Source organism: Carcharhinus amblyrhynchos, chromosome 4 (assembly GCF_965287045.1).
Source record: "Carcharhinus amblyrhynchos chromosome 4, sCarAmb.v2.hapA, whole genome shotgun sequence".
Classification (NCBI taxonomy): domain Eukaryota; kingdom Metazoa; phylum Chordata; class Chondrichthyes; order Carcharhiniformes; family Carcharhinidae; genus Carcharhinus; species Carcharhinus amblyrhynchos.
In genome coordinates, this window is record NC_137327.1 from 128699457 (window position 1) to 128771545 (window position 72089).

At 42.6% G+C, this 72089-nt stretch overlaps 3 protein-coding genes across 4 annotated transcripts in view; all 3 read right to left on the minus strand.

Annotated features, from left to right (window-relative positions):
• Nucleotides 1-897, minus strand: part of LOC145342704 (heat shock transcription factor, Y-linked-like) — a 6680-nt gene extending 5783 nt beyond the window's left edge. The window contains exon 1 of the mRNA XM_080188265.1: nt 319-897. Within this exon, the coding sequence (XP_080044391.1) occupies nt 319-897 (579 nt within the window). The remainder of the gene's footprint in view (nt 1-318) is intronic.
• Nucleotides 898-5392: 4495 nt separating this feature from the next.
• On the minus strand, nt 5393-22614 carry tmem185 (transmembrane protein 185). Its single transcript, XM_080187848.1, has 7 exons — nt 22531-22614; nt 17800-17976; nt 14719-14926; nt 13650-13733; nt 12489-12665; nt 11024-11147; nt 5393-7178 (listed from the first exon to the last, which is right to left on the minus strand). Exons 1-7 carry the CDS (start codon nt 22566-22568, stop codon nt 6934-6936), a joined length of 1053 nt encoding a protein of 350 aa, XP_080043974.1. The 5' UTR covers nt 22569-22614; the 3' UTR covers nt 5393-6933.
• A 13869-nt stretch (nt 22615-36483) lies between these two features.
• Nucleotides 36484-47569, minus strand: LOC145342342 (ankyrin repeat domain-containing protein 46). Of its 2 annotated transcripts, XM_080187849.1 has the most exons (4): nt 47184-47569; nt 40071-40229; nt 37668-37727; nt 36484-37438 (listed from the first exon to the last, which is right to left on the minus strand). In XM_080187849.1, the coding sequence occupies exons 1-4, from the start codon at nt 47528-47530 to the stop codon at nt 37222-37224; spliced, it is 783 nt and encodes a 260-aa protein (XP_080043975.1). In that variant the 5' UTR covers nt 47531-47569; the 3' UTR covers nt 36484-37221. The 2 variants fall into 2 exon arrangements, with proteins under 2 accessions (XP_080043975.1, XP_080043977.1); XM_080187851.1 differs by lacking the exon at nt 37668-37727.
• Nucleotides 47570-72089: the final 24520 nt, after the last annotated feature.

Consider the following 72089-nt stretch of genomic DNA (forward strand, 5'->3'; position numbering starts at 1 on the left):
TGTTGGAGGGGGAGGGGGTGTTGGAAGGGGGGTGTTGGAGGGGGAGGGGGTGTGTTGGACGCGGGTGTTGGAGGGGGTGGGAAAGGGCTGTTGGAGGGGAGGGGGCATTGGAGGGTGTGGGGGTGTGTTGGAAGGGGGGATGTTGGAGGGGGAGGGGGTGTTGGGGGTGTGTTGGGAGGGGGGATGTTGGAGGGGGAGGGGGTGGTGGGGGTGTGTTGGGGGGGTTGTTGGAAGGGGGAAGGATCCCATTGCAATATCAGCCACAACAATTCTGTTACTGTATACTGTGTGTGGGTGTGTGCACTTTTTGCTTTCTACCTTGGTCATTGAAATTGCTCCTTTTTCTTCAGCAATGAATTCAGAAAGAGAGGCAGATCGTTGAAAATCTTGGCGGATTTTGCTAAAACCATACAGGTTCAGCTGCCGAATGAAACTTTTCATGCAGTCAGTTTCAAAGATCCTAGAGGGACCACGCCGCTCCAGCACCTCTTTCTTAAAGGACTCCTCATCTATAACTACACAGTTCCCACCATCGTCCCACCGGATGGATGCAAACTGATCGCTCTCAACGATTTTCCAGAGTTTTTTCGGGAAGGTAAGTGACATAAGGTCAGTGTCACCTACCTCCTCGTAGTAGACCAGCCGGGGTCTTTTTAAAACCGACTCCTCAGTCAGGGCTTGGAGGGCATTCTCTTCTAATATTGTCCTTAGTTCCGAATCCCCTGCTGCAGTCTGGTCGCAAGCAGGACCGGCTGAAGACCTCTCGTGTGTCTTGCCCTCGGGAGGCTGGCTGACTTCTTTAAGGTCCAAGGAGCCCGGGTCCCCCGCTGTGGGGTTGGAGTCACCTTCTGTGTCGCTGTCCTTTTCCACTTTGATGGCTTTCTGGAGTGCAGACATTGTCTCTTCTTTTTCTGTTTGGAGGGGAGGGGGGGGGGGGTTCTGGGGGTGGGGGGGGGAGAGAGAGAGAGAGAGAGAAAAAGGAAAGGAGTGGGGAGGTTTCTCTCTTTTTTTGACTTTTTAAATTGTTTGACTTGAAGGTGTCCCCTTTGCTGAGCCCAGTCTCCCAACCACGGGTTTGAACGGCGCTGGTTTAGGTTGAGGCACACAACAGAAGCTGCCACTGGCTGGACAGAATAAGTTGAGTGATGTGTGGCTTAAAAAACACCGTGAGGAGTTCCACATCGTCATAAAACAAAACCGCCAACGCGCTCAGAGCCGTCACAATGCACTTTGCCACAATCCACTGGCCGTCACAATCAGGAAACCTTCACCCTGTCCCCTTGGAAAAATGTTACATCCACCCCCTCACCCACCCTCCATCTCCCTGCTTTCAACCAAGAGCAGCAATGCCTGTGTGCACTGCCACCCACTCAGCTCACACTCACTGAACATGCGGCCTTGTCACAGCAAGGAAAAAAAAAGACAGGAGCCCAATTCACATGTCCTCACCACCCCCGGCCATAACTGACCCATTTGACCAGGGAGCCTGTTTCTGGAGAACAAGACAGCCAATTGGTGCAGTTAAACATGGTGATGCTTGTGTGCAAATTGGTATCATCTGCATCTGCTGCTAATAGACCTCAGCCACATGGTCCCTGAGCTTTTACCGTCCTCACCAATATTTGGACACTGGTGCCCTAACAAAATCTGAAATTCCAAGGCACACTTGGGCAAGACCTCCGCTGCAGGACTGCAACTGTTCTATACTTAAGGGTGGCACAGTGGTTAGCACTGCTGCCTCACAGCACCAGGGACCTGGGTTCGATTCCTGGTTTGGGTCACTGTCTGTGTGGAGTCTACACATCCTCCCCATGTCTCTGTAAGTTTTCTCCCACAGTCCGAAAGACGTGCGGGTTGGGTGGATTGGCCTTGCTAAGTTGTCCCTTACGTCAAGGTCGCCTGACTTGAACACCTCAAACCCGGACTTCAGCAATCAGTGGATAGCCCTGTTCATCCGTCCTTTCATTGGGAAACACGCAGATTTGCTTCTTTGGCACACTAATGATGTCAGTTACTGTAGTGACGTACTCATTCAGGTTAGTCGCAGAGTTTTAAATACTGATCAGTTCACTGACTCCAATTGATCGTATGCTTAATCAACAATTTCACTATTATTTTGTCAAATACCAGGATGGTGGAAGGCAAGCCAGATGGACCTTGGTCTCTTATCATCCAGCAATTCTGTCTCTATTGCAAGTTCAGGACAATTTTCAGGTAGTTTGTGTATAACTCAATTTAAAAGATCGGTGTTACCAGCTGGAACATCACATGAGAGTCAGCTGTCATCATGTTTCCACCGTGTGTTTGCTCAGTGGAAAACCCACATTGCTATTCATAGGTGGTATAAATACAAGAAGCAGCAAGAAGTCTGAGATCACGGGCCAACCCTTGCCCGTACAGCACACAAGAAACAATACTTTTCACTGTATACTTATATATGACAATAATAAATGAAATCAAATCAACCTAAATCAGTTGTGGCATGGTGGCACAATTAACACTGCTGCCTCACATTGCAAGGGACCCGGGTTCAATTCCCACATTGGGTCATTGTCTGTGTGGAGTCTGCATGAGTTTCCTCTGGGTGCTCCAGTTTCCTCCCACGCTCCAAAGATGTGTGAATTTGGTGGATTGGCCATGCTGAATTGTTCCTTTGTGCTGGGGGACTAGCTAGGGTAAATGCATGGGGTTATGGGGATAGGGCCTGGGTGGGATTGTCTCAGTGGGCCAGATGGCCTCCTTCTGCACTGCAGGATTTGATAAATAAACGAGGTTAGAGAGATCACTGGTAATAGGCCTGGATTATTCATTAATTTTGAAGTTTGGAGCATGCGTGATTACATGAATCAGCCTCCTGTTATGCTACAGCCTTCCATGACACATATCTCTCTTATTGCAGGTCTGTACTGTGGCTGCTCTGCCCCATTATCCATGTTCTCAAAGAACATTTTGTCAGTCAAGACACTGCTCACGTGGGCAGTTTAGCAACTGCCTTGAGTTGATCAACATGGATCAGGGTTCCCATCAACGTGTGGCATGCACTACCCATCCCGCCCTCCGGCCCCAACCCCCAACCTGATGTACCCTTGAGGGCAAAATCTGAGTCAATGTGTGCATAGTGCTGATTTCTGATATAGGAACAGAATTCAGAAACATTTAGTTATTTTATTTTTACTGAAAGTAAAGCAGCATGTACACAATACACATTTACAGATATTACACAAATATTATTACACAAAAGAAAAAACAAAACACAAAATGTCAATCTCTGGTCCAACAATAAGTATTTGCTATCCTACACAAAATGATTGCACTTTTCCTTCTCAGGCCTGCTGAGAGTTCCTACTTTGCTCCCTCTCCTCGATCAACACACGAATCTGCGCTGCTAAAGACTTAGAAACTTTTAGGTTTGAAATACTTAACACATCATACCCGTTTACATAACCATTTCATATGGAAAGCACCCTCCTCCTCTCTCCCCCTGCAGCAGTTTAAGTTTTGGTTAAAAACTACATTATCAGATATTCATATAAATAACTTAGTAATACAATTTGAAACAGGGACGACATATTTTTTGGGGATCCTTGCCATCGTATGTGTTGAGTTTTTTCATGATGATCCAAGGGAGCTAATCTAGATATAGGTGGCTTGTCAGATGATTCAAGAGTAATTTAAAACGGTAGGCTAAATGAACAAGAGAAGTTTCAATATAACAGCAGCAGTGTTGCATTGTGAAACACTCCCTGCAAAACTGACTAATCTAGATCAGGTAAAATGATCTTAAAAATGTTGGTCAACATTGCTTCATGAGATGGCATCCCAAAACTCAAGACAATTCTGTACAGAAACAATTGATTCAGGAGGCCAGAAAATGATAAACCTTTCCTTCAGTGACTGACAATCACTACTCAAAACATACAGGGATAATTTTCAGTTGCAGCCCGGTGGAGTGTGACTCTTCCCAATAACGGTGGAAGCTGCCCACTTTATCATCCAGTTGAAATCAGTGCACTGAAGATCAGGCACAGCTACAGCAGGTTAGGAAAAAGTCCATTAGGTTAATGTGACCCCAGTGGTTTTTATATGCAGTAACACCAGCAGTACCGCCTGCACATACCAATGATACATTGCAGGGGGGAGGGGGGAATTATCTCGTCCCACGGTGGCAGACCATGCTAAGGTCCATTGACCTCAGGCACGACTTTCCACTTTTGCATTGAGCACGACTGGGAAATTCTGCCCAATGAAATCAGAAGACAAAACATGATGGGAAAGATATTGAGATCCTAACAATAAAACAACCTTTGGTGAGGAAATGTTAATATAGGTGACAAACACAAACAGGATCTCCAAAAGTACATTTTGATATAAACTCAGAAACAGTTTTGAAACCACCAGAAGTTTTATGATTAAAAAAAAACTACAGTGACCCCTACTATAGTGCTGCCCAGCTGTAGTATCACTTTTCTTGCGATTACTCTAAAGACCAAATCAATTTTCTAAATTCAGGTCAGTCAACTGGTAATCACATTGAGGTCAGGCAGCATCCGTGAGAGGTCACAGAACTGAAATATTCGCCGGAATTCTACCGCCCCCCCTGCCTCGTAATTGCAGCAGGCAACCGAAATGTCCGTTGACCTCGGGTGGGAGTTTTCAGCCTCATTCGAGCGAGGCTGTAAAATCCCACCTGTCAGCTCTGCCTCTCTCACCACAGACGCTGCCTGACCTGCTGAGTATTTTCAGCACCTTCTGTTTTTTTTTCTGATTTTAAGCATCTGAAGTATGTTGGCTTGGATTGTTTAGAAAGGTAAGATAATTAGAAACTTAAGATAGCAGACAATGCAATTAGACACCTTTAGTCAGACTGGGTTGATGCAAATTAAGATGTAGCTTTCCTTAAGTTCACTGCAGTTTTAAACAATTCAAGATTTAAAGATTATAGCTGTAAATTTAAAGAAACAAAGCGCAAGTCACTTTGTCGGAGATTGTCTACATTAAATGGAATTTTACTTTTCCAATCACAATAGAATTTTGTAGGAGGATCATAAAATTGATAGGGCAAATTTTGCAAAATTAACTCCTGACTTGGACTGAGATTAACAGTACTGAGTCAAGATTAGTTGACAATAATGTAGAACAGTTAACTACAGTATTTAAACAGGGAATTGGGCCATTTTCTGAACTGCAATTGAAATAAAAACAATAATAAAAAAGACCCATGATCTCATGCAGTTCATTCCTATTTCTTAGGTTCTTACAACACAGTACACAAATTTCATATAATGCAGACACATAAAATTACAAGAACAGATGCGTTGAAACTGGTTTTTGACCTTTGATGCATTGCTAAAGGAACTCATCATTTGTCTCCTTCTGTATCAATAATCCATTTCCATAAAGCTCAATAAGCTACAAAAATATTCCAAACAATCAGAGCATGTGTAAATATCTCAAACCCCATAATAATATCATTTAAAACGCTTTAGAAAGTCATGAACCCTATCACTTTACAGATCTAAGCAAGCAGATGTGTCAGTCTCCATTCAAAGAACACACCCCAATTAGATCTAGGAGGGGAGCACTGTAGGCATTGATATATTACAGCAGTCTCTTACATTGCAACCAGCACCTAACCAGGACCAAACATCCTTTAACAAGGGCAGGTATTAATTTGACAGGTATTTAAGTTACTCAAAATGCATGATATGCCCTTCACTGGGGTTAAACTGGTACCCAATGGTATTGGGTAATGCATTTTAATATGTTACACAACAAAATAGTTATTCAAATTTTTGTTCATGCATTAAAAAAATTACATTTAATTCTTACACAACATGTATTATTGCACTCCATGTCTTTGTTAGGATTAAGACCAAAAACAATGTAATGCATTGGGCACACGGAGCAAATATTTTCTTTTCCCTGGATACACAAGAAGCATTCCTAATCTTCTTTCCAGGAAGATTCTCATTAAAAAGGAAGATTATTATACACATGGGTGGTTGCAAACACGTAGTACTACAGAGGTCTCTGTTAAAATACTGAGTCCAGGTTTATAATATTTGAATGACTTGCCTTCTGTGGAAGGAAAATATTCTAACAAGCTGCGATGAACAGACCCGAATATGTTTTCTGTAAAAACTCAGCACAATGAAGAGGATCAGGCTGATCCAGTATTGAAAAAAAAAAGCTGCTTCTGTACATAATGTGAAGCGCTGACTTGAGATTTATCCCCTAAACATGTGTAAGGACTGCAATCAAAACAGAACTTCAACTGAAGTTGTAAAGTGACTTGCATGGATTATCCAATGGTAAATAAAGAATACTGAAGTTTGCCTTTAATTGTCTATTTATAGTAAACAGACATAGATCACCTGCAAGGGGAAAAAGGATGGGGGAACATTTCCAGTTCCTCAGTTCTGAAAAGTCATAACCGTTGCTCCCAATTGTCACTGCAGCAGATGATAATTTGAGCTTTCCTTCCCCCATCTGTGCTGATTATTATTAAGTTGCACTTAATTCCCCTGAATTCAAAGTTGCTCAATTCTTATTGCCAGTTCATTCAAATTTCTTTTAGCATTAAATTTGCTGTTTTATTTATATCATTCAATTTTTGATATAATGCAAAGCTTGCAATTGCCAGGAGTAAGATTATATTAAAATGTGAACCCCGCCTGTTAATGTGGGAATAAAACACCAGCTTCTTCCTTTCCTCCTTCTTCAGTGTAACCTTAGTGAAAGCAGTTCTTTCCCCCACTAACAAAAAAAAGCAGAATCTGACTTGATGGATTCAATTTTACATATTTGGCAGCGGAGCTCCATGTGCCAGACCAAGTCCAATTTATACAAGAGCTTAGTGCACGTATAACATAAATGTACCATATCCAGACAGTACTATTTAATTCCCAAGTCTATTACTCTCTCCAGTCAATGTTAATCAGGCATGTCAATGTTGAGCTTTTGAGGGGGGACAAAGTATTTCCCAGGGCTCTGGGTGATCACTACCCCAGTCTTTTTATGGAACATTGGGGCTATCTTAGCAGGCTCTGGTACGGGCATCTCCTCAGAGTCTTCGCTGTCATCATGGTGAAGCTCGTACGAAATGTTTCCGTATTCCCGCAGGAAAGGGAAGATCTCCAGAAGGAACTGACAGAAGTCTTTGCGGATTCCAAACCACCCTACAAAAGTAACAAAATTAGCAGACATGGGAAATTTCAAAAGTCCTTTTGTATCACTGGACAGTTCTATTAGGAATCAAGTCCATTACATTAATACAGTTGACTTTGGTTTGAATTAAAGAATCCCTGGAATGCAGGAGGAGGCCATTCAGCCCGTCACGCCTGCACCGATCACGATCCCATCCAGGCCCTAATCCCCTAACCCCACATATTTACCCTGCTAATACCCTGACATTATGAGGCAATTCACCATGGCCAATCACCTAACCCACACACCTTTGGAGTGTGGGAGGAAACCGGAGCATCCAGAGGAAACCCATACAGACGCGGGGAGAACTTGCAAACTCCACACAGACAGTGACCTGAGGCCAGAATGGAACCTGGGTCCCTGGCACCGTGCTAACCACTGTGCCGCCCACTTTGTAAAGAGTAGGAAATATTGACAATTTTTAAGTATCAAATTGCAACAATTCAACAGCAAATTCTGGACTCACAAAGTTTGAGATTCTGAACCCCGGCACATGCCCAACCTGGTTTCAGTAGAATTCAACAGAGTGAGTATGTGAATAAAGCGGATTCTGCTCAGAGGAAAAGAGTTCATTCCCAACTTGAACAATTCGATAAAGGCCCAAAACTTTCAATCAGAGCCAGAGGCCAAGTGTAGTACATTGAAAAAGCTGACTTCCGATGGAAAATCCTGCAGAACTCTGTCAGCACAGAAATCCTCACAGAGCAGCAGAAAGAATCTGTGCCAAAGACAAAACCTCCTTTTTCCGGCACTCACTGCCACATTCTGCTGAATGTTTCAGGCTATCCAAGTTTCTCAGTGAAAGGGTGGCTTGTGAGTGGGTTGGTAGATGAGGTAAACGGGCAGAGTGGCAACTGGGTAAGATGGCAGAGTGTGTGAGTGGGTGGGTCAGGAGAAGTTGTCAGATCAGGTCTGGTTAGGGGGTTGGGAGAGTTGGTTACTGAGGATTAGTCAGGTTGGGTAGGGAAGTGAGTCAGGCTGGTTGAGGGGTGAGCTGGGTCAGCTGTATAGTAACCCATGTGTTAGACCAGAATTTTTCAACCTAACATTTTCTGAGAGTGCAGAGAAGGTTTACAAGAATGTTGCCAGGGCTAGAAAGGTTTGGCAATGAAGAGAGATTGGATAGGTTGTGCTTGTTTTCCTTGGAACAAAGAAGGCTGAGGGGTGATTTGGTAGAGGTGTACAAGATTATGAGAAGAGATAGAGTGGACAGGATAAAATTGTTTCACTTGGTGGAGAATTCTGAACGGGGGACACTGATTCAAGATAAGTGGCAGTAGATGTAGCAGGGACATGAGGCAGAACTTTTTCACGCAGAGGATGTCTGGAATTCGCTGCCTGAGTTGGTGATGGAGGCAGAGACCCTAAACTCTTTTTAAAAGTATCTGGATCTGCACCTTAAATGCCGTAAGCTCCCGGGCTGTAGGCTGGGTGCAGGAAGGTGGGACCTGGATAGACTGAATGGCCTACCTCTGTCCTGTAACTTTTCTATGGTTCCACAGGTAACTATTCAAGTCCGAACTGTCTGAAATCTCTGACTCTAACTCAGAGTTGGGGACGTTTTTGGAGGGTCAAAGCAAGTGTGGCAATTTCCCTTTGGAAGTTCAAACTTTCCAGGCAATTCCCACAGAGTCAGTGAGTGGGGCTTCCATGGGATCCCAAAGCGCATCTTGGGAGATACTCCAATCGCTGGCACTCTGGAGACCAGAAGGTGTGAGCCAGTCTCTTCTTCCCAACCTTACCCTCCCCTCCCCACATGATCAGCTATAACACAGTTTTGGAGGTTTTCAATTCAGACGTGGCAATGTTGGAACAATCAATGGCCTTGTCAGCAACAAAAGCTGCTAAATGCCCGAAAAGTTTTGGCGCTCCATCAACACTGAACTACAAAAATAAAACATTCAACCCATATCTTAATCAAAAATAATCACTCATCTGTACATCCTCGCAGTATATAATCCATTTAGATGTTTTCAGACTCTACTTGTTAACAAACAAATAAAATTAATTTACCAATTCCAACCTCACTTCCTTCTTCACCCCATCATTATTTTTTTCAGTTTATAAATTATCAGGGACAAATTTTAACCTAGCCTTGTCCTGGGAAACTGGTGGGATTGAGTGCAACACTGGTTTCACACACACCTCTCTCCCACACACACACCCTCCTCCCCACAATTCTGTCTGTTAATGGGGTTAATACCAGGAAAGTTGTAAAACCAGTATTCTACCTTTCAGTCAATCCAACTGCAAGAGGTGTTAACAACCAAATTGGTCATATCATCAATAGGACCAAGTGCAACTCCAACATATAAAATACTCAGGACAAGGTCAGCTACCAAGGGACAAGCTTATATATTATAAATGTGCAGGATTACGGGGACGGGGGGGGCAGCGGTGGTTGCAGTGTGGACCTGGTTAAGATGCTCTGTCGGTGGGTCAGTGCAGACTCAATGGGCTGAATGGCCTCCTTCTGCACTGTAGGGATTCTATGCTTCTGTAAGTTATCTCAGCTGATCTAATCGTTGTGAATAGGGAAGCAAAAACAAGTTTAGGTTTATAAGGTGACGAGGGGGATAGATAGAGTGGATGTTCAGAGACTATTCCCTTGGGTGGATGTATGTGTTACTAGGGGTCATAACTATAAGGCTCATGGTGGGAGATATAGGAGGGATGTCCAAGATAGGTTCTTTACTCAGAGAGTGGTTGGGGTGTGGAATGCACTGCCTGCTGTGATAGTGGAGTCAGACACTTTAGGAGTTTTCAAGCGGTTATTGGATAGGCACATGGAGCACACCAGAATGATAGGGAGTGGGATAGCTTGGTCTTGGGTTCAGACATAGCTCGGCACAGCATCGAGGGCCGAAGGGCTTGTACTGTATTGTACTGTTCTATGTTCTATGTTGTAAGTGGGCAGCACGGTGGCACAGTGGTTAGCACTGCTGCCTTACAGCACCAGGGACATGGGTTTGATTCCGGCCTTGTGACTGTGTGGAGTTTGCACATTCAACCTGTGTCTGCTTGGGTTTCCTTCGGATGCTCTGGTTTCCTCCTGCAGTCCAAAGATGGGTAGGTGGATTGGCCATGGTATATTGCCCCTTAATATCCCAAGATGTGTAGGTTAGGTGGATTAGCCATGATAAATGTGCAGGATTACAGGGGGTGTGGGGGGTAGGGGGTGGACCTGGTTAAGACGCTCTGTTGGTGGGTCAGTGCAGACTCAATGGGCTGAATGGCCTCATTCTGCACTGTAGGGATTCTATAAGTTATCTCAGCTGATCTAATCATTGTGAATAGGGAAGCAAAAACTAATAAGAATAAGAATAAAATTGAATTGAACTATTATTGCCATATGTATGGGACACAGTGAAAAGTATTATTTCTTGCGAGATATCCAGATAAAACATATGATTCATAGAGTACATGGGGGAGGAGGAATGGAGAGGGTGCAGAATGTAGTAGTGGTGCAATTAACGATAGGCTGAGGAGAAAGATCGGCTTACTATGTGGTAGGACCATTCAAAAGTTTGATGCTGCACTTGGTGCTTTTTTTAAATAACTAGTTCTCAAACCAAGGTGCTCTGCACACAGACACTCAATGTAATGCAATATGACATCAGTTGCGAGCTGTAATAATAAAGTGCAATGAACATTGCTGGTCCAAGATAATATTTAATCAGGATATAGCTATCATCAATGACCATAGGAAATCCACATTCAGTTCCCATTAATGAGCCACTGCACTTTCTGTTGTGCCAACATGCATCAAAATGATGGGATATAGAATAAAATTCTAACAAACACTATTGATACTCACAGTGATTTCCTCCTTTCTGTCCAAAGGTTGTTGCCATTAACGTTATCAGAGAAAGCCAAAGAGGAATGAAAATTGGAATGTATGAAAAATTATTGTGACCATCCAGTTTGTGAACCAAAAGAATCTGTGGACAATAAAAAATAAATGATGAGTGTTTGTGGGGGGAGGCTGCACACTCCATACTGGAAATCACATGTGGCTATTATATCTCAGCAGTAACAATGGGAGAGTTTGCATGCTCGTCAAATGCCTGACTGATGAAAAACACTTTCAAATCCAAGTATCAACTTTTTGTTTTACAGTTTATTTATTAGTGACACAAGTAGGCTTACATTAACACTGCAATGAAGTTACTGTGAAAATCCCCTAGTCGCCATACTCCAGTGGCTGTTCGGGTACACTGAGGGAGAATTTAGCATGGACGATGCTTCTAACCAACACGTCTTTTGGACTGTGGGAGGGAACTGGAGCAGCCAGAGGAAACCCACACAGACACAATGAGAATGTGCAGACTCCACACAGACTGTGACCCAAGCTGGGAATTGAACCTGAGTCCCTGGTGCTGTGAGGCAGCAGTGCTAACCACTGTGCCATCCCTACAGTTGAACTTCTCTTAAGAATATAAATAAGCCAGATAGCTCAAGGAAACATACAAACGTAGAGCATAAGAGCAGAAGTATAAAGTAGGGAGGAACACCTGTTGAGATATTAGGATGATGTGGATATGCCGGCGTTGGACTGGGGAAAACACAGTAAAAAGTCTGACAACACCAGGTTTAAGTCCAACTGATTTATTTGATAGTAAACTCACTAGCTTTCGAGGTTTCCCTCTTCTTCAGGTGAATCTGAAGAATTCACCTGAAGAAGAGGGAAACCTCGAAAGCTAGTGAGTTTACTATCAAATAAATCAGTTGGACTTAAACCTGGTGTTGTCAGACTTTTTACTGAGATATTAGGAGCAATGGTCAAAAAGGCATCCAGGTGAGGTTGTCTACCTTGGTGAATGTGTGGAATCTGCACGTTCTCCCCATGTCTGCGTGGGTTTTCTGCAGGTGTTCCAGTTTCATCCCACAGTCCAAAGAAAGTCCAAAAGACTTTGTATTGCTACAAAGCGGCATCAGAGATCTGAGATGGAAGATTATATGGCCAAATACAGCTGAGACACATGGGAGGACAGCAGCTGAACTGGGATTTCATGCCTTTCCGTGGCAGCTTCCGGACTTCTACCAACCATTTTGCTTTTAAGCGTGACTTGCAAAAACACAATGCTTGTCAAGCCTTCTTTGTGCTGGGTTAATCAAGCAAACTGGCAAACCCTGAAAATTCCCTCAATGAATGAAACTGTCCACTATGCATCAATGTATCTCCAGCAATGAAAATCAGATCAACTGATCACTTGAAAAGCGGCGACACTTCAGTCATTGAAGAACCCAATGACCCCATTACCCAAAACCAAGTTACAAACCTCAAAGGTCAAAAGCGGAACAACAATGGTCATCCAGCTGATGGCCATTGTAACGTGAGTCCGTCTTTGTTCGGCTATCACATCCATAGACCGCAGGAATAGTACCGACCACACAATGTAGTAGAGCACCACTAGGCAGAGAAACGACATCAGGATCCACAAAGGAACACAGACCACCTACAAAAAAAATTAAAAACATTGGGCTGAAAAAAACGATCCTGGCTTTAAAACGAATTTTCCTGCATTTACACATTCGCTCACAATAGCGATATGTGCTACTTATAATAATGTTTGATAATTCTACGCCTGTTGGCGACTTTGAAGACACAACAACAGCAATGCATATATTACAATCTCAGAATATCACAAACAGCTCAGCTTGCTTCGTGGGCCTTGTAAGCTGCTTATTGCAGATTGTGCATGGCTATTTGCTTCTCCATAAGCAGCCAACAAGTTTATCTGCATAGCTTTTAGCAAATCGGCAGAATAAAACTTTCCAAGTCTAACGTGTAATGTGAAAAGAGACGTAGATCCTCCTGAAGCAGCTTATTAAAATTAGTTCATGTACCAGCGAATGAAGCGTGTGCCGAGTATATATGAACAGCCAGCTGTACTTTCATTCAGCACACATTGTCCTCATCGGAACAGGGAGATAGTTCAACAAGCAGGTCATGTCCGTGTTAAGAGACACTTCAATACAATATTCAATATTAGTAATGGACTGTGGAAGGAAAGCTGCTGTCAGATTCAATTTTGTCCATTGAAAGGGCTCAGAATCTCTTTGGAGCAGGAAGATATCACAAGAACAAGAGGAGACCAGTTAGCCCCTCATGTCTGCTCCACATTTCAATTATTATTTCATGGCTCATGCTTCTCTCAATTTTTTCTTGGCCCATCTTAGCTCCAAATCTCATGATACTTACCCAACCAAAATCTACCGATCTTAAGGCTGATGGTTCCTAATTGTCCCTCTGCATCTGCAGCTTTTTGAAGGTGGGGAGTAGGGGAAGAGTGAAATTCCAAAATTCCCTGCCTTTGCCTGGCAAAAGTTGTGCCCAATTTCCCTCGGCATTTTAGCTCGAATTCTAAGATCGTGCCACCTTGCTTTTGATTCCCACGGAAAAGAAATGCAAAGCGATCGATAAATAAAAGAAAAATTACCAGCCAAGGCCACTTGATGATTTCATCCAGTCTTAGTGCGATGAATATGAACTGAAGAATGTTCACAGAACACAGGATTTCTAACTGGTATCCAGATTTAAAAGGAAAAAAATGTTACACAGGCAATCATAAAACACTTTAAGATGGTTACAAGTATGCACAATACTATTTATCTGTAATTAGATATAACTTTAAATTTAACCCGTTATGTCAGACAGTCAGATTTCGTTTGTAGTAACAGACGTGTGACAGCCAAAGAAGGCTCCAATTCCATTGATCAGTTTGGAGTATAAGAGTTATTCTGACCATCTCATACGAGCATTCTTTGAATTGAATTGATTTATTATTGTCACATGTATTGGGTTACAGTGTGAAAAGTATTGTTTCTTACGCGCTAGTCAGCCAAAACATACCGTTCATTGAATACACTTTCTTTTCCATCTTCTTCCATCGGGAAAAAGATACAAAAGTCTCAGGTCACGTACCAACTGATTCAAGAACAGCTTCTTCCCTGCTGCTGTCGCCGACTTTTCAATGGACCTATCTCGCGTTAAGTTGATTTTTCTCTACACTCTAACTGTGACTGTAACACTACATTCTGCACTCTCGCGTTTCCTTCTCTATAAACGGTATGCTTTGTATAGCACGCAAGAAACAATACTTTTCACTTGTATGTTAATACATGTGACAATAATAAATAAAATCAAACATGGGGAGAAAGAAAGGCTAGGATGCAGAATGTAGTGTTGAAGGTACAGTTAGGGTGCAGAGAAAGATCAGCTTAATATGTGATAGAACCATTTAAAAGTCTGATGGCAGCACGAGGGAAGAAGCTGTTCTTGAATGTACTGGAGTCTGTGCATCATATTTTAACAACAACTACTTGGCATTTTTATAGCGCCTGCCACATAGGAAACCATCCCAAAGTGCTTTACAGGAACAATCGTCAAACAATAATTTGACACCAAGTCACATAAGGAGATATCAGGACAGTTCACCAAAAGCTTGGTCAAGGAGCTATCACATCAAATACAAAATCAGCATGACTGACAAAGCCAATGCGTCTTACCTCCAAGGAGCGATCATGTCGAAATCCCCACACACAGGCAGCCACTGACACCGGGGACACAAAGAACAGCGGCATGAAAACAAGCAGCCAGAAGTGGGTGCCTCGTTCAATCCGGTCACACACCAGTACTTCGAACATCAGCAACAATAGGTGGATTCCCACAGCTATAAGCATTGCTTTAAATTCCACACAGGTTTCTCCCTCAGCCCTGCATTAAAACAGAGATAAACACCAGGAACAAAGAATAAATCAAGATGCACTTTCAATTTCACACCAGGTGAACCTTTCAGTAAACTTATTAATAATGTAATCAAGTTAACAGAGACTAAATAAGAGTACGCAGAATCAGTGTGTTTTTTTCACTTTGAAAGGAAGGGGGAAAATGGGGCCGATTAAATAGCTCCTTAAAGAGTCAGCTTAGCACCAAGGACCAAACAGTGCTTTCTTGTGGTCCATCATTTTGCAACCTGCATTTATAAAGTATCTTTAAGGATACAAAGCATCCCAGGACTAGTACCAAACAAAATTTGATTAACTTTCACATTAATTTGCTTGGTACAAAGGATCATTTTGAATTCCGGCGATAACCAAGGATCAAATGACTTTTTTGGTATTGTGCTATAGAACTTCCGGTGGATACCAAGTGATTAATTATTCAATAAACTTCAACTGTAACAGTAAGGGCTTAGAAGAAAAACTATTTCTAAGTTAGAGAGGCAGTCAGCCAATTAGTTAATCAGCTAATTAGGCACAAGAGTGTGGCGATTAGGGGATGTTCACAGTAACTTTTTTGCAGTGTCAATGTTTGAAGTTTATTTATTAGTGTCACAAGTAGGCTTACATTCACACCGCAATGAAGTTACTGTGAAAATCCCCTAGTCGCCACACTCTGGCACTGAGGGAGGATTTAGCATAGCCAATGCACCTAACCAGCAGATCCTTTAGACTAAGAGAGGAAACCCACGCAGACACAGGGAGAACATGCAAACTCCACACAGACAGTCACCCAAGCCAAGAATCAAATCTGGGTCTCTGGCACTGTGAGGCAGCAGTGCTAACCACAGTGGCACCGTGCCGTGTGACACTAATAAATAAACTTAACATCGTGTAGCTTCTTGCTTTTTTAAAATTAAACTTATCCACAGACTTGACATTTCTGTGTTTGAAATCTTTTCAACAATATTTTGCTCCACAGGCTTGGAGAGTGGGAAGCTGATTCAATCAGGAAGGCAGTAAGAATGCTGAGTATACAACAGCCTGAAACAAAACACTCCTCTGCCTGTCGCTTGCTGCTGCATCTTAGGGGTGGCAGAGGGACAAGGGGTATATAAATGGGGGGCAGTGGCATTCTTTATAAATGGCCATTCTTGCTGGCAATTATAAGAAAATTCCAGTGCTTTAACTACATGCCAATTTTCTGACTGGATAAACCAAATTATTTAGCACATTGGAAATCAGATCAAGGAGGGAAAGGCAGCCTCACTGAGCATGCACCATTAGACTGCACACAAACCAGCTCTGTAGCACAATGGGCTTACACAGAGGTAAGGGAAGGGTGTGTGTGTGTGTGTGTGTGTGTGTGTGTGTGTGTCCATCTGTTCACGAATATATTGTTAAGAAAATAATAAAATGATCAACGAATAAGTTCAGTGACTCTGGTTATGAAATATTGCCAATGCTGCTCCTGTCCTCCTTCTATTCCTTGCACTGTAATTTTCGCTCCAGTAACCTTACATCAAAAGGCAAATTATATCAACCATTAAATCTACAGGGCTAGAAGGAAAGACCAAGGGAGTGAAATAATAGGATTTTTTTCCTAAAGAGCCAGCACAGGCACAAAGGACCAGATGGCCTCTGCGGTGTTGTATGATTGTATGAATCTACAATTAAAAAGAAGGAATAATTTGGTGCAATGGGTGTCCATGGGTAAGCACGCAGCTCTGTCATCTCAGGAGCTGAGTTCAAATCCAGTGAAAATTAATGAGAAACGTTACCTCTTTCTGTCAGATATCCAAAATCTCAAGGGAGGAGTTTTGGGATAAATAAGTTTAGGTTTATTTATTAGTATCACAAGTGGGCTGACATTAACACTGCAATGAAGCTACTGTGAAAATCCTGTAGTCGCCACACTCCAGTGCCTGTTCAGGTACATTGAAGAATTTAGCATGGCCAATGCATCTAGCCAGCATATCTTTCGGATCATGGAAGGAAACCGGAGAACCCAAAGGAAACCCATGCAGACATGGGGAGAACGTGCAGACTCTGCACAAAAATTGACACTAATCGGGACTTGAACCTGGGTCTCTGGTGCTGTGAGGCCTAACCACTGTGCCACCTCGTCACAGAATTCCTAAAAAGCCCACAGTGAATAGCGCAAACCTGCCCACAATTTGGCACAAACCTTCTGAGGCCACAAGGTAGCTTTTTGTGGAAAAAAGGAAAGTTCATTCTGGTGCAACATTGCCTAAAGTGCCGTGCTGAACCTTTTTCTGCATCTGCCCAAGTGCTACGAGACCCTGAGGAGCTCAGTGCTGACACGGGCAGAGCAAAACAACAACAAAAAGGTCCCATTCCTCCCTTCGCTGAAACAACAACTCAAACACAAAATGCTCTGGAAGTTAGAATCCGAGATCAAAACAGGAAATGCTGCAAGTGCAGCATCAGTGGAGGAAACCTGGATCTAAAGTCATTGATTTTACACAGCCTCTTTCTCAACAGATACTGTCAGACCTGCTGAATATTTCCAGTATTTTCAGTTTTTAAATTTAAAACAAAAACAAACATTGCTGGTAACAAGCTGTTAACAGGATTTTGTTATGGAAATGCTTTCACCCAGAGTGACAAAGGCAAACTCACTGCTTTTTAGCCCCTGAGGAATAATGGCATTTCACCACCACTGCTTTGTACAAAGACAAACTCAGTAACACAAACCATTGCTGGCTGGAGTCTACACTCTGTAATGAATGAGATCCTTGGAGGTGTTTTTCAAATGAAACCTCCCAGCTGTCTTAGTGAATCCTGGGTGCTACTATCAATTTACTCAGTGTCACTGGAAGCATGGCATTTGCAGACATTCCTCACCTGTACTGTGGATTTCGAGCCCACACTCCAGTTCCCACCGAGGCACCTATGATCACCATGAGTTTCCATAGCCAGACCGGTGTAAAGACAGCCCAGTAACTCCACTGGATAATTCCATCCAGGCGGAGAGAAAGCAAGACTGAGAACAGTAGCAGGCAGGCATATATCAGGAACTTGCTGCAACAGAGAGAGAACAACAGAACTGTCATTACTGTAATAAAACAAAGGCAAAATATTGTGGATGCTGGAATCTGAAACAAAAACATGCGCATGCTTTCCTCGGAATATTCATGTATCTGCACCAACAACTGATTGGTCTCACTGCTTGAACTGCAGAAAAATTTAATAGCAGCATCAGTAACTATCAAACTAGACAACAACCATTGATAAATAATTCCATTTAGCACTTGTATTTCTGCAAAATAATTCATGCTATTTCCTCAAAGACTCTCAGGAGCAAATCTTCAAGATGATGAAGTCAACCTATTATAGATTTCCAACCAGCTCTTTTAATTTGGATCTTCACCACACACTCCAATGTCTGTAATGTCCTAGACCTTTTCCCTGTATCTCAAATTTGGACAATATCTCTCAGCATTCAGAATATGATAAATTAATGCAGGCATTACCACAGAATCATCACAGAATTCCAACACTGCAGGGGGAGGCCATTCAGCCCATCGCGTCTGCACCAACTCTCCAAAAGACCATCTCACCAAGGCCCACCCTGTGCCCTATTCCCCGCTAACCCCACACATTTGCCCCGCTAACCCCATCTAAGTCTACACACCTTTGCACACTAAGGGGCAACTTAGCATTGCCAATCCCACCTGACCTGCATAATTTTGGACTGTGGGAGAAAACTGGAGCACGTGGAGGGAACCCATGCAGATATTGGCGGGGGGGCAGGGTGGTGGTGGTGTGTGCAAACTCAACACAGACAGTGACCCAAGGCTAGAATCGAACCTGGGTCCCTGGTGCTGTGAGGCAGCCAGAGAATAACAACTGTGTGCCACCCAGCCACCCAGAGTTTGGTCCCAGTGGATAGGTACAAGGTCTTTCAGAGAAGACTCTTGACACAGTTGTGTATGGTGTCAAGCTGTAATGAAATTAGGTGCCAACATTGTCTAAAATATCTCTTGGACACTTTATCTGAGCACAAGGTTTGCAAACATGCCCAAGTGTGCGGGCACTCTTGCTTACACTTTCACAAGAACATAAGAAATAGGAGCAGGAGTAGGCCATCTAGCCCTTCGAGCCTGCCCCGCCATTCAATAAGATCATGGCTGATCTGTCGTGGCTCAGTTCCACTTTCCCGCCCTCTCCCCATAACCCTTAATCCCCTCTCTTATCAAGAACCCATCAACCCGCTTCTTAAAAATATTTAGCGAGGCAGCCTCCACCACTTCAACGGGCAGAGAATTCCAGAGATTCACCACCCTTTGAGTGAAGAAGTTCCTCCTCAACTCCGTTCTAAACCGCCTCCCCTTTATCTTGAGGCTGTGCCCCCTAGTCCTACTGTCTTTTTTGAGCGGGAAGAGTCTCTCCACCTCTATCCTATCCATCCCATTCATCATCTTATACGTCTCAATGAGATCTCCCCTCATTCTTCTAAACTCTAACGAGTACAAGCCTAGTTTATTCAGCCTCTCCTCATAGCTCAATCCCCTCAACTCCGGTATCAGCCTAGTAAACCTCCTCTGCACTCCCTCCAGGGCCAAAATATCCTTGCGCAGATGCGGCGCCCAAAACTGCACACAGTACTCCAGCTGCGGCCTCACCAATGCCCTATACAGCTGCAGCAAGACCTCCCTACTTTTATATTCAATCCCCCTCGCTATGAAGGCCAGCATCCCATTCGCCTTCCTGACCACCTGCTGCACCTCCGAAACATTCAAACATCAATCAGATAAACTTGAATATCTGTGCATATGTATACCTTCCCTTAGTGGCACTGTGCAATTCAATGCAGCAGGCAGCCTGCAACATACTAATGGCCTCACCAGCTGCTAAACCATTCTCTGTAGCTACTGCTCTCAGATTGCTTGCACAGAATACCGAACTATATTAGGACAGCCAGTGTGTCAGCCTGACCTCTTCTCAAACAGTCCTAGTTTTTTGGAGGAAGGTCCTGACAGAGTGCCTGCACCAATCTTCTTTACTTTCATTCCCAATATACCATGGCTCTCATAGGAGGCTCCACGTCATCTAAGCCTATAAACCATCCAGTTTGCCCACCCCTGTTCAGTGGTGTACATTAACTAAAATGATTACTTGGCAGCAAATTCAGGAGACAATCAAACAAACCTAGATACAGCACAGTCCTTGTATATTTAATTCCCAAATCCTTCCAAACTGAAAAAAAAAGTTCCAAAGTAGTTCCAGGAAAAGTTTTTTTTAAGTTACTTAAAATTTATTTATTTATTAGTCACAGTAGACTTACATTAACACTGCAATTAAGCTATCGTGATAATTCCTAGTCGCCACACTCTGGCACTTGTCTGGATATACTGAAGGAGAATTTACCATGACCGGCACATCTTTCAGACTGTGGGAGGAAACCAGAGCACCTGGAGGAAACCCAGACAGACATGGGGAGAATGTGCAGACAGTATCCAAGCCAGGAATCGAACCTGGGTTCCTGGCACTGCGAGGCAGCAGTGCTAAACACTGTGCCACCATACTGCCTCTGCAGGCAATTGGAACTTGCACCACACTGTGATGTACCAGATTATGTTTACAGACCCACTAATCTGATGCTAGGAGATAACAATGTGCACACTTCCCCACACAAACAGAAGTAAAATACTGTAGATGCTGGAAATCTGAAATTTAAAGAAATGTTAGAAAAAGGATCTGTGGATACTTCATCACACCTCATGTCAATTCCATTCCACTGGCAGGAGACAAGATTTCAAGTGTAAACAAAGTCTGACAAAATAATTATTTTTCTACCTGCTGCAGCAACTCACTCTCTGCTCAGAAAACTGGCTCAGAACTCAGATAATCATGCCGAGGTATGCAGGCTTTAACTGGGGTATCTGAGAATTATAATCCATATAAACAACAATCCATATAATTGAGCTGTAGCTCTGTTGGTTGCACTTTCACTTTTGAGTCAGAAGTGGCTCACAATTTGGCATCATTTGGGAATGAAAATACATGTGGACTGTTTCTGGTTTGTCTGGTTGTCATGAAGTGGAGATGCCAGCATTGGACTGGGGTAAACACAGTAAGAATCTCACAACACCCGGTTAAAGTCCAACAGATTTATTTGGTAGTAAACAGGGCCACTAGCTTTCGGAAAGCTGTTCCTTCGTCAGGTGAGTGGAGAGTTCTGAGTCATATGCCTTTATATGCCCTGTTTGTGATCAGCACTCTCCACTCACCCGACGAAGGAACAGTGTTCCAAAAGCTAGTGGTGTTTACTACCAAATAAACCTGTTGGACTTTAACCTGGCGTTGTGGGACTTCTTATTGTCTGATTGTTTTTGCAACAAATGCATGTGACAATAGTGAACAGTGTCAGGTTGACTTGGTCCCTCCTAGAAGGGTTTAAGTCCCACTCCAGCTGACTACAACAATCAAGGTGGTAACTCTAGCACAGTATTGAGGGAGTGCCACACTGTAAGGTGCCATCGGTCAAATGAGACATTAAACTGAGACCTTGTCTGTCCTGTCATGCAGATATAAAAGATCCCATGGCACCATTTTGAATTGCAGGGAAGTTCTCCCCAGCGTCCTGGTCAATATGGGTAGCACAGTGGTTAGCACTGCTGCCTCACAGCTCCAGGGACCTGGGTTCGATTCCTGGCTTGGGTCACTGTCTGTGCGGAGTCTGCACATTCTCCCCACAGCTGCATGGGTTTCCTCTGGTGCTTCGGTTTCCTCTCTCAGTTTGAAAGACTTGCTGGTTAGGATTATTGGCCGTACCAAATTCTCCCTCAGTGTACCCAAACACTGGCGACGGACAGTGGCGACTAGGGGATTTTCACAGTAACTTCACCGCAGTGTCAATGTAAGCCTACTTGTAATACTAATAGGGAAACTTTAAAAACTTATTTATCCCTCAATCAACATCACAAAAAAGACTACCTAGTCACGATCACGTTGCCGTTCATGGGATCCTGCTGAGCAAAAATTGGCTGCTGTGTTTCCAATGTTACAAATGACTCCAATTCAAAACATTTTCAAAGAGCTTTGGGATGGTTGGTGATCTTGAAAGGCGCTATACAAATGCAATTCTTTTCTTAATTACACACCACTCAGCAAGTATTCCATTCGCTAATTATCTCTACGAACGGCAATAATAAACATCGAGATGCATTTTGTTTTACAAAATGGCTATTATTTATAAGGCTTTTGTGGCGATGTTGGGCTGCTTGTAGACCCTGATACAAAAACAGCATTAGAAACTGGGGCTGAAATGTCTGGACACCAGTTTTTACAATTGCACTTTCACTTTTTTTAATAGAAATATATATATATATAAAAGCAGCTAGACATTTCCAGTCAGCGATTCTTCTAAATCTGAAGCCTGACTGGTGCAGCAGAAAGTCACCAGGGATCCCAGGCTGGCAGCACAGAGCAGGCAGCAACACTAACCCAAGGCCGAGGCTTCTGTGGTGCACATTAGGCCTTCCTTGCCTCTTCTTCCCCTCCCCGGCAGCGGCCGCCTCCTCCCCCCCCCCCCCCCCGAGGGAAAAGGGGGGGTGAAACTCTCGCCTTTACCTGGGGTTGAAGTCCTGGAAGAGCCCGCGGAGGTTCATGGCTGTGTAAATACCCACAACAAGTCGCCCAGAGCCGGCTCCACTCCACTCCACTCCCTCCCTCCCTCCTCTCCTCTCCTCTTCCTGCTCCCTGGAGACGGTGTCATCAATGGACCCGCCCTCTCCGCACAAGGTGCCAAACCATCCCTGCCTACTCCTCACCCAACACCACTGGAGAGCCAGGCTACAGCCTCTTTGACACAGACACACACACACACACACAAAAACCCCCCCAAATATCTAAACACAGTGTAAGGTCCAATTCACTGCAGTTTTTAAACATTTCACAACACAAAATAATGCTATCATTTGAGGTCTCCAACATTATGAGAGGCACAGACAGTCAGAGGGTTTTTCTCAGGGTGGTAGGTTCAACTACAAGAGGGATAAATTCAAGGTGAGATAAGCTGGATAGTCAGAGGATTTTTCCCGGGGTGGAAGTGCGGACTGTAAGAGGGACAGGTTCGAGGTGAGATAGGGTGGATAGTCGCAGGCTTCTTTCCAGGGTGGAAGGGTCTACTTCAAGATGGACAAGTTCAAGCTGAGATAAGGTGGATAGTCAGAGACTTTTTCCCAGGGTGGAAGGGTCTATTACAAGATGGACAAGTTCAAGTTGAGATAAGGTGGATGGTCAGAGACCTTTTCCCAGGGTGGAAGGGTATATTACAAGATGGACAAGTTCAAGCTGAGATAAGGTGGATAGTCAGAGACTTTTTCCCAGGGTGGAAGGGTCTATTACAAGATGGACAAGTTCAAGTTGAGATAAGGTGGATGGTCAGAGACTTTTTCCCAGGGTGGAAGGGTCGGCTACAAGAGGGCATAGGTTCAAGGTGAGAGAGGAAAGTTGGGGAGACTTGTTTCACACAGAGAGTGGTGGATGCCTGGAACGCACTGCCAGTGGAGATAGTGGAAGCAGGCACATTAAGTATATTTTATTAGTGTGACAAGTAGGCTTATATTAACACTGCAGTGAAGTTATTGTGAAAATCCCATGGTCGCCACATCCTGGCTTCTGTTTGGGTACACTGAGGGAGAATTTAGCGTGGTCAATGCACCTAACCAGCACATCTTTTGGACTGTGGGAGGAATATGGAGCACCCGGAGGAAATCCACGCAGACACAAGGTAAACATGCAGACTGCACAGTCAGTAATCCAAGCCGGGAATTGAACCCAGGTGCCTGGCGCTGTGAGGCAGCAGTGCTAACCACTGTGCCACCCAAAATTACGAGAAGCAGAGATACAGCGGATCGTTGGAGCTGTTTTCCCAGGGTGTAAAGATCAACTACAAGAGGGCACAGATTGAAGGTGAGGGGGGGGAAAGTTTAGAGGAGACGTGCAGGTATTGTTTTTCATGCAGAGGGTGGTGGATGCCTGGAATGCACTGCCAGTGGAGATGTGGAAGCAGGCACGTTAACAATATTCAAGGTGTATCTTGATAGATGCATGAATGTGAGTTGAACAGAGGGATAGAAACTATATATGCGCAATAAGTAGTGGGTCTAAATAAGGGCTAGGAATCAGCACTGTATAGTTCTTTCTTATTATTCTGAACAAGTTTATATGCTGCCATATGTAGAGGCATTGACTTTTTTAATTTTTAAAACATCCATTCTTAACTGCATAACTCAACCAGTTGGATAATTTCAAGAATGAAATTCAGGAACATGTGAGACAACGAGTGGTAAACATTTGGAACTCTCTTCTGCAAATAGCCATCGATGTTATTATTGCTCTTAATCTTAACACTGGGATCAATAGGTTTTTGTTACCCACAGGCATGAAGGAACGTGGGACAAATGAGCACGGAGTTAGGTTGCAGAACAGCCATGATCTCATTGAATGGGAAAACAGGCTCGAAGAGCTAAATGACCTACCCTGTTTCTACATTCGGCACGATGGGCAGCAGGGTGACACTGCTGCCTCACAGTGCCAAGGACCCAGGATCGATTCCAGTCTTGGGTGACTGTGTGGTGTCTGCACGTTCTGCCCTGTCTGCGTGGGTTTCTTCCGGGTGCTCCTCCACCCACAATCCAAAGATGTGCGGGTTAGGTGGATTAGCTGGGTAAATACGTGGGATTATGGGAATAGGGTAGGGAGGGGGCCTGGGTAAGATGCTCTTTTGGAGAGTCGGTGCAGACTCAATGGGCTGAATGGCTTCCTTCTGCACTATAGAGGTTCTATGGATTCTATATGGAGCTTTCAAGATAAAAAAAATCCAAGGCACTGTACAAACAATGAAGATCTCAAAGGTGGAACAGGAAGAGAGGTAGATGCTGGTTGTGAGGGGCATGTCAAGGATTAAGCGATTGATAATTGTATGAAGAGGAGAATGGAGAACAGTTTGGATTCATAAAAGTAATGGAAATGTTTGTGTCCAATCAGAAAATTGCATGGTGAGGATTTGTCACTATTTCTCATTTCACGATATCTGCCAAATTATCTGTAAGCTGTGGTCATCTTCCATTTGCATGTCAACCCAGGTCCCTCCATGGCCTCCCTCCACTTCACCTGTGACCTCTTCCAGCCTCACAACCTGCTGGGATTTCTGAATTCCTTCAATTCTGGATTGTTGTGATCCCTGATTTTTATCACCCTCTCCGGGGGGTAATGATCGGCATACTCGTCGCCAACCCCCTGTGAGTATAGAATCATAGAACCCTACAGTGCAGAAAGAGGCCCTTCAGCCCATCAGGGAAACCAGTGATCGTGGAGCAGGGCCCTCTACTCCAGCTAGCCCATCGCATCCATCATCAGATACTGGTGTTCCTGAACAGCGTCTAGCAGACAGCAACTTTCAAGATATCCGCGTCACCCTCAGAGTTCCTCAGCTTAATGTTGAGAAGATCTCAGCTGTTAAGCGTGAGATCATAGAAACATAGAAACTAGAAGCAGGAGTAGGCCATTCAGCCCTTTGAGCCTGCTCCACCATTCATTATGATCATGGATGATCATCAAATTCAATATTCTGATTCCCCTCTTCCCCTTGATCCATTTAGCCCCTAGAGGTATAACTAATTTCTTCTTGAAATCAGACAATGTTTAGGTCTCAGTTACTTTCTGTGGTAGTGAATTCCACACATTCACCACCCTCTGGTGAAGAAATTTCTCCTCATCTCAGTCCTAACAGGTTTATCCCTTATCCTCAAACTACAGCCCCTAGGTTTGGACTCTCCCACCATCAGAAGCATTCTTTCTGAATCTAACTTGTCTAATTCTGTTAACATTTTGTAAGTTTCTATGAGATCCCCTCTCACTCTTCTAAACTCCAATGAATGTAATCCTAATCGACTAAGTGTCTCCTCATATATCAGACCTGCCATTCTAGGAATTAGCCCTGGTAAACGTTCATTGCACTCCCTCTATAGCAAGGACATCCTTCCTCAGATAAGAACACCAATATTTCAGATGTGGCTTCACCAATGCCCTGTACAATTGCAGGAAAACATTTCTGTTCCTACACTCAAATCCTCTTGCAATGAAGACCCAAACACTGGAAATTACCACTGTGGGGTGATGCAGTGGCACAGTGGTTAGCACTGCTGCCTCATAGTGCCAAGGACCCAGGTTCAATTCCCGGCTTTGGTCACTGTCTATGTGGAGTTTGCACATTCTCCTTGTGGGTTTCCTCCAGCTGCTCCAGTTTTGTCCAACCGTCCAAATATGTGCTGGTTAGGTGGATTGGCCATGCTAAATTGCCACTTAGTGTCAGGGGGATGAGCTAGGGAAATATATGGAGTTATGGGGATAGGGCTTGGTTGGGATTGTGGTCAGTACAGACTCGATGGGCCGAATGGTCTCCTTCTGCACTATAGGGATTCTACAAGATCAATGGACCTTTGCATGGTTCCCTCCCCACCTGCTGCGATTCCTGTGGTGTATGGGATGGGAAAACTTCCTCCATCGAGTCATACAGTGCAGAAAAGGCTCTTCGGTCCATCGAGTCTGCACTGACAATATCTGCCGGTAAAGGCACACTAACCATCGTGGGTCGGGTCTCAAACAATGACAAGACAGAGTACAAGAGTGAGAGAACTGATGCAGCAACAATAATCTCCCCCTCAATGTCAACAAAACAAAGGAGATTGGCATCAACTTCAGGAAGCATAAGGGAGAACATTCCCCGGTCTACATCAATGGGAACCAAGTAGAAAGGGTCGAGAGCTTCAAGTTTTTACGTGTCCAGATCAGCAACAACCTGTCCTGGTCCCCCCATGCCAACACTATAGTTAAGAAAGCCCATCAATGCCTCTACTTCCTCAGAAGACAGAGGAAATTTGGCATGTCAGCTATGACTCTCATCAACTTTTACAGATGCACCATAGAAAACATTCTTTCTGGTTGTATCACAGTTTGGTATGGCTCCTGCTCTGCCCAAGACCACAAGGAGCTACAAAAGGTTATGAATGTAACCCAATCCATCATGCAAATCAGCCTCCCATCCATTGACTCTCCCACTGCCTCAGCAAAGCAGCCAGCATGCCAAACATTCTCTCCTCCACCTTCTTCCGTCTGGAAGAAGAAACAAAAGTCTGAGGTCACCGGCCAATCAATTCAAGAACAGTTTCTTCCCTGCTGTTGTCAGACTTTTGAATGGGCTTACCTTGCATTAAGCTGATCTTTCTCTACACCTTAGCTGTGACTGTAACACTACATTCTTCACTCTCCTGTTTCCTTCTGTATGAACAGTGTGTTTTGCACTGCATGCAAGAAACAATACTTTTCACTTCTGTTATTACAAGTGACAATAATAAATCAAATCAAAAATCTAATCCTATTTTCCTGCACTTGTCCTATGTACTTGAATATTATATTTCAAGTGCTCATCCAAATATTTTTTAATGGTTGTAAGGTTTCTGGTCTCGACTACCCTCACAGGCAGTGCATTCCAGATTCCTACAACCCTCTGACAGAAGTTTTTTCTTAAATCCCCACTGAATCTTATGCCCCTTACCCTGAAACTACCCCTCCTCGTGATTGACCCCTCAACCAAGGGGAGTAACTACTTCCTATTCACCCTGTCCATAACTCTCGTAATCTTATACACCTCAATCATGTCCTTCTCTGCCTTCTCTGCTCCAAGGAAAAGAATCCAAGCCTATCTAGTCCCTCCTTATAGCTCAAATGCTCCATCCCAGGCAACATCCTGGTGAACCTCCTTTTTACCCACTCTAGTGCTAGCACATCCTTCCTATGGTGAGGTGACTAGAACTGTACACGGTACTTCAGCTGTGGCCTAACCAACTGTACAACTCCAACATAACCTCCTTTCCCTTACACTCTGCACAACGACTGATGAAAGCAAGTATCCCAAATGAGGTTAGGTGCATTGGCCATGCTAAATTCTCCCTCAGTGTACCCAAGCTGATGCTGGAGTGTGGCAACTAGGGGATTTTCACAGTAACTTCATTGCAGTGTTAATGTAAGCCTATTTGTGACACTGATAAATAAACTTTAAACTAATAAACAAATGCCTTCTTAACTATCTTATTCACTTGCTCTGCTGACTTCAGGAATCTGTGAATATTTACCCCAGATCCCTCTGTTCATCTGAGTTTTCCGGTGTCCTGCCATACATTAAATACTCCCTTGTCTAGTTTATAGGAAGTGTGCTCATGTTGACGGAAGTTATTTTTGATCTGAGTATGGACAGAATGAGCCCCATGCTGTTTTCAACAAATAAGAACTCTTTGTCATCTGGAAGTTGTATTTCTTGGTACTCCACTGGGCACTCCATGTTTGCCATCAACTCATCCATCTGCCTCACTTTCTAGTCTTGCCTTCCACATGTGCCTGTCTTCTATTCCTTCTCATTCCTTGTTGCTAATAATTCCTTTCTCCATTCAATCATGTATCTTTTTGAAAACACAATTCTTACCCTCTTTTCACAAGAGTTTTTATCAACAAGTGGAACCATGCCAGCATCACAAACTAAATCCGTTCATTTTGGTATCGATAAAGTTGAATTCAATTCAAAGACATCAAGAGGGGGAACGTGAAAAAAGAGGTAGGGAATAAATAGAGATCTGAATGGAAGTAAATTATACAGGGCTTTGGTGATGCCATACCTAGAGTATTGTGTGCAATTTTGGTCTCCATTTCTGAGGAAGGATGTTCTTGCCCTCAAGGGAGTGCAGGCTAATTCCAGGGATGGCAGGTCTGATGTATGAGGAGAGGTTGACCAGGTTAGGGTTGTTTTTGCTGGAGTTCAGACAAATGAGGGGGGATCTCATAGAGATTTGTAAAATTCTAACAAGACTACACAAGGCTAGATGCAGGGAAGATATTCCCAATAGTGGGGGAGTCCGGAACCAGGGGTCACGTCTGACGATTCAGGGAAGACAATTTGGGACGGAGTTGACGAGACATTTCTTCACCCAAAGAGTGGTGAGCCTGTGGAATTCATTACCACAGGAAGTAGTTGATGCCAAAATATTGAAAGTATTCAAGAGGCAGCTGGATTTGGCACTCAGGGCAAATGGGATCAAAGGTAATGGGGAGAGAGCAGGATTAGGCTACTGAGTTGAATGATCAGCCATGATTGTAATAAGTGGCAGAGCAGACTCGAAGGGCCAAATGGCCTCCTCCTGCTCCTATTTTTTATGTTAAAGTGAGGACAATGGATGAGAGAAAAATGAGAAAGACAAGGGGAAGAGGTAAAGAGAAGTGAGAGAGAAGAGCACGGAGTGAAAAACCATGGATGAAGGAGAAACTGAAAGAGCCAATATAAGAGGGACAGAAAAAGAGGGAGCAGTGCAAATTTCAAAATTATGCATAGAGTGCAATTAGGAAATTGAAGACATTGGAACTGCATGGGGGAATAATCCAAGGCTGAAGATAAGGGGGAAGGAGTCAGTAATATGAAGAAGAGTTACGGAGATAGAGTGTTTCAAAAAAGAGTCACTACATTTTTTAAAAAATGAATAATATTTATTACCTTTGCAATTTCCCCGTATAATCCTGAAGCTATTCTCAAATCTTGCTGTTGGAGTTACTTTGGGCAGAAGCCAAAACCCTTAAGCGACTGTTGAAATGCACAGTAATGAAGTGAGTGCTTTATTGCAGCTCCTTATGGTAAGATATTGCACATGTCATCAGGCCTATCCCCGCAGAGTTTCTGTTTATTCAAAGGGGTAAGGGTTAATGCCACACAGAACCAAATCTTTGAACTTATACAAACATCATTTTGTCATCTGGTTCGTACAGATGTTGAATACCTAATCTAAACAAATGGAATCATACAATTAGTTCTCTTTTTTTCTCTACTGATAATCAAGCAGCAACAGCAAGTAAAACCACAGATCAACTCCCAAGATATATCTCTCAGCAAACTATAACCCACAGTTTCACATTTATTTTCAAAATTGCCAAGTTATTTCCCACATTACCACTGATAATACATTCTTACAATATCAGTTTTAAGATTACAATAAGGTTGAAGTAAAAGAAAATAATACACAGCAATTAATTGAGAGGGAACTTGCATTTCTTAAGGTTCGCTTAAACACATTCTATTGTCCAGTTGAAATATTGATTTTCAATTGAAGGCCATGGGCACCGGTTGGCCTACCTGGTTGTCTTGAGAATGCTAAATTCTTTGTTTTTCTGTTGATTTATGTGTTTTTCCAGACTAATATATTCAACAATATTAAGTGTTTTCCTTTGGGTAGCTAACATCGTCCTTCAGAAGCTGAGCGCGGGCGACACAATGGTTAGCACTGCTGCCTCACAGCGCCCGGGACCTGGGTTCGATTCGCGGCTTGGGTTACTGTGTGGAGTTTGAATGTTCTCTCTATGAGTTCCTTCTGGGTACTCCGGTATCCTCCCACAGTCCAAAAGGTATGCTGGTTAGGTACATTGGCCATGCTAAATTTTCTCTCAGTATACCCGAATAGGTGCCGGAATGTGACAACTAGGGGATTTTCACAGTAACATCATTACAGCATTAATGTAAACCTATTTGTGACTATATCATTTAAAACTTTAATTAAAGGAGAGCATGAACATTTACAGGTATTTTCAAGAGAAAAAAAATGAAATTCACAGTGTTAACAGAATTGATGTATGGCAGAAACTGAACAGCAAAACTATATTGGTCTTGCTATAGAGGGTACAATGCAGTCAAGCAGTAAACAGAATACAGACCTGCAGGGTCTCTCTTTTCCTTGGAATGAAATCAACCACACAACACTGGAAATCAGCAAAACCTGGATTTACTTACTGAGAAATCTACACAGTAGTGGGCACAGTCTGAGATGTTTGGTATTTGGACAGCAAGCAGAATGATGATCAGCCTTGAGAAACATAACTATCCAAATGGTCTCCTGCTCTCAGGAGCAATGAAAGTCCACGTTACCACTGGAACAGCAGTTCATTTGTGCCTAGCTACCCAAGCCGATGAATTTCACATTCAATTTGAGGGTGAGAATGTGAGCCTAATAATAGTTTCCTAAACTTAAATGAAGGCAGTATAAAAATAGGAATGACTTGCTGTGCTGTACAAAGTGAGACCACACCGAGAGTATGATGTACAGTTTGGTTTTGGCCCCTTTATTAATGGAGGGACATATTTGCATTGGAAACAGTTCAGAGTTTCACTTGGTTGACAATGGGGATGTCTTATGAAGAAAGGCTGTGCAGGTTGGGCCTATACTCATTGGAGTTTAGGAAAAATGAGAAGTGAAATTACTAAAACATGTGAGATTTGGGAGGATGTTTCCTCTCTTGCAAGAATCCAGAGGTAGGAGGCACCATTTAAAAATAAAGAGTCTCCCGTTCAAGATGTAGATCAGGAGGAATTTCTTCTCAGGGATTGTTAATTTTTGGAATTCTCTTCCACAGTGAGTAGTTGGGTCATTGAATATTTTCAAGGCCGAGTTAGATAGCTTTTTGATCAACAAAGGAGCTATTTGCGGGCAAATCAATTCAACTAAATGAACAAACCAAGGGGCAAATGTAAAGGCAGCTTTGGAGGGTTATGGGGGACAGACAGGAAAGTAAAGGTCACAATCAAATCAGCCATGATTCTGTGAAAGGCCAGAGCAGGCTGATAGAACCTAATGGCCTACTTCTACTCTGAATTATCATAGAACCCTACAGTGCAGAAAGAGGCCCTTCAGCCCATCGAATCTGCACCAAACACAATCCCACCCAGGTCCTACCCCCCACATCCCTATATATTATGATCTTATGAAAGGAGTATTATGGTGGATAATACACAATGTATAAATCTGCTAAATTGAAGCTGTCTCATTTAAGGCTGGAAAACATATTGCTAAGTAAACTTCAGTTAAGATAATTTAGTTTAATAGTTGGTTGATTACGAAACTTTGAAGATTAAAATATTTTGATTGTTTTCAGGGTGGAGGAACTTAAGCAGCCACAATTTTGTTGCTTTCCACCTGTAACAAAACCTGACACTTATGGAAATGTTGTCTTCACTGTATGAAAGAATGTTTGAATAGATGTGCATAGGGTGGCACGATGGCTAGCACTGCTGCCTGACAGTGCCAGAGACCTGGGTTCAATTCCCATCTTGGAGTTTGCATATTCTCTCCCTGCGTTTCCTCCAGGTGCTCTGGTTTCCTCCCACAGTCCGAAAGACGTGTTTGTTAGGTTAATTGGCTGTGCTAAATTCTCTCTGTGTGCCCAAACAGGTGCTGCAGTGTGGCAACTAGGGGATTTTCACAGTAACTTCATTGCAGTGTTAATGTCAACCTACTTGTGACTAATAAATAAACTCAAGTTGCATTATTGTCTCATTGTTAGTCCTGGAAGCATTAAACTAGGACTGCTCAATCTTTTTTGGTCGGATAATGAAGCCCACTATCAATGAAAAGTCATGCACATTGGTTTAAGATGATAATTTCTGATTTATCCACAAATGTACATAGGTTTGACATTAGCATCACTATTGTAAATCAGTTAGGATTATATTGGAGTTTACAAGAGAGGGGATTTCATAGAAATGTATAAAATTCTATCATGGTTAGACAGGGTAGTCAGAAAGAACGTCCCCGATGGTGAGGAAGTCCAGAACTAGGGGTCATAGTTTCAGGATAAGTGGTAAACTTTTTAGGGCTGAGGTGAGGAGAAATTTCTTCACCCAGAGGGCGGTGAACGTGTGGAAATCACTACCACAGAAAGTAGTTGAGGCCAAAATGTTATGTGATTTCAAGAAGAATTTGGATATTGCTCCTGGGGCTAAAGGGATCAAAAGATATAGGGGGAGTGGGGATAGAAGAATCAGGATCAGGATGTTGAATTTGATGATCAGCCATTATCAAAATGAATGGCGGAGCAGGCTCAGAGAGCCTACTCCTGCTGCTGTTTTCTATAAAATATGGTATCCTATGAAGTCTCAAGATGAATTCAACCATCCATTCATTTATTTTTCACTGTGACCGACCTTGGCCACCCTGAAAGGTTCCTCAGCAAAAAAATATATTTGTAAGGTCAAAATTTCCAAGGTGAATAACGTTTAACTAAAAAAGGATTTCTTAGATCAGAGATCGAGTCACACAAAGAAAATGTACACCACTAAAGGTTTGTTGCCCTGCATGTAAGTTTAATATTTATTATAAAATTGTGGTATGGTTCCAGCACAGATCTTTCAGCTAGTTGTACCTTTCTACAAGACTAACTCACCTAGTGCCACTCTCCCAACTTCTCCTCGTAGGCCAACACATTTTCTCGCTTCTGGATGCAGTTGATTATTCTATTTCAGGAGGTTGAAAGGTTTCATTCAATAAACAAGGTCATTAATTGGTGAAAATAATTTTGTAATGAAACACTGGTAAACAGAACACAGAAAAATAGAATTTCACTGAAAACGCCATTAAAGATTTAACTTTTTTAAAAAAACTTTTGATCTCGGAGCTGATATATCAACAGCACATTTCACTGTAATGTATATTATTCCTGTATATTCAACCTGGAATGACTATCAAACATTTTACATTCCAACTGAAATCAATAATAGATTGAGTTCGTCAAATGAAACAGTCTGAGAATCCTGAAAGTGAGCCTGTTGTCACAAACGTGTGCTTGTAATATTATAAGGCTTGTCATAAAGTTAATCCCATGAAGCCTTAAAGATGGCTGCCAAAATCACCTGACCTTTTACAACTGCAATGCGATCATTCTAGAAAGTGCAAGTGGATTGCAAGGAGACGTATCCAAACACGTGAAATCCAATGTACATTTCCACCAGGGTAAATGGAAATTTGTTGACAGTGACTTCCCTGGAGATGTGAATAGATCTTTCCTATCACCCCAAGCGTGAGAGAACAGGACCCATTCAAGTTAAATGGCTGAGATATTTGAAAGGTTGATTACCTTGGATAAAAGGACAAAGAATGGAATTATGTTCCCCAGACACAATTCAACAGCAGCCATTTTGTGTTTTTGAATTGTATAAAGGGGGCAAGAAGCCATTTTGTGTAGCAATGCACAGAGAACTCAGAAGGCATCAGGAAGTCTGTTCCAGTCCACAGCTAAGCTAACTTGAGCAGCGTGTGAAAGCTGTTTTTCTCTCTGCCATCAGGAATTATAGTAAGATATCTACAGAATCATCCCTGGTCTGCTGAGAAATAAACAGGCAATAAAGTTTTGGAACCTGTACTCTGTTCCAGCATTTGCTCTATTTATCGAGTCCACCTATGAAGGAAAACTCAAAACTCTTGAGTTCACAAGCCATTGCAGCTGCTAATCAAATTTCAACCCCTTCACTTCAGAAAGAAGTTCAAGAAATGAACCCGCAATATCGCAAACTGATGTGAAATCTTATCTTTTAAGATATCTTCTCTTTATCTGTACTTGTATCTGTATTTAGTTAACACTATTGCATTATTTGCAACTTCCAGCAATAGTCTTATAATAAATTAACCTTTATTTTGTTTAAGATAAGCTTTACTAGTGATTATTGTTATATTGAGTCAATTGCAAATTAAACGGGAGCTACATGCACACATAAATTGTTAGCTCTCAGATCAGAGGAAAGCCCTTTTACATTGTTGTGGCACTATTAATCTCAACTTGAAAATACAACTCTGCAATCACACTAGTTGTAAACAAATTGACGTATCAGCTAGTTTGCTGTATTCTCTGGTTCTGAGCCGTTAATCTCTCGTTCCACTAGGCTGATACCGGAGATGAGGGGGTTGAATTATGAAGAAAGGTTGAATAGACTGGGTTTGTACTTGTTGGAATTTGGAAGGGAGGGGGGAATCTTATAGAGACATATAAGATAATGAAGGGGATGGAGAGGGTAGAGGTAGAGAGATTCTTCCCGCTCAGAAAGGACAGCAGGACTTCAGGTCGCAGTCTCAAGATAAGGTGGTGGTCGGGGGGGGGGTGCAGTTTAGAACGGAGTTGAGGAGGAACTTCTTCACTCAAAGGGTGGTGAATCTCTGGAATTCTCTGCCCGTTGATGTGGTAGAGGCTACCTCGCTAAATATATTTAAGACACGGGTGGATAGGTTTTTGGTAGGCAAGGGAATTAAGGGTTATGGGGAGAAAGCCAGAAAGTGGAACTGAGCCACTTCAGATCAGCCATGATCTTACTGAATGGCGGGGCAGGCTCGAAGGGCTAGCTGGCCTACTCCTGCTCCTATTTCTTATGTTCTTATGTTCCACATTTTTACAAGTTAAGTACATTCCATTAGATAAGGCTCTAAGACAAGCACTGTGGTCAATTGTGCACTTTCCATTTTTACAATTTCTTGACTGTTAATAACCTCAAACTGTTGCATCACCAAATGCCACAAGAGCAGCAACAGCTGGAAAAAAATCCAGAAAGAAGTTACTTGTTGGACTTAATGTTACATTGCACCAGAGGAAATACATCATGGATAATCATCCTACCAGAGGTAAGATGAGAATATTCAGTATGTTACAAAATAGTCAATGATATTTTTCCCATCTCAGCTGTATCAATATTTCAGCTGTGTTTTAACTGCAAACTATTGAATCAGATTTTGCTTTCAAAATTAATGAGGTTAATGGCACTCAGGCATTGGTGAGACCACATCTGGAATACTGCGCACAGTATTGATCTCTTTATTTAACGAAAGATATAAATGCATTGGAACCAGTTCAGAGGTTTACCAGACTAATACTAGAAAGGGTGGGTTGCCTTGGGGCAAAGTTGGAGAGGTTATGTTTGTATCCATTAGAGTTTAGAAAAGAGGCGACTTAATCACAACCTTGAACATCCCAAGGGGTCTTGACAAAGTGGATATGGAGTGGACATTTCCACTTGTGGAAGAATCCAGAACGAGGGGTCACTGTTTAAAAATAGTCACTCATTTAAGACGGAGATGATCTTTTCTGTGAGGGTTGTCTCTCTCGAACTCTTTCTCAAAAACTCGTGGAAGTAGAATTTTTGAATATTTTTAAGACAGAGCTTGATCGCATCTTGATTAAAAAGGTGGTGAAAGGTTATTGGGGGTTGGCAGGAATGTGGGGTTGATGTTATAATCAGATCAGCCATGTTCATATTGAATGGCGGAGCAGGCTCAGGAAGTTTGTACGCTCAGTCTATTTAAAATGTGGAAATGGTGGAGCAACTCAGGCAAGGAACTGATACACCATTAAACAAACCCAAAACTTGCTGACCAAGTTAGCCTTAAGAAAATGGTAACTTGCCTCATTTGAGATAGTGAACACTAGTAAATTGTGGGAGTGGCACACTAGAAAGGAGCTTTGTGACAAGCTTAATTATTTCCAGTTTTGATATCTGTAAAACAATAAGCTAGCTGTTAATTACTGACTAACAACCTCTGATACTGAAAATTAACTGCTACAAGTGTGGAGTCTAGTTTCTTTAAAATTTACTACTTCAATTCTATAAACTTAAAATATACATATGATGCAGGTAAGATTTACATATAGTTTCAATAACACAAGCACAAGCAGTTCATATAACTAGTATTTACTGCATTATACTGAGTATAACAATTTGCTTGAATACATGTAAAATTTACATTATTACAATTAAAAGTGCATATTGTGTTCTACATAAAGTTTATTCAGGTCTGTACCATGAAAAAAACATTAGCTGCAAAACAAAGATCAAGGCGTTTAAATTTTACTGACTCATTTTTAAATAACGCAGTGATTAAGATCAGTCCTACTGTACTTCATATTGCTTCACTATGATCAACATTAATCTTAAAACATGAAGCCATTGTTCTAAATTCTTCAATTTGTACACATAGGAATGTGATTTACTACATTTTCTCAAGGAAATGACAGGGAACAAAAACACATTTCAACAGATATTTTCACCTCTATACAATACAAATAGGAAGTTCAATAAATGGTAAAAATGAGCATTTAGCAATATTAAGCACTTCAGTTTGATACTCTATCTTCAGATTTCTTTTTACTACAAGGCTCAATGCATACCAAGACTTTGCTTTTGAAAACTGTAACGCTAACAATTTGTTTAGTTGGCTGTAATTAAGTGAGAACTGGAAATCAAGCTCAGGAAATTAATAACAATGCCAAGAACATGAGCACTCAGTCTTTGTAGCAAAAAGCTTTAGGTGACTGGAATGCTGACCACCAAGGGCTGACATGTCCGCTAGCTTTCTTGACTGCCGATGTAGGTCACAAAGATCAAACTCGGTTAGAGTCGGCGGTGTTGAGTTCCTAATGCACCAGTTCAGGTTGGTTTTCCACAAAAGGCAGGACTCCACTGACATAGTAGGCAATGCCAAGAGACAACAGTGCGATGACAATAATGAGCAGCAGAACCCTCCAGAAGCCCAAATCATCCACAAACTCCTGCCAGGTGGAGCGGAAGCTGGAAAGGACACCATCTGTATTCTGAAGGTTCGGATTCAGAAGCGAGTGGCTCTCCATGGCGCTTGATGAGAGGGGGAGAAAATATGGATCATCAATACAACTTTAGAGCATGATCAATGATAATTTATTTATAAACCTTCATTTGGATTACCATAAAAGGAAAATGTTACGTTTAAGTTTCAAGAGATTCCATTTAACTTTTTAAAAATCAATTGAAAAAGACAAAGAGAACCATTTTCTCACAGATAAGTTCAAATTATTTTTCTCAGCAAGCCACACACCAACTTTACCTGAGGGGCTGATGGTCTGTTTCCCAGCCTCTGATGGTGTTGTTCTGAGTCTCCTGCTCGCTAGAAGATGCAAGAGAGTAGTTAGGGAACAACTCCCCCTCCTGTGGGGAAGCATCAACCTTAACTCAGTATATTCCTATAATGTGCAACTGAGATCAGGGACTCCATAAACCCTACATATTGGATGCTGTGATGCCATATATTGGCAGATACAAGCATGAAAATTTGGCTAGATTAAAGACCTTGGAGGGTAAGAAGACCAAATTTTACCTGCATCCTTTGGGAGCAAAGAGGAATGCAGGGGGTCGGAGTCAGGGAGAAACAAGCAACCATACTTCATAGAAATCATAGAACCCCTACAGTGCAGAAGGTGGCCATTTGGCCTTCTAGTCTGCACTGTTAACAATCCCACCCAGGCCCTATGCCTGGAACTCCAGCAGCTTTACAGCTTTTACTCTGTACACCGACCATAAAAAACATTAAAATTTAAGAGACTGTGTGCAGCAGCTACTCTATAGTAATGTTGGGCTTCAATCTTTAAGATTTGATTATTTTTATTCATATATATAATTGAAAAATCCTTTAGTGTAATCTGAATATTGATGATGGTTTAAAAAAAATGAACTACAACAGGCAACACTTTAGTCAAATTCTATTACTAACAAGCTTTCAACGTCTTCTTCTTTCATTCTGTGCTTGAAGATATTTACTACCCAGTGAGGGGATGACTCTAGACTTCAAACAACCATCCTTCCTTTTGTAAGTTAAGACAGTGGATACTGAGTAGGCTATTCATCTACAATGGGCATCTCAGTCAAGTTCTGCTATCCCTGATGACATCAGCATCCCTACCCAGGGACACTGAATGGCCGCCCACAGCAAAACCCCTCAGCAACTTCTTCCTCTCCACTAATATACAGGAGTAGGCCATTCAGCCCCTCAAACCTGTTTCATTATTCAGTGAGATCATGGCTGACCTCTATCCAAACTCCGTCCAAGCCCCTTTTTACCTTTGGCTAGCAAAACATAAGCCCATAAGGCACAGGATCAAAATTTGGCCACTCAACCCATCCAGTCTGCTCTGCCATTTAATCATGGCTGATATTTTTCTCATCCCCTTTCTCCTGCCTTTTCCCCATAACTCCGATCCCCTTATCAATTAAGAACCTATCTATCTCTGCCTTAAGGACACTCAGTCGCCTGGTCTCCACAACCATCAGCGGTAAAGAATTCCACAGATTCACCACTATCTGGCTGAAGAAATTCCTCCTCACCTGTTTTAAAGGATCGTCCTTTTAGCCTGAGGTTGTGCCCTCTGGTTCTAGTTTTTCCTACAAGTGGAAACATCCTCTCCATGTCCACTCTACCCAAGTCTAGAGTATCCTGTAAGTTTCAATAAGATCCCTCCATATTCTTCTAAACTCCAACAAGTACAGTCCCAGAATCCTCAACCAAAAGCCTATTCATTTCAGATTTTAAATTATTAATGCAGCTAGAATTTTACTGCTTTTGTGGGAGAGTTTTCCCGTACTTCTTCTCCCCTTTGCACGAAGAAGTGCTTCTGACCTTCTCTCCTGCACACCCTGGCTCAAATTTTAAAGATTTGATCATTTGTCCTGGACTAGCCCACCAGCAGAAAACATCCTCTTTATTTCATCAACTCACAGCTAAATCCTAAAAAATGCAAGTAAATCACTACTTAACCTTCTACGTGCCTCACAACACAGTGACCAACAGTGGGATGTACCACAGCTCTGATCATCCAATTCAGTAAAGGTTAGGTGTCAAATCTGGGACTTTCTAGCTATGCATGGTTCAGACTTACTGTTTTAATCAGCTAAACCAACTGGGGCAATCCCTCTACAAACATACATTTGAACTGGTGTAAAACAAGTCTCCAAATCATAACAGGCAAAACAGAAACCGAGCAGCAAGAAACATGCTTTCCAAAATTACATAAATTATGCACATGCCTCACAGCAAATTCCTGATCTCAGTGGGGGCATCAAGCGAGTCAAGGAGATGCATCATTTCATGAGGAACAGGAAACGAGGACCGGGGATTAAGGCAGGAGCAGTGAAGGTCATGCCGATTTTAAAGCAGCCAACTCAACAGCAGTTTGGGCTGAGATCTGGCAGAAGACCAGGACTAGTTTCAGTCATAACAAGAAACTCAAGAATGCTACATAGTTAGATTTGCAAGTTAAATTATTCATACACTTGCAGGTCATTTAATCCAACTTGCTAAACGAATAGAAATGTGGTATCCTTAAAACAATGCAACTGATTCTAAAATCAAAAGTTAATCATTTAAAAGTTTATAATCAGCGCCAAAATAATTTCTGACTCCGAACATAGAAAATTATCCTTCCAGCTCAGACTTTCCTTCCAATTCAATGTTTACCTCTCATTTTCTGCAGTCTGCATGATCTCTAGTTTAGAGTGAGTTCCGCGATTGAATCCTTTCACCTCCTGCTCCTCCAAGGACTCCAGCAGCTTGATGGCATCTTTGTTTACTCCTCGACGTTTTGCCAAAACAAGTGGGGTGGCACCATGATGGTTGCTTGAGTTACAAAGAAAAAAAAAGAGATAATGACTTGCAAGAGGCCGTGTTCAGTTGTGTCCAGTCACTGTTCAGAAAAAATGGTCTCAGTGACCAACGCGTTTTCATGTATAACTTCTGAACAAGTTACAAAAATCAATCCAGACTTAATTCTAAGGATCAAATAGAAAATCAAAATATACATCCAAACATAGTTCTAAGAACATAATTCATGAATTAGAAGTAGAATTAGGCAAGATAGGCCATTCGAGCCTGCTCTGCCATTCAATCAGATCATGGCTAATTTTTCCTTTGTCTCAAATCCGCTTTCCTACCTGTTCCCCGTATCCCTTTTTAAATTAGAAATATTAATACCTCCTTCTTGAAAGAATTCAACAATTCAGATTCCACCGCTCTGTGGCGCATCGAGTTCCACAAATTCACCACTCTCTGCAAGAACTGGTTCCTCCCCATCTCAGTTTTAAATCAACCATCTCTCAACCTTTACCTGTGACCTCTTGTTCTAGATTGCCCCTTAAGAGGAAACATTTGATCTACATTTACTTGATCAATTCCTTTTAAAATATTAAAAACCTCAATCAGATTCCCCTCATCCTTCTCAATTCCAGTGAGTACAAGCCCTAACTATTCAATCTCTCCTCATACATCAATCTGGGGCAGCACAATGGTTAGCACTGCTGCCTCACAATGCCATGGACCTGGGTTCGATTCCTGGCTTGGGTCTGTGTGTGTGCGTGCACGGGTTTCTTCCAAGTGCTCCAGTTTCCTCCCACAGTCCAAAGATGTGCAAGTTAAGTGGACTAGCCATGCCTCTCAGTATGAGGGGGACTAACTAGGGTAAATGCATGGGTTGCAAGGGTAGGGCCTAGGTGGGATTGTGGTTGGTGCAGACTCGATGGGTCTCCTTCTGCACGGTGAATCCTTTCATCCCCGGAAATCAGTCTGAACTGCCTGTTCTTAAATGCTGCACTGGAAAAGATTTAAACACTGCTGGTATTTCTATAAGCTCCTGCAAAACTGCTGACCCACAGTGCATCTATGCAGACAGAAAATAGAACCATATCTAGAGCATCAATCATCAGCTACAATATGGGCCTTCCTTGGTTTTTTGTATTATGCTCTCACTGCAAAGTGCCCAAATCAAAATAAAAATCTTTTGAGGGTTAAACAAAAATGGTCATAGGAATGGTAGTCAAAGAAACTTTGCATCACTGAAACCAACTATAAGAATAATGGAACTGTGCAAACAAGACAGACTGGAGAGTCCATGGTCATTTTTATCCCATACAGACAGTTTCTGGCTATAAAGCTGTCAAAACATGTCCCATATCAAGAAGTACAGTCTCTGGGATGTGTGACTGGAGAAACTCTCACACTTTCACGGCAGAGTTAAACTGTGAAATTGATGCTAGCAGCACCCTGACGTACCTGCACTGATCATGCATTGTAAGCATCTCTGCATTGAGACTTTCCACAGCCCAGAACAATTCTAATTATATGTTAAGGATAGGTAACAAAGAATCATACACAATCATAGAATCCCTACAGTACAGAAGGATGACATTTGGCCCATCAAGTCTGCATCAACCACAAACTCACCCAGGCCTATCCCCACAACCCCATGCATTTACTCTAGCTAGTCCCCCTGACACTAAGGGGCAATTTAGCATTGCCAATCCATCTAAACACATATATCCCAAAGCAAAGATTTGGACCCAAAACTAGGTTAACAACAGTGCAGCACTGAAAGATTTCAACACTGTAGAAGATAATATCTTTCAGATGGGATGCTGGAACCAAGTCCCTTTCTGCCTTCACAGATAGGTGTAAACAATCCCATGATACTATAACAAAGAACAGGGGAGTTTTTTCCCCCAGTTATCTTGGCCAATATGTAGCCCTCAACTAATATCACAATGACCAGAAATCCCAGGTAATCTCATTGTGGTTTGTGAGACCTTGCTGTGTGCAAATTGGCTGTCACATTTTCTATACTATAACAGTTACTTCACATCAAGTATACTGTAAAAGACTTTGGGGTATCCTGATTTTGTGAAAGGTGCCATATAAATGCAAATTATTCTCCCTCACCCCAGTGAACTAATTGAAAGAAATAAAACAGCAAAGAAATAAATGATGTGTGAATACCCAAGAGAGCAAGAGGCCCAAGACAAATACAAAAAATTGAAAAAACATATGGGGAAATGAAAACAGAAGGCACTGGTGCAGTAAAGCAGCTCCACATTAGTTGACTATCTCTCTTCTTGAAGAAATCTAAGCCCCAACCAGCTCCACATTCTGGCAAAAGTTTATTAGTGTCACAGGTACACTTACATGAGCACAGATTCACAGGGCTTGTCTACGTCCATGGTACCAAGTTACAAAAATGTCATGTTTAGCTAGATAGTTTCAAATTGCAATTTCCTGCTACAGACAATTTAATTTTTAAAAAGTGAGCTAATCAGCTACCAAACTCCTCCTGCCCACCACACCATAGTCAAATCTCCTCAGCCTCCTGCTCCTCACACATCTGCCAATGACATTACTGTGAAAAATCACTGCACCTCACAAAATGTCAACTTGTCTACCCACCTAGCCAAATACCAACAATTGGCCCCAAATTGTGAAGAACCTCTGCTTGTTGCGAGGGAAGAGTTACTGAAGTCAAGGGAATGGGGAGAGTGTTTAGCTCTCACAGAAAGTTTGAGATATTGTTTCTGTAGCTTATACTAAACTCTCTCGGTGTAAGGTGCAATTAGCCATGGGCAGAAAAGTCAAAATGAGAATGGGTGAGGAAGAAGAGATAAGGTGGCAGACTGCAGGAAAGCTTGGGTACTCATTTTTTTCCCTCAGCCATGAATTTCCGATTTCCAGCAAAGCAATGCTGCGGGTGAAAGGTTTGAACCATGGCACTCTTAGAGATCATTTTTATTTTAATTATTTGTCACAAGTATAAATTGCTTGGTCCTAAATTACAAGAGAGCTTGATAGTGAACTACAAATTAATGCATCTATTGAAGTATGAAACAGTAGAAGCTCTGTAGCAATACAAATGGTGACAAGATCAGCCCAAAGTCAATGAATTCCTTATATAGTGTTACATTGTAATTGACTCAAATAGATGCGCTAAGGATTAAATCACAAATTCACCAACCCTTTCAGCCAGAAGTGCCTGAGTAATCTTGCCCAGTTGTAACAAAGGTTCTGTACTTGAAACATTCAAGGAGTAGTGCTCCAAAAGCTTGTGGCTTGTGCTACCGAATAAACCTGTTGGACTTTAACCTGGTGTTGAGAGACTTTAGTTTGCTTACCCCAGTCCAATGTTGGCATCTCCACATCTTGAAGCATTCATGCAGCTGTTCTCTCAACAGAGGCTGAGTTTCTCTGCAGTTCTGTCAGGTTTCTTTTTACATTTTCATATTTTGACTTATTTTTCTACGAAATAAACTTGCAAAGATTCTCAGCTGATTCCATTAAAACACCGCTTGACAGCCAGAAACACCACACATCATGAGCACAGATTCACAGGGCTTGTCTACGTCCATGGTACCAAGTTACAAAAATGTCATGTTTAGCTAGATAGTTTCAAATTGCAATTTCCTACTACAGACAATTTAATTTTTAAAAAGAAAGTGAGCTAATTAGCTACCTAACTCCTCCTGCCCACCACACCATAGTCAAATCTCCTCAGCCTCCTGCTCCTCACACATCTGCCAATGATGCTCAATAAACATGTTACCTCTGTCCATTTGGGGTAAAGACATTCACTCCTCACCTCCCAGAACCACCAAAGCCATAAACCATCTGTGGAGGGGCCAAGTTATTGGCACAAGCTGTCACAGTGCCAACTTCACGCCAATCTGTTGAGCTGTTGCCATTAAAAGGTAATTTACCTCAACTGTGAAAAGTTGCCATGCTGAACAATAAAATTTAGTCTCTGAATATGTAAACATTGGTATGATGCATTGACATGACAGCTTAAACATCACTTTAAAGAAGGGGCTTCATAATTGATGTGGGTATGCCGGCATTGGACTGGCGTAAACACAGTAAAAAGTCTGACAACAATCAAATAAATAGGTTGGACTAAAACCTGGTGTTGTCAGACTTTTTACTTCATAATTGACCCATGGAAAAGTGTACGACTGCTACATATTGTAAAAGGAAGGTGGAGTGTGAAAGCAGTCAAAGGGCGGAACAGTGGTTAGCACTGCTGCCTCAATGCCAGGGACCCAGGGTTCAATTCTAGCCTTGGGTCACTGTGTGAAGTTTGCACGTCCTCTCTGTGTCTGCACGGGTCTCCTCTGGGTGCTCTAGTTTCCTCCCGCAGTCCAAAGATGTGCGGGTTAGGTGGATTGGCCATGTTAAATTGACCCTTAGGTGTCAGTGGGGTTTGTAGACTAATGGGAATAGGGTCTGGGTGGGATTGTGGTCAGTGCAGACTCGGTAGGCCGAATGGCCTCCTTCTGCACTGTAGAGATTCTATGAACAGCACAGGACATTTCTGAAGGATTAAAATATACAAAGGCAACAATAGCTGCTTTGGCAAGCTAAAAAGCAATCAGAACAGGGTACCAACTTTTCCAACATTATGATGATTATGACTAAAGGTCAATTAATTTTCAATGAGCTAATTAACAATTAATAAACAGTAACGGGTGGGAATTTTTAAAGGGAATATTCCAGGGAGACATTCCCTGCATCTCAAGACAGTTGGAAGTTATACTGCAATTAGTTAAACTGCACCTGGAGTATCAACTTCAATTGTGAGCACCACACTTCAGAAAGATTCCTCTGGCATTGGAGGGGATGCAACACAGATACACTAGGATAATTTTGGAGCTAAAAAGATTAAATGAGGACAAACTTCATGGACCAGGTTTATATTCTTAGGGCTAAGAGCATTAAGGGAGGCTGTTTCAGATGATTAAAGCAATTGGTAAAGGAAATGGAGATAAACTATTTCCTCTAGTGGGAGAGAAACCGGGGTGGGGAGGGGAATCCTTAAAATTAGAACTAGGCTGTTAAGAGGTAGTAGGCAGGACTTCTTAACTTGGAAACATCTCTCCTATTAAAAAGCAGCTAGGGTGAGGCACAAAGGAAATGTTATTGTTACTGTAAAGGAAACTGAATATAAAGGCAGGATAAAAAGTTTCAAAGAAGAGTCATACAGACTTACCCATTAATCCCCCAACCTACACATCTTGGGACAATTTAGCATAGCCAATTATCTAACCTGCACAGGAGGAGAACATGTCCCTGTCTACATCAACAGGGACGAAGTTGAAAGAACATAAGAAATAGGAGCAGGAGTAGGCCATCTAGCCCGCCCCGCCATTCAATAAGATCATGGCTGATCTTCGTGGCTCAGTTCCACATTCCCACCCTCTCCCCATAACCCTTAATCCCCTCGCTTATCAAAAACCTATCAACCCGCGTCTTAAAAATATTTAGCGAGGCAGCCTCCACCACTTCAACGGGCAGAGAATTCCAGAGATTCACATATTTTTAGGTGTACAGATCACCAACAACCTGTCCTGGTTTCCCCCCCCATGCCGACACTATAGTTGAGAAAGCCTACCAATATCTCTACTTTCTCAGAAGACTAAGGAAATTTGGCATGCCAGCTAAGACTCTCACCAACCTTTATAGATGCACCACAGAAAGCATTCTTTCTGGTTGTATCAGAGCATGATATGGCTCCTGCTCTGCCCAGGACTGCATGAAATTACAAAGGATCTTAAATGTTGCCCAATCCATAACGCAAACCAGTTTCCCATTCACTGACTGTTTATACTTCCTGCTGCCTCGGCAAAGCAGCCAGCACAATCAAGGACCCCATGCACCCAGGTCATTTTCTCTTCCACCTTCTTCCATCAGAATAAAAATACAAAAGTCTGAGGTCACGTACCAACCAACTCAAGAACAGCTTCTTCCCTACTGTCAGATTTTTGAACGGATCTTCCTTGCATTAAGTTGACCTTTCTCTACACCATAACTAAAACTATAACACTACATTCTGCACTTTCTCCTTTCCTTCTCTATGAACAGTATGTTTTGTCTGTATAGTGTGCATGAAATAATATTTTTCACTGTATGCTAATATATGTGAATAATAAATCAAGAAAATGCTGGAAAATCTCAGCAGGTTGGGCAGCATCCGTAAGAAGAGAAAAAAGCTAACGTTGCGTCCGGAGCAAAGGATCATCTGGACTCAACATCAGTTCTTTTCTTTCTTTCCAAATGCTGCCAGACTTGCTATGATCTTCCAGCATTTTCTCTTTTGGTTTCAGAATCCAGCATCCACAGTAATTTGCTTTTACCTAACCTGCACAACTTTGGGCTCTGGGAGGAACACAGTAAGAAGTCTCACAACACCAGGTTAAAGTCCAACCAGTTTATTTGATAGTAAACCCACAAGCTTTCGGAAATGTTGTTCCGTCATCAGGTGTGTGGAAAGTTCTGAACAGAGAAGATCTGATCAAAGTACTTTCCACACACCTGACGAAGGCTTGTGGGTTTACTATCAAATAAACTGGTTGGACTTTAACCTGGTGTCGTGAAACTTTTTTCTGTGTTTACACCAGTCCAACGCTGGCATCTCCACATCAGTGGGAGGAAACCAGAGCATCCAGAAGAAACCCATGCAGACACCAGTAGAATGTGCAAATTCCACACAGGCAGTGATCCAAGGACAAAATCAAACCCACGCCACTGATGCTGTGAGGCAGCACTGCTTGCCACTAATGCCACCCCAATCCCTCAAATCAGCATCACAACAAAAATAAAGCAGACTATCTGGTCATTGCCAACATTTGTGAACATGACAGTGTATTGATGTCATGCTGACAACAGTGAAAAGTAAAAACTTTACAGGGATTCCTCCTGCTGTCAGGATGGTCAGAGTCCCTCAGCCCAGCCCAACATCTCCCCCCTCCCCCGCCCAGCACCCACCAGATGTCGATTTTGAGGCCGTTGGACACCAGGAACTGGATGGAGTCGACATGGCCACACAGGTGCAGGGCGGTATTGCCCTGGTTGTCGGTGGCCAGCAGGTCGGCCCCGAACTTGTGCAGCAGGCGGCAAATGTCCACGTTCCCCCGGGCTGCGGCCATATGCAGGCCGCTGCGGCCCCGGTTGTCGCGGATGTTGGGGTCGAAGCCGCTCTCCAGCAGCCGCTTGGCGTACGCGATGTCGCCGTCGATGCAGGCCTGCAGCAGCGGCAGGCCGGTCTGGCAGGAGTCATTGATAAAGACATACGACATTGCTGCACCTTCACTCCCTCTCAGCCACCCCTCCATCAAAAATACCTCCAACTGCGCAGACTCAGAGCTTCCCACCAACTGCGCAGACGCAGAACTCCCCTCCAACTGCGCAGACTCAGAATCCCCTACGGCGAGAGCAAGAGGCCCAAATTAATGTATCACCAACACGCGGCCCATCTGCCTTTCTCAAAATATACCCCAGCCAGTGCAAAACAGCCCCCAGTCCAGAGAAATAATGCGTATTATTCCATCTAAATCTCTTCCTGGGGCTTAGTTATTTAGTCAATTCTTCTGATGTCTCTCTTGGAATGAAGTGTTACAATTTGATTTGATTTATTATTATCAATTTTTTAAGTTTATTTATTAGTGTCGTAAGTAGGCTTACATTACCATTGCAATGAAGCTACTGTGAAATTCCCTTAGTTGCCACACTCTGTTCAGGTATACTGCAGGAGAATTTAGCATGGCCAATGCATTTAACCAGCATATCTTCTGGGCTGTGGGAGAAAACCAGAGCACCTGGAGGAAACCCACACAGACACAGAGAGTACATGCAGGACTGTGCAGACAGTTACCCAAGCCAGGAATCGAACCCAGGTCTCTAGCGCTGAGAGGCAGCAGTGCTAACCACTGTGCCATCATGCTGCTCAACGTAATATACAATGTACATAATTTACATATCATTCCAGCTAAATCACATCATGGGGCTTATTTTGTTTGGGCAACTCTTCTAATTCCTCTGTAATATCTTGGAAGGAGTGGCAACCACCAATGGAGTAATAAAGGTAGCTAATCTAGTTAGCACTACTGTTTCACAGCCCCAGGGTCCCGGGTTCAATTCCAGCCTTGGGTGACTTTCTGAGTGGAGTTTGCATATTTTCCCTGATGTGCAGGTTAGGTGGATTGTCTATGCTACATTGACCCTTACACAAAAACAGAAAATGCTGGAAAATCTCAGCAGATCTGACAGCAATTGTGGAGAAAGAATATAGTTAATTTTTTGATGTTACATTGACTTTTCTTCATTGCCCTCCTCCCACCCCTCTGATAAACTTTCCCCTCCATCAGGCTATGTCCTCTTCAAGCTCCACCCCCTCAGGCCCCATCTCTTGGCACTGCCAGAGTACCTGATGGGCAGTGCCAGGGTGCCCAGCTGGCAGTGTCAGGCTAGCACTGCCCAAGCACACAGAGGCTTTCAGTGGCCTTTAGTCCCACTGGGGAGGCCATCATGTCTGGTCCCCATTAGCAAATTGTACTGAAAACTGTGAAATAATCAGGAAACATTCCCACTTCTGACCCAATGATGGAGGGAAGGTCATTGATGAAGCAGCTGAAGGTGAGTTGGCTGAGGACATTATCCATGAGAATTCCTGCATTGATATGCTGGGACTAAGATGACTAACCACCAACAACCATCTTCCTTTATACTATGTTTGACTCCAACCAGTAGGGAATTCTACCCCCGATTTCCATCATTTTCAACCTTGCCAGGGGTCTTTAATGCCACAAGTGATATAACGTGGCCTGGTTGTCAAGTATAATCACCCCCACCTTACTTCTGGTTTTGAGATTTTTTAATCCATATTTGGATCAAGACAGTAATGAGATGTGGAGCTGAAAGACCCCAGCAGAACCAAAATTGAACTTTGGTTTGCATGTTACTGCTGTACAAGCGCCACTTGATAGCACATTGCATCATTGTAGAGTAGACTAATAGGGCACTAATTGGCCAGATTGGATTTGTCCTGCTTTTGGTGAGCAGACATACATGGGCAATTTTTCACATTGTTAGGTAGATGCCAATGTTGTAGCTGCACTGGAAAAGCTTGGCTAGGGGCACGGCTAGTTCTAAAGTACAAGTTTTGTTGGAATATTATCAGCGCCAATAGCCTTTGCTGTATCCAGTTCTTTCAGCTGTTTCTTGATATCATGTGGAGTGAATCAAATTGGCTGAAACCTGGCATCTATGATGGTGGGGTTCTCAGGAGGAAGCTGACATGGATCAGCTACGTGGAACTGAAGTTGCAAGTGCCTCAGTTTTGTCTTGTATTGAGTTCTCTCAACATTGAGGATGGGGATGTTTTTGTAGCACCAGTTAGTTGTTTAACTATTCACAACCATTCACAATTGGTTGTGACAGGACAGCAGACCTTTGATCTGATCTTTAGGTTGTGGAATTATTTTGCTCTATCACAGGCTGTTTCCGTTCTTTAGGACATTTTGGCATGTAGTCCTGTGTTGTAGCTTCACCAGGCTGATGCCTCATTGTCAGGTATGTCTGGTGTTGATCTTGGTATGTTCTCCTACACGCCTTATTGAACCAGGATTAGTCCCCTAGCATGATGGCAATAGTGGAGTGGGGGATATGCCAAGCAATGGGGCTACAGATTGTGATTGAATACAATCCTGATGCTTCTGATGCCTCATAGATGCCCAGTTTTGAGCCTCTAGATCTGTTCTGAATATATTCCATTTAGCATGGTAGTTGTGCCAGACAACACAATAGAATGTGTCCTCATGTAAAGATGGGACTTTGTCTCCACATGGTCCGTGTGGTGCTCAATCTCAGAAAAGCTTTAATAGCTGAAGTTTGTGAAAACAGTCAAGTAGATGTTCCCACTCATCAGGTCTCTCAGCTCCTGGTGCAGGCTATTATTTCATGAACATGAGTCCAATTCCCAGCGTGGCAGCTGGGAAAATTCATTGCATTAATAAATCTGGAATAAATTGCTAGCATCATTTATGATGATCATGAAACTAGTGTTGATTGTTGTAAAAACTCAGCTGGTTCTTTAGGGAAGGAGATCTGCTGTCCTTACCTATATGTGACTCCAGACTGACAGCAGTGTGGTTGACTGACTGCCGTCTGAAATGGTCCAGCAGGCCACCATCTGGATCAGACTGCTACAGAAAAATCAATTATAAAAACAAACTGGATAGGCCTCCTGGTATTGATCTAGGCATCAGCCACTCAGTCAACACTGTAAAGTCTTCCTCACTAATGTTTGGGGGCTTGTTGTTCATTTATATTTGCTAGGAGTGACATGCATTCATTTGTATTGACACTTTTTCTGCAAACAAATGGAACATGGCGTGCACAGTGGTTAGCACTGCTGCCTCACTGCACCAGGGACCCAGGTTCAATTCCGGCCTTGGATTACTGTCTGTGTGGAGTTTGCATGTTCTCCTCGTGTCTGTGTGGGTTTCTTCCGGGTGTTTCAATTTCATTGAATCATAGAAACCCTACAGTGTAGAAAGAGGCCATCTGGCCCATTGAGTCTGCACCGACCATAATCCCACCCAGGCCCCACCTCCATATCCCTACATATTTACCTGCTAATCCCTCTAACCTACACATCTTAGGACACTAAGGGGCAATATTAGTATGGCCAATCAACCTAAGTTGCACATCTTTGACCTGTGGGAGGAAACCGGAGCACCCAGAGGAAATCCATGCAGACATGAGGAGAATGTGCACATTCCACATAGACAGTGACCCAAGCCAGGAATCGAACCCAGGTCCCTGGAGCTGTGAAGCAGCAGTGCTAACCATTGTTCTACCATGCTGCCCATTTCCTTCCAAAGTCCAAAGATGTACAGGTTAGGTTGATGGTAAATTGCCCCTTAGTGTCAGGGGGATTAGCAGGGTAGATACATGGGGTTACAGGGATAGGGCCTGAGTTGGATTGTTGTTGGTACAGACTCAAATGGCCTCCTTCTGTATTGTAGGGATTATGATTCTTTTTTGAATTACCCAGGAACTTGGGGAGCTAATAGTTCCCTGTTGCCTTCTCCATGGTAGCACCTAAGCCAGTCAGGTTTGATTTTACCAACCAATCAACACCCTTTCCTTCTGTGATATGGATTGTTGTGATCATTTGAAATTTGGTATTCTTGTATTTGTCCTGATGAGTGCAAGATGAAAAGTTTCAATAGCATGGTTCCCTTTCCTGTTCATGTGCCTTTGATCCCTACTCATGGCTTACATTCCATATAGCAATTGGTATCATCAGCAAACCTTGATAAAACAATCTGACACTCCAAACTCTGCAGTCCCCTCTGGCTGAAGAAGGCCTCAAACATATGCTGTAGGCTCCCTATCCATTGCAACCTAGACACAGATAAAGCAGGTAGGCAGTAGGAGTGGCCCTCCAACATGTGCTGACTGATCTTGGTGTTGTCAACGTTTTCTGATTTTCACTCAGATTTCAATATCTCCTGTATTTTGCTCTTTACCCAGATTGAAATAACAACTGAGATGGAGGAAATTAATAAGCACTTGAGGGAAAGAAACCTGCAGGGCTACAAGGATAGAGTGAGGAGATGGGAACATCCATGGAGCTGTCATAGATTCAATGGGCCGAATGATCTCTGTGTCCATAATGACTGTGACTCTAACTCTAATTTCATGCTTCTCATAGAAACATAGAAACTAGAAGCTGGAGTAAGCCATTTGGCCCTTTGAGCCTGCTCTGCTATTCATTTTGATCATCAAATTCAACATCCTGATTCCCTCTTCCTCCCATATCCCTTGGTCCCTTTAACCCCAAGGGCTATATTTAATTTATTCTTGAAATCAGAAAATGTTTTGGCCTCAGAGTGCTTACAACAGTCTAATTATTATTATAGAGGCAATTACAGGCAGTCCTTGACTTTACAATGTTCCAGTTTTGATGAATGGCAGTTACAGCTTTTATAAATTGTGACACCTTTTCGACTTTACAATGTTGGTTTTAACTTTATGAGGTCACACCAGCACCTTCGTACGTGCACTTTGATGTTCTGCGCCACCCATCGATATGACAGAACAGGTTGAACTGTCGTTATTAGGTTGGAAACAAGTGTTTTATTCCATTTTTTTTTGTCCAACTCTTGAGATTTGAATGCATTTTTACATTTGTGTTGTATTTAATATGTGCCCGCAGAAATTCAAGGTTATATAGGCAACTGCCAGTGATCAAATGGCTTCATTATATCCCCCACAGTAACCGAGGAACTTGCGCTAAGGCGTGCAGGCATCAATAATTGCCTCAGTGACTTTACAGGGTTAGAGTTGAAAGCATTTTACACTACCAGGCACCACAAGAGTGATTTCCGATCTTGGCTCAGGGATCAAATCCCCATTTATACCATTGTTCCCATGGGAAAGTTGATTCTGGCTTTATGACAGAGTCACAGAGTTATACAGCACAGAAAGAGGACCTTCAGCCTATCCCGTCACATCAAGCACCAATCTATTCTAATCCCATTCCCAGCACTTGGTCCATGGCTTTGTATGCCACTTTGTTTTAAATGCTCATCCTCATAACTTAAATATTGTGAAGATTCCCACCTCCATCACCCCTTCAGGAAGTGAACTCCAGATTCCCAAAACCCTTTGGGTGAAAATGCTTTTCCTCAAACCCCCTTTAAAACTCCTGCCGCTTACCTTAAATCTGTCCCCCTGGTTATTGATCCCTGTACTAAGGGGAAAAGTTTCTTCCTACCTATCCTATCTATGTCCTTCATAATTTTGTACCCCTCAATCAGGTCCACCTCAGCTCCAATTAACTCCCACACCCACCCTCTTACAACATGGTTTTCAGGAACCCAATTGAGTCACAGATCCAAGGATTGCCTGTCCAGCGAGTCATTTACACCCTGCAAGGAGATTTTTTTTCAATCAGAAGATCATGTGACTCTGGAACTCTCTGCCTCAGAAATGAAGTGGAGGAAGATTTATTGAATATTTTTAAGATGGATTCTTGTTAAGGAAGGGAATTAAAGGTTATCGGGGGTAGATGGGGATATGGAATTAGTACACAAACAAATCAGCCATGGCCTTATTGAATGGCAGAGCAAGCTTGAAGGGCTGAATGGCCTATTTCTGTCCTATATCATATGTTTGGATGCTCATATGGAACGCTAAGAATGATAAGAAATATTTGGGCTATTATGATCACATCTATCAGAATTGTCACAATTGAATGGGTCCTGTGAATGAGATTTTCCGTTAACTTTATTTTATAGATGTAATGCCAGCCATTATAGAACTTTAAAATCTCTACAGTACAGAGAAAGGCCATCCAGCCCATCCAGTCTGCAGCATCCCCCCCAGGCCCTACCCTCCAATCCCCATAACTCATGCATTTCCCATGGTAAATCCACCTAACTCGCATATCTTTGGACACTGAGGGGCAATTTAGCACTGACAATCCACATAACCTGGTGGAAGAACTTTAAATTAGGTTTCAAGCTGGCTAATTACATTCAAATTAACGTTATGCAAAAGTGCTAATGTGAATGTAATTAGCAGGCTTGAAGCCTGATCAACAGGTTTGCATAATCAACAGGTTTCCGTGTGGTCTGATCGGGAAATGACCGGGGCTGGCGGGGCGGGCTGGGTGAATGGCAACAGGGTTTGACGCCCAACGGGAATCCTGTTTTAGCCCCGACGCCGCCCACCAGCGGTAAATGGGGCTGGCGAATCCACCCCCATGTCTGTTTCCATGCTGTAAACCTCTATAACCCTATTCACTTTGATCCTTATTTTCAACCAGATTTAAAAGCTGCCATTCTTTAATGTTGTTTAGCTATCTCAGCATTCCCAAGTAACTATTACCATCTTGCAAACTCTGTCCATTTTGTTTGGTGGTTTCAGTTCAGTGATTGTAGCAAATTTGTTGTTGGAATCAAATTATCTTTTAATGATCTGTTTTTAGCTGAGGTATAAGGTTCCTTATTTCTGAAGCATGACTTTTGTATTGCATCATATTTGCATTAGTTGCCGGATCCTTATAGATCGCAATTGCTAGAAGGCAAGATCAAATTTATAGTTATATATTCTAATGAAGTGACACTGCTGGGAGTAAATTGTCCTGTAGGTGTGTGGAAGACAACATTTTTATAACGGTGTTAACTGTGAGAGACTGCAAAGCAACTTACTGCCGAGATAGACCATACGCACACTTAAAATCGTTTACCCACATGTGAAGAAATTTAAAAATTCATTCACAGGATGTGGGTGAACCAGCATTTATTGTCCGTCCATAATTGCCCTTGAGAAGCTGGTGGTGAGCTGCCTTCTTGACCTGCCGCAGTCCATGCTTTGTGGTGTTATTAGGGAGGGAGTTCCAGGATCTTTACCCAACAACAGTTTAGAAACAGTGATATAGTTCCGTAGTTAGGCTGTGTGTGTGTGTGTGTGTGTGTGTCGCTTGGAGGAACATTTGCAGGTGCTGGTGTTTCTGTGTATCTGCTGCCCTTGTCCTGCTAGGCGGTAGAGGTTACGGGTTTGGAAGATGCTGTCGAAGGAGTGAGTTGCCACAGTACATCATGGGGATGATCAACACTGCTGCAACTGTGTGTCGGTGGGAGGGAAGGACTGGTTGTTTCATTTGATGGATGGGGTACCAATCAAGCGGATGCACAAGCTGATCAGGCAGGATGTCTGCCTGACTGTTTGGCACTGTTTTGACCAATGTTATGTGTCCAAGTAACCTTGAGTACTGGCATGTATTTTTCACCAGTTCACTGGAAACATTTCATTGCGACTAGGCGTATATATTTACAGGGCGCACAGCTAAATAGTCGGGGGAGAGCCCCCCCACAATACCAACAACTGCCCCACAGCAAATTTAAAGCTAGGAGCAGTGTTAATGGCTTTAAGGTGAAACTATATTGGGAGGACCTTCTGCCTTAGAAACGTGTCAACCAGTCAGATGGCTCAGCTGGGAGCAATAGCTGAGAACACACGAGCACAAATAAGTCTCGATGAGTGGGGTGAGGGTTCTGATTCAAGGGGTTTGGGGGAGGTTTGAGTGGGGAGAAATGACCCGGTGGGAGGATGCCTCCGGTAGGTCAGAGAGATCTCCCGATTCCACCCCACCCCCACACCTCCCCTTGCCCATCACCAACCCACTCGGCTAAAGCTATTGGCTTTAAGCATCCCCCTACCACCACCACCCTCCACCCCCGCCCCCATTCCCCCATCACCATCACCACCACAGGTAAAATACTGAAGATGCCAAGTTGGATGAGGCCCTTAGGTGGCCACTAATTGATCCTACAAGGGCCTCAATAGGCACAAGGAAGGGCCTCCCCTGCTCTCTGTATAGTTTAAGTCAGGTTGGGCCTAGTGGGGTAGGTGGAAGGCAGGCTACCCACTGGATTTTACATGGTCTTTCACCCCCAAATTATCAGTGGGGTGGAGTAAAACCAGCAGATACTTTATACATGGACATAACAATTATATCTGTGTTATCATGCCAGATCTCACAACCAAAGTTCAGTGGCTCAGTGACTGTTTTGAAATGTAATTATATCTAAAGGGCATGTGGTATTCTTCCTGGAAATGTGAAGGCTTTAGGAGGCACATGATATGAAACGGTCTCAGAATCAGTAAATTGGAATTAGTGAAATCAAACAGTCTTCAGTTCATCTGGAAACAGGATGTATATTCATCAACACGGAAAACAAGGTGTTTCACTCCAACGGGGTTTACAACAGCTCTCCATTAACGGGGAGCTGGCAACTCAACCCCACCAGAGTGAAAGGAAGCCATGGAGGCCCCCCAGGATGTCGGATGTAAGGGGGTGGATTGCTCCCTGGGCATTGCCAGCCTGGCCCCCTGGCACTGCCCTAGGAGCAAAGTGGCCATGCCCATGGGGCATCTTGGCACTACCCACCAAGCATAGGGCAATGCCAAGGTGGGGGCAGGGTCAGAAGGGCGGGGCCTAATGGGGTGGTGATGGTGGGGGTCCCAACTGCCAATCTGCATTTGGAATTGATGAGAGAGGGAGGGAAGGGCTGACCGAGGCTGACCATCAGGGTGGAGGAGAGGGGTGGTTGGGCTGTGGGATGGGGGGATGGACAGGGAGATCAGGACTGCCAGGGGTAGGGGAGGTGGAGGGAGATCAAGGCAGGCCTGGTTGAGGGAGGGGGCCAGGGCCAGCCCCGACGTGTCCTGGGAGGCCATTGATTGGTGCATGGGGGGTTTGAAGGGGCAGTGATAGAGGGCTGATGTGCTGGCCAGCGACTGAGCTGGCCAGCGATGGGGAGGCTGGCAGTGCAGGCTATTGTGTGTGCACCGATCTCTGCTACGACAGATCAGCGCATGCACAGTGGCTCGTTCAGCACTATTCTGTCAGTCTTTCCAGCGGGAATAGGTCCCACGCCTGGATTCTCAGTGCGAATCCCTCTGAAGCATTCTGTGATTCACATAGTGTGGGAGATCCATTTTGAAAATCTTGCTGAAAAAAAGCAGCAGGATTTGCTCCAGTTTTTATACTTAGAAGTTTTTTGGGCGAATTCCACCCATTCAACTGGAACAGCAGATTTGATAGCAGCTCAATGGATAGGACAGTTACCATTGGAGCTCATCCTGATATCTGCTTGGTTCCATTCTGCATCCACTCGTACAATACAATGCAATAAGTTATAAATGTTCTAAATTATTAAGGACTTGTGATCTTTATGTAATAATCACTGCCAGAAAATGCTGGAAAATCTCAGCAGGTCTGGCAGCATCTGTGGAGAGAGAATAAAGCCAATGTTTTGAGTGTGGATGACCCTTTATCAAAGCTGAAGACAAGGAAAATTGGACAAGATTTATACTGCAAGGGTTGCAGGGGACAGCGGTGGGGATGAGGGGGGTGGTTGGGGGAAGGGGCAGGGGCTGTAATTGATAGGAATGGCATGGACAAAAGATATAGGGAATGTAAATGATGATGATGATAAAAGATGAAACAAAAACAGAAAATGCTGGAAAATCTCAGCAGCTCTAACAACATCTGTGAAGAAAAAATAAAACAAAAAGTCTCACAACACCAGGTTAAAGTCCAACAGGTTTATTTGGTAGCACAAGCTTTTGGAGTGTCACTCCTTCTTCAAGTGAGTAAAGAGTTGTGTTCACAAACAGGGCACACATAGACACAGACTCGATTTACATGATAATGGTTGGAATGCAAGCCTTTACAGGTAATCAAGTCTTTACAGGTACAGATAATGTGAGTGGAGAGAGGGTTAAGCACAGGTTGAAGAAATGTGAATTGTCTCCAGCCAAGATAGTTAGTGAGATTTTGCAAGCCAAGGCAAGTCGTGGGGGATACAGATAGTGTGACATGAACCCAAGATCCTGGTTGAGGCTGTCCTCATGTGTGCGGAACTTGGCTATCAGTTTTTGCTCAGTGATTCTGTGTTGGGATCTTTCTGTGACAAAAAGATAAATCCATGTTTTATAATAAATTCATGATTTCAGAGCAGAGATTTTCATTACTGTCAGAGAAATGGTGCCACCAAATCTTTATTTGACATTTTTACCAGGGAACAAAATACTGACATGAGCAATCTGGTTTGAGCAAGTAAGTACGGAATGCACTGAGCAGAGAAAAGAGAACCAAGTATACTGACAGCAAGCAAATGTAAAAAAGTGAATAATTTCCATCAGGTCAAAATCCTGGAACTCCCTCCCACCCTAATATTTTGGTGACTGTATGTTGAGCCTGTGGATGGGTTTGCTTCACTTATGCAAAGATTCATTTTAAGATATTTCTGCCTATGCAATTACATTTAAATGCTAAACTTAAAAAAATTAACTTGACTACATTTTAAAACTCAGAAGGCATGCTGAGTTAGCTAGAAATTGACTGCATTTTGAAATGTACAATATCAGCAAAACAGGCTTTTATGAGTCAAAGATTTTCATAAACAACATCAGTGAGACCAGTTTCTCCAAGTCAGAGACAGCATGTGTCAAACAATTTCGATAACAAGATAATGAATCACACAGATCGTAGTTTCAGCTGTATGTTTTCAGTTCTCTTCAGCTTTGTTTTTAAATTCTGTCCAGCAGAGACAGGGACTGGCTTCACAGCCAGTCTTTCTCTCTCCAGCGTTTTTCTTTTCGCTTTTGTAATGATTTAATTTTAAGTACCGTTCAATAAAATAAATTCATTGTGCCAATACTGTCTTCATCTATTGAATGAATGGACTCTACAGTGTACCTACATCATATGGATTGCAGCGATTCAAGAGGCAGCTCACCACTACCTTCTCAAGGTCAATTAGGGGTGGGCAAGAAAGGAAGCCCACATCCTGTGAAAAACTTTTAAAGAAATTTCCTCACAGGGGTTTTGTATCACCTAGGCATACATTGTGTAAATTAACAAGATAAAATACATAAAGCTTATTAACAGCTTCATATTTAAAGTTAGCTCTTTTTATTGCCAAATGGCTCTCCTGAAGGTGGGATTTAGCACCAGGGTCACAAGCAGAACTCTGCAACCTCCTTTATGAATCTGAACATTGAGGTGTGGTTAAAATAATTAAACCGTGAGAGAGATCACAATCCAAGCATAATCCTGTCTTTTGTTGATGACCAAACAAGGGCCTTTCCCAGCAAAAAGCACTGAATATCAACCAGAAGAAAAAGGTCGCGTTCTTTGACCTTGTCAAAAGAGCAAGCTGAAATTGGTTCATTCAACACAGAGAAACATTCTGGTCTTGTGATCACCATGTCTGTGTGTAACACAGTGGGCTAGGCATTTATCCATTCAGCATCAGGCACTATTTTCACAGTTCTCGAATACAGAAAGAGGGATACTGGCGATAAATAAAAATCAATTAAACCACAGCCCAGTTATAAAAATCAAATGCAAGACTAACAACTCATTCTCATAATAGGATATTTCAGAATTGACATGGGATAAATATGGAATCTTGACATTTTTCCAGAGCTAAAATAATGTTCAAAATTTTTGAGTATATTACAGAGCAAACACCTATCTTTGGTTTGGATGTCACCCTATGCCAGTATTTTTGCACACTTATGTTAATTTTCCAATTTCTACTAGGTTCACGGGTACACCTCAGTTGGGTTTCAGCTAGAAATCCATCAGTGAAATTGATCAGATATTCAGTCAGTGTTGGCTGCCCAGGAAGAGTAAGCAGAAAAAAAATCAGTGAATTAATCAGTGAAACTGCATCCACTGATTCTGTGAGAAATGTAAGCTGATAGAATGGGAACAAAGGAGATGCTCTGCATTGTTCCCCACTGTATCAAGAAGTAGCAATTTAACTTATTTTTTTGATTTGATTTATTATTGTCACATGTATTAGTATACGGTGAAAAGTATTGTTTCTTGCGCACTATACAGACAAGGCATAGAGAAGGAAACAAGAAACTGCAGAATGTAATGTTACAATCATAGCTAGAATGTAGAGAAGGATCAACTTAATGCGAGGGCCTTCAAAAGTCTGACAGTAGCAGGGAAAAAGCTGTTCTTGAGTTGGTTGGTCTGTGACCTCAGACTTTTGTATCTTATTCTCAACGGAAGAAGGTGGAAGAGAGTATGTCTAGGGTGCAAGGGGTCTTTGATTATGCTGGCTGTTTCCCCAAGGCAGTGGAAAGTGTAGATGGAGTCAATGGATGAGAAGCTGGTTTGCGTGATGGATTGGGCTTCATTCATGACCCTTTCTAGTTTCTTGCGGTCTTGGGCAGAGCAGGAGCCATACCAAACTGTGATACAGCCAGAAAGACTAGGACAGGTTGTTGGTAATCTGGACACCTCAAAACTTGAAGCTCTTGACCATTGTCCCCATTGATGTAGACAGGGGAATAATTTGTTTGTTCATAAAATATTGTGATGTTAAAATCCATCAATATGATTAACCATGAATTCACACTATACCCAAGACTTTGATTCTATTGATAGATTTTAATGTTATTCTACATGATAAACTGCAAAAAAGAAACACTCATCTCCCTCCAGTTGTGTAGCTTTGACCCCCATCCTTGACTATGATTTCACCTTTAGAATCATACAACACAGAAGGCTATTCAGCCCATTGCATCTATGCTAGCCCTTTGAAACAGCCATTCATTTTAGCCCCTCATCATAGTTATTTCCCTATAACTTTACAAATTAGTCCTCTTCAGGACCATAATCAAGTGGCTTTCGAAATGTATGATGAAATCTAATTTAACCATACTTTAAAGCGTTGCACTATTGACATTAACCAGTTTCTGTGTGAGTAGCTTTTTCCTCATTTCTCTTCTAGCTCTTTTTTCTGTCCTTTCACAGGACACTGGGTGATACTGGCAAGGCTAACATTCTTTTTGTCCATCCCTAATTGCCCTTGGAAAGATGGTGATAAGCTGCTTTCTTGAACCCCTGCAATCCATGTAGTTTCAGTACAACCACAATGTTGTTTGGGAGGAACTTGCAGGATTTTGACCCAACGACAGTGAAGGAAGAGCGACCTAGTTTCAATTAGGATGGTGTGCGGCACAAATGCAACAAGACCTCAACAATATCCAGGCTTGGGCCAACAAATGACAAGTAACTGTATGCAAGTACCAGGTAATGACCACCATCAACAAGAAGGAATCTAACGATCAACCTTTGACATTCAGTGGCAAGATGGCAGGATAAGACTGTGGTTAGCATTGCTGCCTCTAAGTACCAGGGACCTGGATTTGATTCCAGTCTTGGGTGACTGTGTGGAATTTGCACATTCTCTCCATGTCTGTGTGAATTTCCTCCAGGTGTTCCGGTTTCCTCCCACAGTCTAAAGACGTGCAGGATGGATTGGCCACACTAAATTATCCCTTAGTGTCCTGGGATGTATAGGTTGGCTGTAATGAACACATCGGGTTACAGGCAAATGGGAGGCGCAGACTCAATTGGCTGAATGGCCTCTTTCTGCACTATGGGGATTCTATAATTCTCTGATTACCTTTGCTGAACTCCCCAGTACCAAAATCATGGATGTAGAAGTGTTGGGTTCCCAAATTCTGGTGAAAAAGGACTTATAACAAACAATACTTTATTCACTCCTGCAGCTACTCCATTTTTGCACTCTACCCACGGTCCAGAGAGAACACTGAGTCCTGTTATGTGACCTCTGTTAGGGTCCTAAACCAGGTCCCAAATTAAATAATGAAATCAGGCTGAACCCCATAATCTTTCTATTTTGCCATAAATGTGAGGATATGATGCTTCTTTCCAGGAATAATTTCACTGACAAATTAGGGTTTTTTTATATAAGACAAATCTTATTTAATAACACAGTTTAAGTATAACGCTAACAAATGAAGCAGCTTAACTATTACCTGTTGAACAAACAATATTTAAACACAAGAAGAAACAACTCTCTTTTCAGTTCAGTTTCAGTTCCAAATAAGCAACATTCTTCTTCCAGACTCAAAAAAACACTTTAAATACAATTAGCAGCCATAACTATACTTGCTATAAGGAGTATAGTCAGTCTTAAAACTTTCAGGGAAATTTTGTAGGGACAGCAGCTTGCAGACCTCTTTTTGCATAAACCCCACCCAGCACTAAAGGTTGGTTTTCTCTGCTGCATACCTAACTCCTCTCATCAACCACATCATCACATGACCATGCATACCTAACCCAACTTCTATTCCATTAATCAAAACTCCAAGGGACTTTTTCTTTTTACAAACTAAAGTCCATTAGCTCTCTCCTCAGTCAACATTGCATGGCTAAAATGAGTAACGATCTTCCAGCATTCCTTACAGGCATACCGCCTACCTGTACAAAAAAAACAGAACTTTGAAACAGTCCCATTAAACATAAAAGTATATACATATATCTGCAGCAATAGCATAATATCATCATTCCTGTTGAGAAACCATGTCATCATGTTATCACATGACTACTTGGTCTACAGTGAACAGAATAAGAAATCTCACAACACCAGCTTAAAGCCCAACAGGAACTAACTCGTCAGCTCACCTGATGAAGGGGCAGCACTCCAAAAGCTCATGCTACCGAATAAACCTGTTGGACTTTAACCTGGTGTTGTGAGACTTATTGTGCCTACCCCAGTGCAATGCTGACATCTCCACATACAATGAACAGGTTTGAGAGTAGGAAGTGAGTTACACAGAATTCCCAGCCTCTGACCTGCTCTTGTAACTACGGTATTTATCTGGCTCAGTTTCAGGCTAATGGCAAAATGCAGGATGTTGATAACAGGGGATTCAGCTGTTAGGGAGGGAGTTCCAGGATTTTGACCCAAACAATACTGAAGGAATGGCACTATATTTCCAAGTCAGGTTGGTGTGTGGCTTGGAGAGGGGCTTGCAGATAGTGGCGTTCCAATACATTTGCTGCCCTTGTCCTCAAATCTCCAACCCCACTACAATTCCCACCCACCAAAAACAGGAGTGGAATATTCCCCCTCCCCCTCCAATAGTCTCAGGATAGGGGTTGTCCATTTTGGACTGAACTGGGAAAAAATACTTCTTCATTCAGAAGATTGTGAATCTTTTGAATTGTCCATCCCAGACATTTGCAGATTCTCAATGCGTGTGATCAAGGCTGAAATTGATAGATGTTTGGGCTCTCAGGGAATCAATGGATATGGGGATTATGTGGGAAAGTGGATTGCAGGTCAAAGATCAGCCATTATATTGAATGACAGAGCAGGCTAAAGGAGCCATATGCCCTTGTTCTGTATACTTGTATGTACTTACCATGCATGGATACAAATCCTGGATTTGGAATTAAACACACACAACTTTCTAACTCAGCAGCAAGCACAGAGATGAGTTGATAAAGCTAATATCTATCTAATTTAAAGTGGATACTATTGAATGTTATGTTCAGCTTATTGTGTAATAGCTTTTTGCATTCCGAGCAATCAGATGTGTTTCCCATATAATAAAAGCAGCAGTGCTTGTGCATGTATATGTGATACAACACTCATTGGAGCCTTTTAAAGTCCCATTACGAAAGGATGTAATCGTTAAGTCAGATGAAGCCAATTAAATTAGCTGAAATTAGTTAAATTCCCTATTGCTTTCCCCTGGATTACAAGGCAACATGTGAAGCAAGTGGAAACTGATTTGAGTTAATTTAACTGTGAGCCCTGAATGAATTTGAAGTCAAATCACGAGGGTGTAAAATAATTCAAAGTTGGCACTGTGGATGTAGTTTAATTATATAAATGGGTAGAATATAAGCTATCCTGGTTTTTTCAAGTGGAAAATTACAGTGCAGACAATGTATTTTTTATTAAATGGAAACATTGATTTTTTTTTTCAAAGCTGCAGTGTTGACCCATAATTAAACTTTCTTCTGATGTTGTTAGGAAAATGAAAGCTTTCAAACTCTGGAAAATGGCGTTCTTTTCTGTAATATATTTAAACATTATTTAAAATCATGTAATGCAGTGATTTTAAAACCAGGGTATTTTCTGCATTCACCATACTGCCCTTTTCACTCTTTGGACATCTGCCAAAGAGGCAGGACTTATAAGTGACTAAAACGATTGTGCTACTGAAATCAATTTCTACTGCAAAAGAGGATAGGGATACTATTTTGTAAATTCAAGCTGTTTTGACAGCTATTTCTAAGTTAAGGACTCAAACTGGAACATTGCAGCTCCAAGCAGCAATCAGCACTGCGATTACACATAAAATATAATCTTCAAAAATTTATTTATTGCAGATTTTATTGCTGGATAATGAATCCACAACCTTGAGGTTGAGGGGGCAGATGTATGGGAACACTTCAAGTTCCTCTCCAAGTCACTGGCTGTCTGGGCTTGAAGATATATCATTGCACGGACATTGTCACTGGCTCCAAATCCTGGAACAGGCCCCCTAACAGCATCGTGCAGCACCTCCCACATACAGATTGTGGTGGTTTAAGAAGGAGGTTCACCACCATTTTCTCAAGTATAACTAGGGATGGGCAAAAATACTAACTTTGCCTGGTACCTCTATAATCCCAAGAATTGTTTTTTAAACAATGCTATATTTATAACGAACTGAGGAATATGTAGCACACTGGCACTGTGCATCAAAGCTACAATGTGCCCATATCTATTCTCAAATTCCCAATCTCGATAACACCATCATGAGAAGTCTGGTGGAGTCAGTCTAGGACACTATTACCTTGCATTAATGGTGTTTTGGAGCAGAGCTAAAATTTATATATTAGTGTCACAAGTAGGCTTACATTAACACTACAATGAAGTTACTGTGAAAATCCCCTAGTTATTCCAACACCTGTTGGGGTACGTCGAGAGAGAATTTAGCATGGCCAATGCACCTAACCAGCACGTCTTTCGGACTGTGGGAGGAAACCGGAGCACCTGGAGGACCTGCCCCCACAGACATGGGGGGAACTCTGCACTGACAGTGACCCAAGCTGGGAATTGAACTTCTGTCCATGCACTGTGAGGCAGCAGGGATAATCACTGTGCCACCGAGCCACCCATAAACTAGGGAGAAATTTGCCTTATCTAAGACTATTACATCATCCATGAGACCACAGAAAGGAAAATATAGTGCGCTTTAACTCCAGCTGAGAGGCTAAACTAAGAAAAGCAATATCCGAATTTTTGCTTTTGAGAAGAATCCATCTCTTGGGAATTCACCAAATCACGGGACAATAGGATGGATATTCCTGCCCAGTCCCCAGCTTGAACGTGCTGTTCCAGTTCAGATCCAGGAGCTGTGAGATTTTCTGGCCCAGTGCATTTAGGTGGCTTAGGGAAACCCAAGTGGAGGAAAGTGGATGCATTCAGTGAATGTTTCTCACTGTTGTTGGACTTTAAACCCATGTGTTATGGAGTTTCTGAACAAAGACTTTCTCTCCCTTTAGAGAATGTTGGTTGTTGCTAAGGTATCGCATTCCACAGTAACCGGCAGTCTGTTGGCAGTACTTCATGTGTGTGGCCAGATATTGAGTGATTTACAGTGTATTACACCACTAAATTAGATAAAGCATCAGGAGGAAACATTCACTAGCTTCGACAACTGGGCACATTACTTCCCGTGGTAACATTTAAGATAACGTGAAACATCAAAGATGAAGCTCAACAACTTGGCCTTGAGGTCAACTGGCATCTCAGAGCCACCAATCTCCCAGGTTCCAACACTGTGAATAACTAAACCATCGAGATCCTTCACAATTTCATCTACCATAAAAATTTGATACATGGCTCAGGTGTCTCTGAAGAAGAAACATATCAGCAAATGGAGCATGGCGGAACTAGTGGAAGTCAGCAATCCAACTCGTGTGATGTTAGTGTACCTTTAAGAAATTTTTTTAATCCTGTTCTCTACAGTTGTAAGAAGACATTTCTCAATTTGGCATCATTGCTGCTGCTGAGTTGTCTCTGGGGTCCTTTTATTGCTAATTAGATGGGGTTTGTTTATTTTTACTCTGGGATTAGAATTATGACCCCGTATTTTTAGGAGGAAAACTGGTTGGCAGGTCAGATGACAGGAGCGCTTTCGTTTTCAGTTTTGAACCACTGCTTAGATTAGTTTTCGAAGGAACATCAACCCAGAAAAAAGCGTCTCTCTCTCTCTTCCTGTTTTTAAAACTCTGGTGGTTAGCTGAAAGCTTCCGGGAGTAGAAAATCTGCTGGTTGGTGGCTTGACCAGAGTTTCCCTGGTGTTCTGGGGAGCTGTTCTTCAAACTGTTCTGCGTGTATCAGGAGAACTGCAGCTTTTATCCAAAGGACTCAGGTCCAGTATGACATGAGCATTAGTCTTTGCTGTGTTAAACCTTCCTTGTTTATGAGATTGGTTTGATCGGAACATCTTAGATGTCTTTGTTAAGGGTTATACATTATTGTGGTTGTTTTGTTTTTGTTTGTAATTGGTAAAGTTATTGCTAATTTTCTTTCCATACATATTAACTATATTCTTAAATAAACTTTGTTTGATAAAAGCTCCCCAGTAGATCATTTGAATCTTACCTGAGGTGAAACATATCATGTCTATCCTAGCCAAATTCAAAGTGCAAAACTTTAATGGGCTCCATAAAACACTTTGGAGTTTCTGACTTGGACCATAACAACTGGGGCCTCTCTTGAGGATTAAAATGTATATTTCTTGATTGATTTAGGATTATTGAACTCAAAAAGTGTGAGTGGTGAGCATATTAATGTTTCCTTGTCAAGTGTTGTATTCAGGTTTAAATAGGGGGTGCCTTGTGGAATAATGGCTCTTTCAGAGGCTAAGAAATTCCTGGGGGTGGAAGAAGTCATGCAAGGTGGTTTACAAAAAGTGACTAAAACAAAGCTTTTGGAATTGACAAAAATGTTACAGTTGACATTACCTGACAGTACAAAGAAAGGGAACATAATTGTGGCGAAAACACAGTATTTAAAATTGCCAGAAATTGGAATTTTCATTGGAATTGGCTAGAGTTCAATTACAAATGAAACAGCTGAACGTGAAAAAAAAATTAAAGCAGCTTCAATTCGAAGTGATGGAAAGAGAGAGAATAGCAAAAGCTAAAGAAAGGCAAAGGGAGGTCATTGCTGCAGAAAAAGCCAAAGAGAGGAAGGAACAGCAGGCAAAAAAATTCAAACAGTTTGAATTGCGAGAAGAAAAAAAGTGAAGTGGTTTGAGATACAGGTAATGGAAAAAGAAAAGAATAGCCCTAATGGAAGAAAAAGGAAATGAAAGAGAGGAAAGAGAAAAAGAGAGAGAATTTGAACTTTGGAAAATGGCAATAAAAATTGAATGTCAGTTTAAATTGGTGGAGGTAAAAGGTGAAGGTACTGGTTGAGGATAGTGATGGGGACAGTGAGAAGGAGCAAGAGCATCATAGTCAAAGGTTTGGTGGGGATCTATTTAAATATGTCCAAGCATTGCCAAGGTTTAATAAAAAGGGTGTAGAATCTTTTTTCATTTCATTTGAGAAAGTGGCTAAACAAATGAAATGGCTACAGACCACGTGGGTATTACTGATTCAAACAAAGTTGGTAGGTAGAGCTCGTGGAGTGTCTGCATCACTATCAGAGGAGGTAGCTGGAAAGTATGATGAAGTGAAAAAAAATCTATCTTAGGTCCATATGAACTAATTTCACAAGCCGACAGACAAAGGTTTAGAAATCTAAGGAAAGAACCTAGCCAAACATACATAGAATTTGAAAGGATCAAACAGAATAATTTTGATAGTTGGATAAGGGCTTTGAAAAGAGACCAGTCGTATGAAACTCTTAGAGAAATTATTATTTTGGAGGAGTTTAAAAAATCAATCCCTGATGCAATGAGAACTGATGTGAAAGAGCAGAGGATTAAAACTGCAAAGTTAACAGCAGAAATGGCAGATTATTATGAATTAGATCATAAATCAAATTTGGCTTCTGACATCAGTTTCAGGGATAGGAACGGTGGGAAAAATAAATTATCGGGTGGTAAAGATGAAGGAGATCTTGTGGAAGTTAAAAAAGACAATGTACCTCAGGTCAAAAAGGAAATACAGGAGGGTAGAAGAGAAGTAAAAAGCCTCAGATGTTTTCACTCTAATAAATTAAGCTATGAAAAGTTGCAGTGGTTTAAGCAAAGCACTGGGAAGACTGACGTGGTAAAACAGGATAAGCCAGTGGGGTTTGTTAAAGTGGTAAAAGAAAGCCCAGTTGAAGTGAAAGAGGTGCAATAGAATGTTCAGCCTGGTCAGGATTGATTAGAAGGTGCCAGGTCTCATTAAAGAATTTACTTGTGGGTAAAGTTTATTCATGTGTACCAGGAAGAGTAGGTAAAGAACTTAAAATTTTATGAGATACAGGAATAAGTTCATCTTTGATGGTAAGAGATGAGGAGTAGTTTGGAAGGAGTATTGCCAGAATATAAAGTGAGGTTGGAGAGGGTGCTTACCCATGGTTCAATCAATAACCATGACCTGTTTGCACACTTCCAGGAACTACTCCTCCTCAGTGGGTTTGCAATCTCAGTTGGGATTTTGTCCTTTCAAGACTGGCTGTGGCCCATGTACAAACCCTCTCAATGCCTCTCAGTCACAGTTGCAGACCTGGTGAAGGCAGTAGTCAGCCAAGGAGAGTTCTGTGAAGGGACACATCAACCAGTACCAGCTGAATCAATGTTCTGCCAGTCACCGTATCTGTCAGAGAGGAACTTCTTGTTGAGTCAATCACTAACGGCCCCATTAAGGATCTCACTCTTTCTCTTAGCCCCACAACTGCCCAATCTGACTACATTTTTAGGCCAGTGAATAGGAATTCTGAACACGCAAGTCCCACCCCAGCCCACTGCCCCTGAGATCTGCAGTGCTGTATGACAGTCCATTACTCCAAGGCAGTGACTTCACTCCCCAGCGCACGGTTCCTTACAAACCTCATACAGGAATGTGCCAGGGTCTCTCCATGAGGCACCTTCCATTATTTGCCCAGGGAAACACAGGAGGAGCTCAGCAGAGCCCATCATGGGGACCTTGCAGCTGCGGATATGGCTCTCCATGTGGATGGAAGGGTTAATGATGTATGAGGGTTCAAGCACAAAGTCAGGTCACTCAGGAGGGGAAAGTTTTTCAAGTGAGGTGGGAACTCTGGAATGACCTGAGTTTCCTGGGGAAGGGAGGGGGATGCACATCAGCCAGGCATGAGTGGAAAAGTTGTCTGTTCCTTGTGTGGCTACACTGCATTTTGGAGTTTAATGGCATCCAATGAGGTCACCTGACCCAGAGGCCATGGGGTCTGAGGGAGCAGGGGGCCAGTGTCTGTGTCCCTATCATTCCACTTTTGGAGGGAAGAACCGCTGCAAGCTATTGTGAACAGAGAAAGAATGACTACAACACTGATTTCAACAACAATAGTGGCAATATTATCTTTCAAAAGTAATGGTGACAGGAATTAAGCATGCTGGGATTTTTGGTCAAGATGCAGGCTACAGCGTTACCATGAGTCATGACCTGGTCTGCGAGCTGTGACCTGACCAAATAAGGGAAGTTTGAGTTAGATTTTATGGCACTGAGATTTATAGGTTCTACGTGAACTACAGGCTATCTGAGCCAAGCAAAATTGAGTTGTTTATAAGTAATTCCATTGTTTGTTCGAGCAGTGTGATCAGTTTCTAGTTACACCATTGGAAAAGTTGAAACAATTTGTGGATAAAGGAGATGTGCAGTCCTTTGTCTGTAGCAATAACTCAAGAGATCAACCATCGCAAGAAGAAGTGTCCTGAAAAATATCAGAGAACACAAGGATAGCTTCTACATAAGGAACGGACCTCGCAATTTCATTCCAAACCAGGTAGTATCTGTTTTTAATTTTAAAGAACCAGACTTAAAGTTCAGTCAAAGAGTTAAAAAGTGTTGCAACTGTTTATGTTTGAATTGGGTACCTAAAGGGTTAATTAAAGGGCAGATTGTTAAAGGAACTAAGAGTCAACTCCTATCCCTGTTTGTCACATTAACCTGGAACACTCAGAGAGGGTTTAAATTAGTAGAAGAATAACACTGTGTTGGTCAGCTGTAATGGAGCGCGTTCTTCACTCTTCAAACATGACATGACTCAGAGATAAGGAAGGAGTTGAGGGTAACAGGGTATTTGACGTTGCCGACTGTCTCTCACTGTCTCTGCCTCTCTCTTTCTCTCCCATTCTCCGTCCTCTCCACAGAGAACTGTGTCTTACAGCCAGGCCAGCTAGCCTTTCTCGAATTGTCTGCTGCCGAGGCGGATAGGCATTGGAAACAACGCCAGTGCCAGCCCATTCCTGATCCAGCACTACAGAAGCCAGTCCTTGAATATCGGGGGCTAGCACAGAGACTCAGGTGTTGACTGCCCATCGAGCTGAGGATGGGGTATGAGGATCGCCTTTTTGTATGCCACTGCTATACAGGTGGTGCTGGTCTTTTAAGAATGGGCAGCATGGTGGCACAGTGGTTAGCACTGCTGCCTCACAACTCCAGGGACCTGTGTTCGATTCCCAGCTTGGATCATTGTCTGTGTGGAGTTTGCATGTTCTCCCCATGTCTGTGTGGGTTTCCATCGGGTGCTTCAGTTTTCTCCCACAGTCCAAAGATGTGCAGGTTAGATTGATTGACCATTCTAAATTGCCCTTTAGTGTGCTGGGATGCATCGGCAAGAGGGATTAGCGGGGTAAATATGTGGGGTAACAATCCCCTAGGTGGGGTTGTTGTCCATAAAAGCTTGATGGGCCAAATGGCCACCTTCTGCACTGTAGTGATTCTATGATCTATAAATATATTGGACAAAATGTGCCAGTGAAGACTGCGCCTTCATAGGAGATGGTGTAGCATTTGTGCCAGGTTTTGGCTCATCTGGCACCTAGATGAGAAGGACACCTGCTCCGGGTGCCCGCGAAGGTGACACTGCCTTGAACTTTCATGCATGTGGATTGTTTCAGGGCTCGAGCAGGGACCTGTGTGGAATTTCCCAAATCTCCATGCACAGGTGGATCTGTGAAGTGATGGATGCCCTGAATGCCCAGGCATCTGATTACTTCACCTTCCACCTGAACCAGGCCCACCAGGATGCCCAGGATAAAGAATTCTCTGCCATCACTGGGATGCCCCAAGTCTGGGGGGGCAATAGATGGCATCCATGCTGCCCTTCGAGCTCTGTTTGGACATTGGGTACCCTTCATTAACAGGAAGAGATTCCAGTCCATGAACATCCAGCTGGTATGTGACCATCTCTTGAACATTATGCACATCTGTGCACGCTATTCTGGGACAGTGCACGACTCCTGCATCCTGGGACAGTCGGAGATATCAAACATGCTCAAGGATCACATTTGGCTGAGTGATTTTTCCAGGGGAACAAGGGCTACCCACTAATGTCATGGCTGATTGTGATAATACTGTGCCTTTAAGCAATGTATTTTAATCATGTTTCTCTGCAGGATGTTTATTCAACACTGTGTTGTCTGTGGTGAGTGTCCTTTTTTGTTACTGAAGCAGCATAATTGATATTATGTTGATTTTAATCTGAACTAATGCAGTGTTCCATTGTTTTAATAGTCCCTTGGGATTGCCGAATAGAGCTTGATTTGGGGATAATTGACAGGTCAGGTGATATGGCTGGGGACAGCTATTTTTCCTGGAACATTCAGGTTTTAGTTTCACTTTACATAAATGGCTTGAAGCTGAGAGACAGCATTGCTTTCCCCCTCTCTCGGAGTTGGAGTTTCTGTAGTCTGTGTGGCTGTTTTTTTGGAAGCTGGCAGAGATTAAATTTACCTCTCTCAAGTTTGGCTGTTTTGAGGATATCCTTTTCTGCAAACAGCTGACCTGGATTTCAGTCCATTGGTGTTACAAAGCTGAAAATGCAGCATCACGTGAGCAGACTTGTATTTTGAGCCAAGTCTGAAGAAGGGTGTATGTCTGTGGGATGATGTTTAACTTGGAACAACAGAGATAGCTAGCTGTTAGGAGTTATATGGTGTCATGTTTAAGTTTTGTAATTGGTTAAAGGTTATGCTAATTCTTTTCATTATATTTTAACTGTGTTCTAAAATAAACTTTGCTTGATAAAAGCTTCCTAGTGGGTCAACTGAATCATACTTAAAGTCATACTTTATGCTCACCAATGCCAAAATCAAATGTAAAACTTAGAACCTAGGCTGACTTCACAAAACACCTTGGAGTTTTTGGCCTGGGTCTTAACATGATAATGCCTGTGCCAAGGTGGCAGACCAAGAGAAACCCATTACAATGAGATCTACTCTGCTACCAGGAGCAAAGTGCGGAGGAGAACCATGAGGTTGACATCCATGTTTGAAATATGGGGAAAAAAAACAAGATTTGCATTTTGGTAGCACATTCACAACTACATGAGTAGAAAGTAGTTTTCAGCC

Bases quoted from the DNA above. Each gene is read 5' to 3' on its own strand.
- tmem185 (XM_080187848.1), bottom strand. From the start codon at position 22,568: ATGAACCTCCGCGGGCTCTTCCAGGACTTCAACCCCAG. The intron at 17,977-22,530 runs GTAAAGGCGAGA...TCTCTGTTGCAG, and splicing joins TTCCAGGACTTCAACCCCAG to CAAGTTCCTGATATATGCCT. The intron at 13,734-14,718 runs GTAAGACGCATT...TCTGGATACCAG, and splicing joins GACATGATCGCTCCTTGGAG to TTAGAAATCCTGTGTTCTGT.
- LOC145342342 (XM_080187849.1), bottom strand. From the start codon at position 47,530: ATGGAGGGGTGGCTGAGAGGGAGTGAAGGTGCAGCAATGTCGTATGTC. The intron at 37,728-40,070 runs GTAAACATTGAA...TGCATCTTCTAG, and splicing joins CAGACTGCAGAAAATGAGAG to CGAGCAGGAGACTCAGAACA. The intron at 37,439-37,667 runs GTAAAGTTGGTG...CCTCTCATCAAG, and splicing joins ACAGACCATCAGCCCCTCAG to CGCCATGGAGAGCCACTCGC.